The following is a 72089-nucleotide window of genomic DNA, read 5'->3' as shown; positions in this document are numbered from 1 at the left end:
GCCAAGCCCAATCAGTTGCCATCCAAAGATATAGGGACCAAAAACATGGTAATTGCTTGCCCTTGATGTTTTTGAATCTGTAACATGTCAAATGAAAAAAATATTTTTTTTTTAGTTTTTAAATAAGAGGAGGAGTTGGATCAAAAGATAATTTAAAATTTTTATTCCAAAATACATTTTTGAATCACTACAAAAAAAAATCAGTATTATTTACGGATTTTTACCCACGGATCTGAGTCCGTAAGTAAATTCAGCATTACTTACAGATATTACCTACGAACAACATTACTTACGGACATTACCTACAAATTCTGAATCCGTAGGTAAATTCAGCATTACCTACCAACTATTGCCTACGGATCTTATTACCTACCAACTTTTACCTACGGATTTCTATTACTTACCAACTATTACTCACGAATCTCTATTACCTAGGAACTATCATCATAATAATTATATACATAATATTAAAAATATTAATATAATATAAAAAATTATAAAAACATAATTCATATTCATATTCATAAATAATAATAATCATAACTAATTTATACATATTATTAATATTAATATAATAATTTAAATAATATAAATAATATTAATAATAATAATAATAATATTAATGATATTAGTAATATAAAAAAATTAATAATATCAGTAATAATAACATTAATAATATAAATACTATTAATAAAAATATATATAAAATTAACATTATTTATAATATTAATAATATTAACACTATTTATAATATTTAATAATATTAATAAATATTTAATAATATTAGTAATATTTAATAATATTTAATAATATTAATAATATTTAATAATATTAATAATATTTAATAATATTAATAATATTTAATAATATTAATAATATTTACAATATTTAATAATATTAACAATATTTAATAATATTAACAATATTTAATAATATTAATAATATTAACAATATTTAATAATATTAACAATATTTAATAATATTAACAATATTTAATAATATTAACAATATTTAATAATATTAACAATATTTAATAATATTAACAATATTTAATAATATTAACAATATTTAATAATATTAACAATATTTAATAATATTAACAATATTTAATAATATTAACAATATTTAATAATATTAACAATATTTAATAATATTAACAATATTTAATAATATTAACAATATTTAATAATATTAACAATATTTAATAATATTAACAATATTTAATAAAATTAACAATATTTAATAATCATTATATGACAACAAAACTTAAATGGTGTAATGGTTAAAGCTTTTATAGATATCTTAAGGGGACTTGGTTTTCAGAGTTTACAGTTTTTCTTTTTTCAAAAAGAAAATTCAAATATATTTTTTTTATTTTTAAGTTGTTTTCCTGAAATTAGATTTTTGTTTAAATTGTATTCCAGATTTTTTTTTTCAAAATAAAAAAATCTATTCCAGACTTTTTGTAGGATATTTTTTTTAATTTTAACAACTTTTATTTACGTATTGTATTAAATACAGCATTGGCATTAAATTATATATTCACAGTTTATCTCAAATATCATTTCACCATATAGATAGATTTAATCAATATGATACACAGATTAGCTTTAAATTTTTAATTGGATTAGCTTTTTACTGATGGTATTTTAAGATGTCTTTATTACTAATTTTGGAATTATATTTAAATTTTTATTTTACATTGTATATAAAATTAAACCCAAACAGAACTCATTTTCGTCTTTTAAAGGAAGGGTGCATGTTTTTGTTAAAAAAAAAATATGTGTTGTAAAACAAAAATATAGTTTAGATTTTGTTTAACAATAAACATATGCTAAACTCCAAGTTGTTGAAAATAACTGGGTAATGCATAAAAGAGTGGCAAAACGGGCAGCCAAAATCGATTTATTTTGATCCGATCCATCAGTGATCCGAAAAAAAAAGTTGGATTGACCCGTTAACAAAAAGTGGAGTGATGGGTTGGCCCGCCCACCTCGTCTATAGCCCGCCAAATTTACATATTAAGTTAGGTAAATCAGACCGCCTAACTAATGGCGGTGCAGCCCGACTCGGCCGAGTTCATCATCCGTACAAGTATCATTTTGTTGGGATTTTCAAGAGACGGTTGTTCATCATAATTGCAATAGAATGCCAAATTCATTTTCCCTGAAACTTACGTCTAAAATTCGAAATAGCGTTGTTTCTTGAGGCTGTTCTCATTCCACAAATTTCCTCTGTTCATATTGATTTCACAAAGGCGAGTTATATGATCGAAAGTCAAAAGATTGAGACTGACACGCCCACAACACAACAAAGTTCCCCATCCTCAACGCTACAACCGTCTCAAACTTTTCTATATTTTCTTAATTCGTGAAGACCAGACATTAAACTTCCGTGTTTGAACAGCATATAATACAGAGGTGCCACCAAATACCGAACAGACCACCTAATTTGATTTCGGAGTTAGTAGTTCGTTCACCCACATAACCAGCCCTTCATTTTTTTGTCTCTTTCTCTCCCTTTCATCCCTATAAAAAAACCCTCCTTCCCAAACCGTCATACCAAACACAAACAATTTATTCTGAATTCAAAGGATTCCACCACAACCACATCAAACTAAGCATTCCAATGGCACAAGGGAAGATGAAAATGGGTATGGTTTTGGTGATCATGAGCATGGTGTGTTCAGGTGCTGTGGCACAATCATCAAGTTGCACAAATGCGTTGGTGAACCTGTCACCCTGCCTCAGCTACATCTCCGGTAACTCCTCCACCCCCTCTTCAGGATGCTGCTCTCAGCTTACCAGTGTTGTGAGCTCACAACCACAGTGCCTGTGTGAGGTTCTTAACGGAGGAGCATCTTCATTCGGAATCACAATCAACCAAACCCAAGCTCTCGCCTTGCCTACAGCTTGCAATGTCCAGACCCCATCCATCACTCAGTGTAAAGGTAAGATAACAAACTTTACAGAGATCACTCACAATGATACTCCTTAACACTGAAAATAAATTACCAATCACATGTCATTAGATTAAGTGAAGTATTTTGTAGCAATAACGAACCTGTAATTAACATCACTAAGGTTATAATTTGCAATTCTAATTCTAATTTATAATTCACATACATTTGTGATGATTAATTTGCGACACGTGATTTTCAGCAGCTGCTTCGCCAACAGCGGAATCTCCGAATTCGAATTCACCAGGTACACAGTGTTTATTGAAGTAGTTTATGAAGGATACCTAGGGTCTAAGTTTTGCACCTTAATTAACCATTCAATTTGACAATAATTGCAGGAACTGGATCCACAAACGTGCCCACCACAGATAATGGCTCCTCCGGTGCAAATTCCGTCAAGTTTTCTATTCCTGTGCTATTTCTGGTTCTTGCATCAACATGTGCTCCAACATTCGGAACGCTGATTCGTTAATCCATTGGCCTCTCCTTCAGAATTATGCTCTATATTTTTTATTCGTTGTTCACTATTGTCGTTTTGGTGTTCCCTTCAGTGGGTTTAGTACTGCAACTTATTCATTTTCTTTTTACTTAGTTTACTTATAAATTTTTTTATCCGTAAAAATACAACACGTTTTTGGTTTACCTAATTTTGTATTGAGGAGAGGTATTCACTCTCACCTTCACCAATAAATGTAGACTGTAATTTGTTTCCTATCATGACTCTGTAATCTTATTTCCTAAACCATAAACTATGTTTTCAGCCAAAAATTATATTTTAACAAATTAATACCCAAGAAAATCGAATAATGTTAGGTTAATATTATAAATTGGTAGCAGTGATGTTGATTTTATGATAAGATTTGGAACTGACATAAAGTGTTATGATGGCTGATAAAAAGAACAGTATTAATTTATGATGCATTGGTCCGTATATTTTGCTAACGTTCTAAGCGGAAACATGAGATCCGTGCTGAAAGGCAAGTTTCGAGAGAGACATGAAATAAAAGAAAAAAGAAACTTTTTAAACTTTATGCATGAAAATAAAAGAAAAATATAAAAAAAATTATAATCATACTCGACTATGTCTGTGATTATGTTATAAATACTTTATTAATATTTAGGCTGATTTTAAATTAAAATTGATTATATTTTTATTATCATTACATAATTATAAAAATCAATAAAATATTTTTTTCTTATTTTTCACCTAAATAGATAATTGCGATTTTTTCATTCCTTTATTTTTTTATAATTTTATCTAATCATGCGTTTAAAAATACGGTTATGAAGGAAATAATCACATTGAACACTTAAATGACTCAAAGGACTTTGCAAGAAAACAAAATCACCTCTAATAAGTAAAGGATGCAACAAATATAATTTCTTAAAATAATATATTTGTGTCAATCAAATTATACATAGTCTGTTATTCCATTTTTTATATTCTATGAGGGAGTTTAGGTTTTTTAATCGACTAATTGTAATTTTAGAACAAAAAATTATCTTGATTTTGAAATTTTTATATTGTTATTTTCTATTACGAAGAGGACTTTAAGTCTAACTCAACCTCATAAAACCGGATCTCCAACACACCTCCTCACGCCGAGACTGCCAACTCGTGCGTGGGACTATACATTTAGGGTGGTCCGATAGGAGGTGGCACGATAGGTCCAACACAAACACTCGCTAGGATAGGCTCGAAATGACTCTGATACCATATTACAAAGTGGACTTTAAGCCTAACTCAACCCCATAAAACCGGCTCATAGGGTTGAGGTTTGCACCCACTTATATACAATGAAAGGCTCTAATCTCTAGTCGATGTGGGATCTCCAACACACCCCCCTCACGCCGAGACTGCCAACTCGTGCATGGGACTATATATTTTGGGTGGTCCGATAGCGGCCCGATAGCGGGTGGCACGATAGGCCCAACACAAACACTCGCTAGGATAGGCTCGAAATGGCTCTGACACCATATTACAGTAAATGAAGATGAATATTCCTTGTTTGATGTGATGCTTTAATGTAGCGTACGTAATCGTAATAAAGAAATAGAGGTTTTGATAAACCCTAATTGTAGAGAAAAAATAAATATAAAAGAAATTTTTATTCACTTGTATATTAGAGAGTAAAATACATGATGTATATATAAGAAAAAGATTAAGACCTAGCTGAAACAGAAAAAAGAAAGTTGGGTCAAACAAACAAAGCCCAATAGTTTAAAATAGAAAATTAAATATATTAACATTTTCATTGTTATTTTATCATTTAGAACTAACTATTTTTATTGTTATAGTCTTTATAATATTTTTAAGCTTATGAGAACCAATTTCATCCAATTTAAAAACATAATTATTAATATGTTTATATGGAATTGAATTTTATTATATTCATAATAAATTTGATAGTATTTTAAAAATACTTTTTTTTTAATATTTTGAATTATGTCATTTAAAAGTTTTTTTATCAAATTTATAATTAGATTTTGTATTATGTAATTTGAAAGTCTTTTTTCATATGCATAGTTAGTTTTCAAATTATATAATCCGGAATGTTAGGTTAGTTTCTGGATTATGTAATCTGAAAGATTTTTTTCAAATGCGTTTCTGGATTATATAATCCGGAAGCTACTCTCAAATCCAGACTTTCAAATTATATAATCTGAAATACCATTTTTTAAAAATATATAATGGATTAATTCGTAAGCTATTTACGAATTCGAGATTAACTTTCGCATTATGTAATCCGGAATATGAGGGTAGCACACGAAAGATAAAAAAAAAATATTTGTATATTTTGTATGGAGTGGCAGAAGAAAATATGGAGGTGGAGGAATAAACAATCTATTGACTTTCTTGTGCTGATTCAGAATAGAATTGGGCTTAAGTTTTGGTTTTCGTGTTTCGGACACATTGGTCAACAGCTACAGTAATATAGGCCCAATTGGTTGTGACAATACGTAATGGATACGTAACTTGTGCTTCCACTCAAGGTTATAAAAAAAAAACCACATAAAAATAATTACTATTAATATAAGACAATTGTTTTATGCACCCAACAAATTTATACCTACACCTAATCACTGAAACAAAATGACTGAAATGTCTTTTGTAGTTTTCATGTACATGTGCGGGTATAACTTAAACTATTTCTCATTTGATATTCTGGAATACATTTTTCTTTTTCATAACACTTTTCCATATTCCATAATCTATTTTTCGGTGCCTGAATTTTTTTCCTATAATTTTTTTAAATGTATTTTTATATGCTGGAATTGATTTTTCAGAATGAAATTTTAGTTTTTTAATTCTATTCCAGAATTTTATTTTGAGAATATAAAATTTGATTTTAAATTTTCTTTTTTAGAATATGTTTTCTAATTCTAAATTTTCAATTATGGAATGAAAAATATTTAAAATTTCAAAAATTGATGAAATATATGTCTAAAATCATTGAGTGCAATTAACAATTGCTTTAATATAATCACATAAAGTTAGCCATGAAAAAGACAAATAGTAAACGAAGAGTTATTATTAATACAAATAATTTACAACAAAAGAAATATATATATATATATATATATATATATATATATATAGGGGTTGGTTACAGAGATTATCAATTGAATTGAACTATGTCTCAGAAAATGATATCTCCGAAATGACATTTTTTTCTTTCTTTATTTCTTCCTTCTCCAAAACGTTGGTCTTACTTCATTTCTTTTGTCTTTCAACTTTTTTTAGCATATTGTTTTCGCAATTCAATATGTGAATGGACCAAAGATGTATAATATAGTGCAAATTCCATTTTCAATGATCCACAGAGCTACATGATGATTTGAACTTTCTTTGACATTTTCAAAGAATTATGTTTGTTTATATAGGTGTATGTATTGTGGAATTTAAGATTTCAAAGCATTACTCACACTTAAATCAGACGTAAGAGAACTAATAGAATTAAAAATGTCGTTAATTGAGCTACCATAACCTAAAAGCTGATAAGATACCAATAAGTCAATGACTTAATGTTTGGTTTAACTATAATGTAGACTCTTTGATGTAAATAAGTTTTGGTTTTTCTTAGAACTTATGGAGACAATAAAAGAGAGAATAATCAAATCTCTAGTACTTAGATTCAATTATTAAAAAATAAGGAAATTTTACTAGAGGATAAAATATATTTATAGTTATGAATCAAAAGTATTTGAGATTGAAATGAAACATTATAAATGTGTAATAAATTATAAAATACTAAAATATAAGCTAATAATTTTTTTAAAAAAATATTATACAATTCAAGTTTTTTTTATAAAAGATTTCATGTTAGACATTATTATGTAACTTGACATCTCAGTTAGACTAACATCTTAAGTAACAACAATCATCTTTCATCACATTCACATGAAAGAGGTATTATTAAAAAAAGAAGAAAAGAAGAAAATAAAAAAATTAGGAGACTAAACCAAAACACATATATTAACAAAAACAATACATAGGTAGACTATACTTATTCATAAATAATTTTACCTATTCATAGACTAGATGGAAGCATATTGTACCAATGAAATGATTCTTTATAAGTAAATCATAAATTAGTCAACTTATCAACACATGCATTCCCTTTATATAAAATATGAGTAACCCTAATTTTCCACAGTAATTAAGACAAGTATTTCATCGATTATGAAACATCCACGGAACATTAGTCTTACTAGTAAACGCAACACAAATCAAGACAGAATCACATTCAAGTCATACATTAGTAAGCCACATCTTTGAGCTTCCTCCATAGCATTTATAACTCCATAAAACTCAACAACCATAGCAGTCTGAACTTCAAGAAACACAGAGAAAACACCAATAAACTCTCTCATACTCCCACGAAAAATACCTCCACAAGCAGCAAGACCAATATATCCCCTAGCAGTCCCATGTTAATTTTAACTCAGCCTAGTGAAGGAAACTCTCATATCTAATAGGAAGAGGACAAAAAACTTTACCAATACGAGTATTAATACCAAAAAACTTAATCACGTTGAAATCCAACATATCATTCTTCATTGAAGTTTTAGACAAATTTCCCATTCCATAAGTTATATCTTTAATTACCGAAATATTTCTATAAACATCAATCTTATCAAGAAATCTAGCATAATTCTTCATACATCATATCAAATACCATTAAAGTTTAGTAAAACATATATTTTGATTTTATTTATGCAGAGTTTAATCCAATATATTTGACATTGTAATGATTTTCTTTGTCTTTATAATAAATATGTATTTTTAGAACATGTAGTTATGGTAATTGCACCTTAAAGGAGGAGTTATTTTTAATATTTAACTATATACAATAAAAATAGAGTCTGTTACAAAATTGTTTTCTATTAGTATTCTTTATCAAGCTTCATAAGCACTTGTATAAAAAGTTTTAAAAAGTGAACAAAACTTTTTAAAAAAATAAAATTAATTTAAGTTAGAAATATATGCATAGCATCAATTAAAAGATTAAAAAGATTAAACCTTCCTATATAACTAACCAAAAGTTGACGTTCTTAGGTGATATGGTTTGCATTTAAATGCAAATGTTTTATAATTAAATAAAGTAAAAGAAGTGAAATTTTTTAGATTAAGAAAAAGTAAATAGAGAAATTTTAAATGCAAATTTTCTCAATGTTATCTGAAAGATTAATATATATTTTACATTTTCATCATATTAAGATAATGAATAATAGATATATATGAAAATCTCTTAACTATAAAGATTTTGCATGAAAGAAACACTTGTAAGTATATGTGATATATATTAGATAAGACTTACTATTTTGATTTTTATAATTTCTATTTTTTTTTTTGAAATTTTTTGTATTGGTTTTAGTTTTATAAGATGAAAGACAATTGATTTTAATGCCTCTAAAAAAGTATTTAGATTTTATCTCTCCAAAAAATTAAGATTGTTATTTTTTTCTAATATTCATTTCATATAGATAAATAATATTTATTTTATAAGTCTTAATCTCTATAGAAGCATCAAACATTATATTGCAAATATTAATAAGCAGAAATAGAATTATTACTTAATATGTGTCACATAACATAAATACAAAATATTTAGTTTTTAATTTTTGAAGAATCAAAGGTTGATTTTATTGGAACTAGACAAATATTTATGCTTATGAGATAAACTTAGTGTTGAATAACTAAGTAATTCCTTTCTCATTAAGAGCTATTTTTCTCTTACATAAGTTAATTTGTAAAAATTCACTTATATTAAATTTTTTAAAGAACTTTTAGTTGGTGAACAAATTCACTTATATGATAAATGCATTACTATTATTTGCACTAAAGTCGCATGTAGAATGAGGTGGTTATGAAAATAATATCAAAGACTTTCTAGTGTAAACCAAGCAAGGACAGTGCAACAAGGTGTTGTCTACTCCTAGTCTCATCAATTTTCATGTTCTTAGCAATCCAATGTATTCATACAAATATTATTTTCTTTAACATTCTAACAAAAAAGACACAAGTGTTTGAGTTTAATTCTGACGTGGATTCAAACACCCAAGTCAACGTGGGTCCTCCTACTACCCTTTAGTAAATTTATTGATTTAATTATTAATTTAAAACTAATTTATATGACAAAACAATAAATTTATGCATCTTTTAATTAATTTAAAAATATAGTTAGATAAACAATTAATTTACTTAAAAAGGCAATGTCCAAATATTATGTAAAACATATGATAAGTATTAGTTTTAGTAAAAATAGTTAGAGGGAATATATGTCTTGAATACTCGTGTTTGTTGTTATTCCATTGAGTGCATTGAAAGGGAATGGTAAAAATACATAAAATTAATTATTTAAAAAGGGATTATTTGGTGAAAAAGACGTAAACAAACGAATCCATACACTCATGAAGCATATGATCCACAATCCTTTTTCTCAACACTCTACGGTTAAAATTATTAAGAAAGTCATTAAATAAAAATTGAAACTTGCTTAAATTTATAATTTTTAATAAATAATAATAATAATAATAATAATTAGAAAAATGAGCATCGAAGAAAATATATCTGGCATTCATCTATATCTTATACAATTTGTGTGAATTCGTGGAGGAGAAAAGTGATGTAGCACAGATACAGATACTGACACGATACGGACACATAGATACATATAATTTTTAAAATGTAAGACACAGGAACATGGATCTATATATTATATAATTTTGAATTATATAAATTGAAAATAAATATTTATGTGCAAAAGTATGTTTCAGATTATTTTGGGAGTAGGAAGATATTTTTCATGACTGGTTCAAAAGAATTTGTTTCTTATTTTTATAATCATAATAAAAATTTATACAATAAATTTGAGTTTTTAGAAAATTATTGTATTTAGAACCGTGTTAGAATTTTCAAAAATCTAACAAATATTTTTTGAATTGAACAATTCACCGATAAGTGTCCTACGAGTGTCGACACCGATACGTGTGTCTGACACGGATACACCCATTTAAAAGAAGTGTCAAAGCCTCAGAAACACGTTTGCTCTTCATAAATCCATTCCAAAAAGTTTCGATTAAAAATTATTTTGTAATGTAACGTGTTTTGCTGCTAAAATCAAATGTGGTGTATTGAGGTTCAAAATTATCAGATTTCTTTATAAATGTAAAATTGTTAAATAAGTACGGTATTTATATATCACACTTCTCATAAAATGCTTTGAAAATTTTCTAGAAGACTTTTTACGTTTTCTTTTCTTAAGAATTGTGATAAATAGAATTATTATTTTTATTGAAATGATTAAATTTTTTAATTAAAGTGAAAATTTTGTGAAAAAAATAGTAATGTTACATTAATATCAAATGAGATATCATCATTAATTAATATATATAATGTATTAATTAATATATATATATATATAATGTATTATCCGCTTTAAAGTTTGAAATTTTCTTAAAACAGTTTAGTAAGAAATGTATATTTTATATTTAAATTATTTAGAAATTGAAATAAAAAATAATTTAAATATTTTTTTTAACCTATTAAAGAGTCTTAAAAATAAAATTATGACAAAATTTTAAATTTTAAAATAAATAATACATCAAATATGATAATTATTTTAATAATATTATCAAAACAAATTTGAGTATAAGACTGTTGTAAAACAGAACCTAATATAGCAAAACAAAAACGAAAAACAGAGTGTGTGAAACGGAAATGGTTTGTGCGTGGAAAATCCTAGCTTTTTGATTCCGTTGGAGGAGATCTCGGAAGTGCAGTAGAGACTGGAACTTACCGAGATCTTCGCACTCGTTGCCCTCTCCACCCTGGATCGTGGCCACATGACCGGGAAAACACTACCTTGCCCTTCGAAAGTTGAAGAACGTTGCTCCGCTTCCGCGCACGCTGTGCCTGGTCCTTCGGGATTTTAGAACGTTGCCGCCGCAGTTGCAAGGTTGGACGGAAACACGTGGGTTTGGAAGTTGGAACGGATTCTTGGATCCTCTCCCTATATAAGAGAGCTCCACCCTCTTCAGAAATGCAACTCTCACTCTCACTACTTCATCTTCTTCCTTTCCCCAATTTTTCACTTTTTAATTTCTCTTTCCTCTTTATTTTAATATTATAATTTTCTGGATTCTATTTGATATTACTCTTTTAGAAGAGAAACTTGCTAGTTATGATCCTCGAAAATTACCGGAAAGTTCCTGTTGTATCCTGGGGGACTTGCGAAATACACCGCAAATAAGTCATTACGGACAGTGATTACTCAGCCTCGGAAAACCTTTTTGTTCGTTTTAAAGCCCTTTAATTCTACAAAGACTACATCTTACATCACCTTTTAACAAAGTAATCATCTCACTAAAAAAAAACTTAACAACAAAATATAAACAAAGTTCTAACAACAAAATATAAGTTTTAGCTATGAAAGGCAACTTGGGAAGATGTGATCTTGTGAACGATTTTGTATAATTTTATTCCGCTATTAGGAGACATAGTTTGGACGCTAGGATTACCTAACACACATTGTGCAGCCAAGAGGATTCCACTTCAAAGCATCATTAGTTAATAACTGAATTTTAAGTATAACATTTCGAAACTAATTTTAGCATGATTTTCAATTAAAATTAATTTAAATTTTCATAACAGCTTATTTTTTATGTATTAGTTATTGCAATTTAAAGCTGTCATTTAACTAAAAATAGAAAAAACATTCTTTAGTTTTATCACCATCCTTATTAAATTGTACAAACAGAAAAACAAGTTGAAACCATTATTACGACCTAAAACCATGATAGGCTAGTATTTCGACCTATTTGTCAGATGACAATAAGAGATTTCCACGTGGTTTAAATCAATAAACCTTGATTAGTCACTATAGCTAACTGTTCAATAAATATAATCAAAAGCAGACAGCAAATGGAAAAAAAAAAGTGTACCAAAATATAAGAATCTTAACTTGGAAATAATCGACTATATTATATACTATTAATTATTATAACAAATCATGTTTAAAAACATTATAATTGATCTGTATTCATATGCAATCATGAATGCAATCACTATAATTACCAAATTGACACACACACATATACCTACCTCTATATATATGATTAACCTTATCCTAATTAATTTTACAATTCTTTAAATTCTATTTAGTTATTAAAACCCAAAATTTAAGATTGGGTTTATTTAAGATGGGACTAAGTTAACTCAGCATATAGAGAAACCAAAATTAGGAATGAAAACTGAAACTAGAAAGCAAAACATTTTTAATATTTCACTGTCTTACTTTAAATATACATGGGTCACGAATAAAATAGTAATATGCTATAATTGATAATTTATACACGCAGGCTCCAATATGAATATTTTGTACATAACAACTTATTTTCAAACAAATTCAATAACAATATTGAAAAACACGCCTGACGAATAAATGTGAGAAATAAAATATCTAATTGAATAAAAATAAAAAGAATAAATAGGTGAATAAAAAATAGTAAAAATAAGACTTTTGATAATTCAATAACTAAATAAGTACGATTTGTCTCGAAGAATTTCATAGCCGAAAAATTGAAAACTACGCTTTATAATTGTTACATTTTTTTCTTATTAGAAATGGAAAATATAAGAAACGTGCCTTTTTTAATTCTAATCATAAACACACACTACATTTATTTATTAGCAAATGCACAAAATCAAAACATTTCTAAAGTGTTTTTATAACTGTCCCAGTCGGACCATCGATGACAAGAATTAATATAATACAACATAATAAATACGTGGCAAGGAAGCAGTTATAACTAATATTGAATGGGTCAAAAACACACGTCATGATATCAGGAAGCTACTACACACGATCTGAGGATAACTACACACGTCTTGGTGAACTGATTATCGAGCCCACATGAGTAGAGACCCAGGTCAACCTATAAGTAAGACTTCTGAAGGAGGAAAAAGTAAGTTTCTCCATATCTAAAAGGAGAAAACCAAACACGAACACTGACTTAAACGTCAGAGTGTAATCGCAGGTACTCCCACCGATCGACGGAGCACACACGTAAAAGAGGAAGGGTTTCAAAAAATTTGAAGACTACCAGCACGACAGCAAACTGAGTATCAAATGGACAAACATTACTCTGAACTCGACATCCATATAATTATAATAACCAAGTTACATTACATTTTTATATATTTTTTAATAATTAGATTTTATAAAAAAGTTACAGTTTAAATTTTCGTTTGAATTTCAATATTTTACAACTTATTGTAAAATATTCAAAGTCTTAAATAAAATTCTAAATTTTACAATCTCGTCATACAACTACTCACGTGGAGATGTCATGCACGAAGGTAGGCAAAACTAGACAAACGATTTATATATAATATATATATATATATATATATGTATATATATTAGGGTAGATTGCCTAACCTAGGTAGCCATGAGTAGGGTAGCATTATATGGAAGAATCAATCAAGCAACCCACCAATGAGACAGCAACTTACCTTTTGAATTTCATATGTATAAAATTTTGGAAGCCATCATTTCGTCTTTTATTCCTTCATAATTCATTATTAACAAATTTTTTTAACCTGGTTTAAATCTGCAAGCTATTGTAAGTGGTGACTATCGCACGTCACACCATTGGTTCAATCCTACTAGCTTGTGATTATTGTCAATATATAGAGGATTTTTCATTTTATATGGAAGCACCAAAAAGTGAAATCAAAATTCCTTGTAACACTGTTTTCGATTCTACTCGGTGTTGTTTTCACCGGGACAAAATATGCAAATGATGTAGTTAATAACGATATTTGAGACGACATTGTCGTAAAAGAAAATTGTCATCGCATTTTAGTTATAAAATCATTTTTTTTAACAATGATTACAAAGATCAATCATCATTAAAAATTAAATGTTGAGAAGAAATGATGGTTATTGGAAAATTATTATTAAAAGTCATTAAAAATAAGATAATTATAAGTTTCAATAGTTATGAGTGTGGGTGCTGGTACTATTCCATAAGCTGGTCTTATAGATGTTGAAATCAGGTAATATATTATTACTTTCACTAATATATTAATTAATCATATTATTAGTTATAAATTTAATTCTAAATATTGTAATATTTATAACTATTAAACTTAGAAATAATAAAATATATAAAGACAACGTGAGCTAAATATTTTGTGAGCTAAATATTTTGTTGACATGTATAGAGTATACGAAATACTAGTATAATTTGTTTTTTTTTGTATATTTGGATTTTTGTTATGTTTTGAAACTTTATTTAAATATATACATTTATATTTGTGAATTGATTTTTGTTATAACAGCTTAGATTTGTAATTCATTATGTCAAAATAAAAAAATAAAAATAAAAAAATAAAAAAATAAAAAAAATAAAAAAATATATATATATATATATATATATATGTGTGTGTGTGTTTGAGATGGAATATATTGTTTTTAGGTTTGATTATTTTTTTTGAAAAATAATATTTTTAAAAAACTACTTTTAATGACATGAACACAAAATTGTTGTTTTGAGGATTTTAACAACTATACATAATCATCATCGTTTTGAATACTTTTAACGACAATTTATCAAGAATCATTTTAATTTTTAATTTTTTTAATTTATATATTAATGACAATTTTCAATGTGTTGTGATTATTAAATTAATTTATGATAATGATTTTTTTTGTAAAATTATTGTTAAATCATTAATTTATAATGATAATAATAGTTGTTGATCGGTTAAATTTATGAACACATTATTAATAATGAATCATGTTTTTAAAAGTCACTTTTAATTATTTTTAAAAGTAATTTTTAATTATTATTAAAAGTTATCGGTATATTATTATTTCAGATAAAAGACTTGACAAGTTTCGGTCTTAGAATATCTAGTGTAGTAAAGAATAAGTACATTTCTAACCAAAATGTGAACATGTCTTTGTTTCTCATGTCTCCTCTGATATATACAAAAATCCTCTCATATATTCTCAGCACGCCCCCTGTTGTCAGCCTTGTTCAATAATAAATGTCATTATCCATTTACAACCGACGACCCAAAATCTCCCAATCTGCGCTAATAGGTATTGAATGGCCTTAAAAGAGGAGATTGGCATGTGATCTGTTTATACATTACATTGGGCTCAACCCATGATGCTGCAACCCCCTAACCTCGGGCATGAGCCAACGATGCTAATTGTCTTTACATCAAACTCTGCCACTAATCGATTTGATATATCTCATTAACATAAACACTCCTAATTTATCCCTTCATATGATTCATTGTTTGCTCGCCCAAAATTCTTCTTCTCCCGCTTCCTTTTTATCACCATTCGCCAATTTATAGTCCTCATCCAACGACTTTTCTCACTTTATGGATATGCACACCCATTAAAATGATTTTGCTATATGTCACGTCGCTTGTCATTCAAAATCACCTGCCACCCACGTGTCACCACTCCATTGGCTATGCTCCAACTTTGGCAGTTCCTCTTTTTTTCCCCAACGTTCTCGCTTTCCACCTTTACTATCCATTCACCCCCTCTACCCTATTCAACTTCTTTTACCACCACACTCCTACACTACCTCTCTTGAACTGCTCATTGTACCTTTGTGAACACGATAAACACGCTCCCAGGTACACTTTCGTGCTTTTCTTTTGTCGTTTTTCCTTGCCTCTACCTTGTGTTATTACTTGTTTTGTGTTCCCATGGATTACTGTTCCATGTATCCATGGGCGAAACTTGACATCCTTCAAGAAGTTTCCATTTCCTCTTCCACACAAAAAATCCGAACACTTCGTCACGCTCAAGCACTTAGTCCCACTGGTTTTGATAAGGATGTTGTTGTTGTACCTTGCAAACCCGAGGAACCAATATGTAAAAATTGTATAGACAAACCTCCATTTTGCTTTTTTTACGAAACTTTATTTACCAGGCTTGGTGTCCGACTTCCCTTATCCCCTTTTGAAAAATAGATCTTGAATACTATGAATGTTGCCTCCGCCTAATTTCACCCTAATAGTTGGGCTTTTGTGCGAGCTTTCTATATTTTATGCGACTAGTTCGATTTTGTTTCGACCTCCAATATGTTTTTCTATTTTTTTTTAATTTAAAATGTCGAAACGAACTTCTTGGGCTTCTGCGAGTGGGATCAAAGGCTGAGGCATATTGACTCTTTTCCAATCTTCCAACAAGACTTTTAAAGGAAAATTTATAAAAATTAAAAAATCCGACCAAAACCCTGATTTATTAGAAGGATTCCTCCTGTACTGGTTGTCCCATCCTCAATTCTAACCCTCACAATCTACTGACGAACTAGAAAGTAGTGAGTTAAATAACTGCAAAAAACTCAACGACTTGGGGATTCTATTTGAAACTCCAATTCTTTTAAAGCTCAAATACTGACCTATTGAACTTAAAGTCTATAGTGGTACATTTCTTCTACTACACTTATTGCTTTGCTTATGTTACCTTTGTACTTATCTATCTTCCACTATCAGAAAACACCATGTTGCTAACCAAAGCTGAGATGACCCAACGAACCAGAAGCACTCAAACAAAACCCCCAGTGAATGCAGACTCAGAAAAAAAAAGCTACCATGCCACTGAAGCCACTAAACAGATAATGCCTTCAAACCAGCACAATTGACTTGGAGGAAAACCCATCCTAACACCACAACTCGTCCGCCACCCGATCAAGCAAAAAGAGGGACTTTATCCCAAATGTTGAAACTGAAAAATCATCATGGCCCGAAATCCTATTGGCATTCAATCGTATGATACAAAAGAAAATTAAAGAAGATGCTAAAGAAATGCAGAAAATCCGTAAGGAGCTCAAAGATGCCTACTTCAAAAATGCCCAACTGGAGAATAAACTGACTGAGATGACTCAAAGCCATATCATCCACATATGCCTCCACATTCCTACCTATCATCTTTTTCACGATCCAATCCATTAAATGTTGGTATGTAACTCCAACATTTTTTAATCCAAAAGGCATCACAATATAGTAAAAATTCGTCAAACTTCCTCTAAACGTCGTTTTTTCTTCATCTTTTGGATGCATTATTATTTGGTTATATCCTGAATATCCGTCCATAAAACTTAACAACTCACATCCTGACACTCCATCAACCAACAAATCAATATTCGATAAAGGATAAGAGTGATGCTTTTCAGTTTGAGGCGCATGATGATTTTACCTGTGCCCCACGGTGGCGCCAAAATGTTTCAGACAAAAGATTTGCCGAGTTTCGATCTTAGAACATCCAATGTAGTCAAGAATAAATGTATTATTAACCAAAATGTTAACCTGTCTTTGTTTCTCGTGTCTCCTCTAATATATACAAAAATCCCCTCTCTTACATTCTCTGCACCTGCCCCTCTTGTCAGCCTTGTTCAATGATACATATCATTACCATTTACAAGTGACGACCCAGAATCCCCTAATGTGCACTAATATGATATTGAATGACCGTAAAAGAGAAAATCGACGTACAATCTGTTTATACATTACATCATTACATTGTACTTGGATCCATGACATACAACTATATTATATTTAAGATGTTGTTGGAAGCTTCCTTTAAATAAAAAAAATTAAAAGATTTAGATTTTTTCTAACAACAGAATTTAAAATTTAAAGCATTTTATGTGATTATATAGTATTGTTTTAGAGAATTTGGAGTTTTTTTTTTAATAATGTTTGAAGAATGAAGAATGAATAATGCAGAGTCGTCGTGGCCTCCACTTATTGAGTATTTCATTGGACGTTCCGTGCTCGAAATCCACAAAAAGAGTAAAGAAAAGCTTGAAGCATGAAAAGAGTGACGCAAATTTGAACCAACCAATGGGCTAGAAGGGGTGAGAGTGATGGGTTGGGTATGGTTTTTGGCTTGGTGCTATCATGAACCATGATTCACCCTCTGCTCCTCACTGCCTAATCACAAAACGGGTCCCCCCCTCTTTCTTTCTCTACCATGCCACTTAGTAATATTACTTACTACTACTCATTTTTCACTACTTTCAACTCAACAACGTTTTCAAAAACCTTGAAATCGGAAATCATATCTGTGAACTAAGATAACTTTAACTTTTATTTTGGCGATTAATTTTCATTTGAAAAGAGAGAAAAATATTTAAGAAACAAAGAGAGTGGAGGGTGGGTCTTATTGTCATTAAAAACGTTAGTAATTGTAAAAGATATATGGGTGGGAGTTAAGTGACGTAGATGGAGTCAGAGAATTGAATATATGAACAGTGTTGAAAAAATAAAGTTGGAAATGAAGTGAAGTGGGACCCGTTATTATTAGGTTGACGTAGGAGAATGGTAAAGTATATTTATATATGATTTGACGGTCGTCTACAAATTAACTCTACACACCCTCCGTGAACTCCCCACTACCGTTTCTGTACTCATTTTTAAACGCACCAATCGCTGCACTTTAATTTCTACTCACTGGGAATGCACAAAAATTAATTCTTCTAAAATCTAATTCAAAATTAAAGGAACCATAATTTGTCTTTTAAAATCTATTTTCGTTCCCACATATACCATGAATTTCAAGTTCATTAAGATAAATTATATGCTTAACTTATTTAATTATTGACTAAAAATTTAAATTAAAAAATAAGATTTGATTAAGGATAGTAAGAAACTCTTGTTATATAATAATAATATAGACCGTGAATGGCATGGTATGAATTGTTAAGTATTATTGACTTTTAGTCTTAAATAAGTGTTATAAAACTTAAATTTAACTACCAGAATTAAATTTAGCAATCAACTTCACTAGTTTCTCACTTTTTGTTTTAGAGATAACAACAACTGACCTTAAACGTCGGTTAAAAATTGGGATTAAAATAATTTGTAATTCGTATGCATCTCAACAACAATAACATGTAATAATGTTTGTGTACCATAATTGGTTAGGAATTAGGCCGGACAAACCGGATTTACATACCAACTCAGAGGTTTATTAGAATCCGTTCAGAATGCGCTATTGATATAATATTTTTATTACATTATAAATATTTTTTAATTATATTCCATGAATGTTATATTTTATTTATTTAATGTTTTTTATTATATTATATAAATATTCTGATTATATTATTTATATTCAGATTTTATGAAAAATTACTATAATATGATACATTAATGTCTAGAGGAATCAAAGTAAAAAATCAAAGTAAACGGAAGCTTATTAATAAACAATTATCCATGAGGAATACCTCAATGCATCTTAGCAATATATTTCACTATATACATCATATTTTGTGTTCTTACTGACTTGAGCGTCAGACTGTAATCGCAGGTAGAACCCTCTTGTCCCCAGAAGATCGATTACCAAAGCATAAAGACAATTACTAACACCTCATCCAATTGATCGACCAAGCACAAGGGAAATCGAGAACAATTTATATGTATTTCGACCGATTTCGAACTGGGGAGAACAGTTTGTAAAAAAAAGAAGAAAAAGTTAAATCACGAATGAATTTGAAAGTGGTAAAAAAAAGTTAAATATTTTTTTCATAAAAAACATACACAATCACTTGTATAATTCTAAGGGATAATTTAAACGTCATTATTACGAGCAAAATAACACAATCAAATGTACCGTAGCTCAATTACTTAATCAGATGGCTTTAGAAACACATGAATAAATAAACTCAAGTGCGTTTAATTTCCACAATTTAGGACAATTCTGTTTTCTTTTTACTTATTTGAAGTTCTTAAGAGCTAATAACTACTACAATTTTTTATATCATTAGAAGTAATAATCAAACTTTTTAAACTTTTAATGTATAATACATACAATTTGTAATCTAGTAATAATTTATTACGTGCATTAAAATTTATTTCAATACCTAATAATCGTTCAAAATATTGTTTCTTATTGAATAAATTCTCATGAGAATATCAAAATACTCAGTACATTTATAAATTAATTGTTAAAACTGCAGACAAGTCTTTTAGTTTAAAAGTTATTTATTAATTCTTAATTAAATTACAACAAAAAATATTTACAAACTAATGGTGAAAACGAATATACTAAACTAAATGAATTTCACAAAAATAATAAATTAATTAAGGATTCATATAAATGAATAAAATTCAAGGAATAATTTCTGTATTTCTTCAAAATATAATTATTTATTTACTTAATAAGACTTATTTATAAAGGCAGTTAACGGTAAAATATATTAAAGAGTTATAAAAACTTACTATTTTTTATAAATAAATTATCAGAATTTATTTTAGAAGTTCTGTTGGATATTCCATCAACTAGATATTAAGACATTCCATTGTATATAAATAGGTGCAAACCTCACTTCATGAGCCGGTTTTATGGAGTTGAATTAAACTTAAAGTTCACTTTTATAATATGGCATATAGCCATTTCAAGTCTATCTTAGTGAATATTTTTTGAATTTATCAGACCACCTACTTAGGACCATTATCGAACCACCATAATATGTTATCCTAATTTCTTAATTCTATCATCAACTGAAATTTAAAAATATTTGTTATAAAATTAGTAGCTAACAGTCCTCTAAATAATAATACAATGAAATTTGATTTATAAACTTTTAGTTTTTCAACTTGGTATAACTCATTAGATATATGTAATAAAATTCAACATATTGGTGGAGGAATCTTCCATTATGTTTTGCCCTCTTTCCTCGTGCGAGGTCATGATAAATTTACATCATAACCAACCTCATTAGTAATTATTTCTGTAAACTTAAAACGAAGTACACTTTTTAACAACGAATACGCATCAATTTTGATTTTTATGTATTTAATTTGGATTAAGACGTGATATAGGCATGGAGGCATTTTGTAATTGAAGTCTCGTGAGTGGTTCCATGTATGATGTGAGCATGGTATTATACTTTATATTTTGCCTTTGATCCAGTGATGCTGAGTGAGTTGAGAGTGAAAGATTGAGATAGCCGATAGCAAATTCCACACACAAAACACCACCTTAGCTTTGTTTTGTCACAAACACATCAAACTCAAACCATGTTACTGCCACTGCTGAGAGAGAAGAGAGTGCAGTGTGGTGGTTTTGTTAAAACCATGGATCCTTTTCTCCTGAAACCAACACATCCTAAAAAGTAAAATAAAAGAAAAGAAATAACATCGATTCTCAAACACACGCGTCTTTATAAGAAGACACCAACGAGTTATACATCCTACTACCACTACCACCACACAACGCTTATGATTTCTGAATTCTGAATTTTCCCTTCTCTTGTGTCTTATGCTTCTCTCTTTCGCAGTACTGCACTGTCTGCAACTCCATGCCAATTTTTCAGGGCTCATGATGGACGCCTGAACTAGTGGGAAAATAAAGAGGGAGAAAGGGCACAGTGAAAAAAGATAACCCCACTAGGCATAAAAGGGAGAGGAGAGGAAAAGAGAGGGGCTTTATGGATTACGTATGAATTATCATCATCACAACCGTAGCTTTTAAGTTTTTATCTTTTACATCTTGGTGGTGAAATGGGATTTTAGGGACCAGTTGTGTGGGTTTTACCTTAGGGGTGATTGCTCTTTTACTCGTAAGGCACTAATAATTTGAGGTGAAACAGAAGTGAGAGACACAAATGTAGAGAAATTGAAAGGGAGAAATAAAGGTAGCCAAAAGAAGGAACAAAAATACAAACCCTTCTTTGTTCTGCTGTCTGATGCATGCACGTCTGGTCCTTTGATCATGACCACTGAGGGTCTCTTCGCATGTCGTTTTAGAGCCCCATCGTGATTCTATTCTCAGAAACAGGAGAACCGAGGGCGAGAAAGCCGGGGAAAAAGTCATCTTTCTTTCATTCTTTTTCCTTTTTCTTAAACAAAATAAAACAACTCCTATTTTCTACCTGTTTCTCCACTTTTCTCACTGGTTTTTGATTGGGGGGTCACAGAGGGAGATGTTTCTACTCATGGAAACTTGTTTGCAATTTGCAGTTTTTCCCTTTTCTTCGTCTAAGCCTTCACAGAATTTATAGCCTCACAGAACTTGCTTGTGTTGGTGTTGCCACTTCAAACTGATGGCCGCGTTTGGTTGGCCAACCTTGTCCTTTCAGGTGATTCCTGTACACACACAAACACAAGCACTGTTATGATATGAACACTACTCAAACAACTTAACAAGGTTCTAAACTTGTGGCATATTCTGTGTCTTGGTTTCAGGAAACATAAAAGCAAGCTAAGGTGATTGGTGACTGAGTGAATTAGTAAGTGAGAGAAACAAAACAGGGGTCGAATGGCAGATTCTGGTTCTTCAGAAAAGTACAAGAAATCCGTTTCATCATCTTTCTTCGGTTCTCCGAGGTTGTTCACCAATTTCACTCCCAAAGGTTTTCATGAAACCGAAACCATGATGAGCCCTACCTCCATACTCGACAGCAAGCCTTTCTCCGGTTTCAAGAACCCTTTTTGGTCCGAAACAAACAGCCCCAGAACCCCAGGGAGTGAACACAAGCGTCACTGGGACAGATTGGATTCCAAAGGTGTTGGTCTTGGCCTTGTTGACGCTCTTGTCGACGAAGACAAACACAGTGAAGTGAGTTCGAAACATGAGAGCCGAATGGTTGTGTTCGGATCTCAGCTTAAGATTCAGATTCCTCCGCTGTCTCCAACTGAATCATCCAAATTCGTAGCTGAGAAGGGAAATTATTCACCTGGGAGTTTGTGTATGGGAAAATCTGCATCCGGGGGTGCTAATTCTCCGCGAGTTTTCATGGGGTGTCTCTCTGCAAGCGAAATGGAACTCTCTGAGGACTACACTCGTGTGATTTCCCACGGGCCAAACCCGAGAACCACTCACATATTCGATAATTGCATCATTGAGAGTAGCTGCTTCGAACTTGGGTGCTCTGCTAAGGAAGATGGGTGTTTCCCTCATCGCACCAGTTATCACTCTCGAAGCTTTTTGAGTGTCTGCTTTCACTGCAAAAGAAACCTTGGAGAGGGCAAAGACATCTACATGTACAGGTAATGCTTATTCTTTATCCCCATAAAAATACTTATCCAGTTCTTGGTTCTTGAAATAGGAATTTAATTGGCATGTTCGATTTGAGATGTGAATTGACAGCAAATTTTACTCATTTTTATAGACTAGATGAACCCTCGACTGAAATAATTTTGTCTGCCTCGGATAAGTTATAGTGAACAGATTATTGTGAGCTATGAAAAATCTGGGAAAAATTACTATGAAAAACAAAGTATTTTTTGTAGTGTTATTCTTGTTTATTTAGTTTTATATGGGTTGATCAAGATTGAAATAAAAAACGAAGGGAGTTCTACTGCGAGCATATTTGTCAGAACTTATGTGGCTCTAGGCTCTAACAGGAATAGCTGACACCGGATTCAAGTGGTCTTTATTTAAAGAAAGGAAAAAAGCTGATTTTGCTCATTTGTGTACTGCAAAGTTGCTTTAATATCTGATCATCAAACGGTACTACATCTTGAATATATTTCTGCAGGAAATTAAATTGATGTCATAATGAATGGGGCTGGCCTATATCTGCCTAATTTCATTTTGTCCTCTTCGTATCTTTGAGCTATTATCTTAATTCTCAATGGTAAATAACCATTTCCACCCGGCTTCTTAAAACAACAAAGGCTAGGAAAATTATGAGTTCAAATAATGTAACTTTATTTTCTATTTTGGTCAAGCACAGTTAGTTGTTGCCTACTGTTTTTACTTTAGGATATCAGAAAAAACTGGTTTTGGACAAGAGTGAAAGTATGATCTGCTAATTTGTATTGAATGAACACAAAAGATCTTGAATGAAGTTGGTAATGTTGTAATGCAGGGGTGAGAGAGCATTTTGCAGCAATGAATGCCGGTACCAAGGGATGGTCTTGGAGGAAGAGATGAGCAAATTAGAAGGCAGTGACATTTACGGGCCATAGTTTCAATCCTTTAGCCTCCAACGCCCAGAGCCATTCGATCTTGAGTTGAAAGGGCTTAGAATAATAATACCTTGATTTTTATTTTTCTAGGACAAAAGATAGTCCTTGAAAATCTGGATCACTGTACCTGGTTTTTGTATTTCTGCTTATCCGTTATCATGACCCTCTCTGAGATAGCAATGTAGAAGTAGAGAGGGGAATTGTAGGCAGAGATAATACTGTTGTAGAGGTGATTATATTGAAATGATGAATGAATTAGGGGATTGCTGTTGGGTTGGCCACAGTTTTGTAATGATACAAGGGTGTGACTTAATCTTGCATATTATCTTTGTTTATTGTTATATAATATAAAGTATTGGAAAGTGATAATGATAATACTATAATGACGCGAATAGGAGCAATGACATCATTTGTTGTAGATTCTCTTCTCTTTTCATATGGTTTGATTGTTTGTGCTTTTAGCATATTTACAGTACATGATGATCGGAGACGTTGTACTGAGCATTTAGATAATCCGTTGGTGGATTTGTAAAGTTTGAGGGAGTGGAGCACATGGTGTAAGGTTTAGGAGGGAACAGTTTTCTGACTTGGTCAGAGGAATGATTCTGTGGCGTTATATTTAAGAACAACATTTGTGGCAAAACAAAGATGATAGTAAAACTAATGAGTAAACTCATAACGTAGTTACCCTTCTTTCTTTATTCATTTACTTTGGGATAAACCCAACCACGTCTCTGTCAATATTTCTTTTTCTTATTTTTGGAAACTTTCAATTTCCTTTTTCGTGCATGCTTGAAGCTGGATTTGGTAAGACACACACATATTTCTGCTCCCAGTAAACTTTTATTATTTCCTTATCCTTAACTTAAATACTATTTTTTATCTTGCAAAATTTAAGTTCCTCTAAGATAATTCTGTAAGAAGATTGATACGTTTTTTGTTTTTACAAAACCAAAATTGTTAAACTCTATTACCTAAATATGAGTTATGTGGCAAACATATTCAATAAATTTTTGTCAAAATACAGAATGAAAATGCTTTAATTGTGAATCTCTATTTTTTTCAAGGCAGATTAGTAAAACATATTCCTATTGTATTTTTAGATGTGTTTTCACTCTTCACAATATACGCTTTAACACAGTTTTGTTACGAATAAAACGATACAAAAAAAATGTTCTAAAGGCCCAACACAACCTTTATAGGACTTTGAACTTCAGTGTAAATGTAAAACGGACAATTTCTTCCTGTACCTCCATCATGCACCTCCATATTCTACTTGAAATGACAATTTTGTCTTTTCTCATTTTTTTATGACACCTTCCCTTTTTTAATTAGATATATTTCGAACTTTAAAATTTGTAGTACAAAATAATATTTCAAATTCTATAATTTGAAAGATATTTTTTTGGGTTTGAAAATACACTTTCAACTTTAAAATACGAAATATAATTTTGTATTCTAAATTTTGAAAATACCTTCAAAATTATAAAATTTATAATATAAAATTGTATTCCAAATTTTAAAATTCAAAATATATTTATTGGGTTCATTCTAAATTTCATAATGCAAAATTGTGTTTTAAATTTTAGAGTTTAAAACTCTAAATTTTGGAAAACAATTTTCTATTATGAATCTTAGAATTTAGAAATATGTAATTCGAAAATGAAGAAAAAAAAAATTCTTACTAAAGGGTAATTTTGAAATTTCCACAGGAAGAAACTATGCAGTGGAGGAAGAAATTGACCTTAAAAAGTAAGTCCATCTTGATTCACCACCACATCATCATTCATTCACACCTCACGCACCAGACTCCATCTTTATACACCACCACATCGATAACATGCTTCAAATTTGAACTCCCTAATTAATTTAATTACACCAGTAAATATTCCCATAAAATAAAATGACTTGCGTTTATATTTTGTCTCTATTACCATTTCTACCCTCCAAATTTTCCAACTTTTATCCCTCACTTACACGCCGCACGCCAATCGTCTCTCGTACTCCGCAATTGCGCCGGAGAAAGCGACGGAATCAGCCGGAAATGGAAATGTCCGGCACTGTTTCGAGGTCCGGCTCCTCTCTTCGACTCAGTACCGACGATAGCGACCCTTTTTTGGTTTCTCGTATAAGTAAGCTTCAAAATTGAAATTCCTCATCCGCGACAAATGCAACTTTTTAATATTCTTATGTGCTTTTGTAAATGTTATCTTTAATGCAATTGATCATGCTTATGCTGAGTGATGTAGTATTTTATACTGAGCTTGAATTATTATTATTTTTTTAAATTTTGAAATTCATAAATTTATTTTCAAATATGGTAAAATGGCAGCAATGTTGGATTTTGATTTTTTGTGGCAGGTGCTGGAAAAGATGACGCTTTAGAAACTGAGATCGATCCAGAGGCTTCTTCCTCTAGTAAGGTTGCTCCTAAAAAGCACAAATATGGTATAAGCAACATCAAATTGTTTGGGGTAGATTTATCCCCTGACAATGTTGCTGTTGCGATGGTGTATTTTGTTCAAGGTGTATTAGGACTTGCAAGACTGGCTGTCAACTTTTACTTAAAAGATGATTTGCATTTGGATCCTGCTGAGGTGTGTCTTCTAAACTTGTTTAATATGCTGTTCATGCACATCTTTTTTATTAATTTCATTTCAATTTTATAACATCTGTTCATTTACCTAACTCAAGGTGTGAATGGTATGTCAACCTTTGCTTGAATCAAATGTAGAAACCAAAAGAGTGTTTCCTTGAACTTCCCATCCCTTTTCTTTTTTGATTGAATCAATTATGAACTGATATTTGTAGGACTGACATCTTACATTCATAAAATGTTGACTAGGCAGCTGTTATTGCTGGTTTTTCTTCTTTGCCGTGGCTTGTCAAGCCTCTGTATGGGTTTATTAGGTGAGTCTAAAACGTACTCACTTTTTCCTCTTCCCCGAAGTGGGTGCTTCATTATTTTCTCAATTTTATCTATACCGGGGACTGCATTTTCATTATTGAAGTAATTAATGTGGTGTGCAGTGATTCTGTCCCCCTCTTTGGTTATCGAAGAAGGTCATACCTGGTTTTATCAGGGTTGTTTGGTGCACTCTCATGGAGTTTGATGGCTACTTTTGTTGATAACAAATATAGTGCTGCTTTTTGCATACTTCTTGGATCTTTCTCTGTTGCCTTCTCGGATGTTGTGAGTATCTCCCACTTAGTTATTCACATATATTTTTTCTCTGGAATAATTTAATTACAAAAATGATGCTTGTTGCACATCAACACCAAGCGGACCACCTAACAGTGTTTTATTGAACCGAAAAATGGGTAGGATAGTTTGTAATTAAATGGTAAAAATATATAGATGTAAGGTGATGTATGTATTATCATTATTCTTTAATTATGCTGGTGTACGTGTACTTCCTATCTGCTTTTTTTTTTATACTTGTTATCTTCATGTACCAGTGCATATATCTTGTTGCAAATGAATGGGAGATTTTTTTATAAATATTCTTTCCTTTTAATTAGATGTTATCTATTTTATGAGTGTAAATGATTGGTGGAATATCCCTTTTACTTGATGGTTTACTTATTATAACAATGTTTATGCTATCAATTTATGCCAAAATTCTGTAATACATAAAAATCCTGTTATCAAAATTCAGTTATCTGATCTCTATCCAGTAGTGAATCTTACACGAGTACAAAGAACCAGAAATTAAAAAATTTCATCCAAAATTCTCTTTCCAGAATTCTTGCCAACTTTGATATTTACTATCAAAGGAATATTAATTTTTTTCTTAGCCTTGGATTGGACGTTCCACGTCACTTAACTACCAAGGCACTGGTGATATGAGCATTGTAGTGTTTGCTCAGGACCAGGCGAAGGGCTAGTGCATAGTGATATGGTGATATGATAACATGGGAGAATCACAAAACAAAAGCTAATCGTTATGGTTGGAGATTCCTGGGCCTTATAAACCTCAGTGAATTCCATCCTTCCAATGTGAAACCTAAGTACCATACCTGCAGTAGGTTCTAACATCCCACCACACTTCGCAGCCCTGCTCCCATATGTGCTGGCTCTGCACTAGCCCTTTGACTAGTCCTGGACGAACACTGCAATGCCAACATCACCATCCATGCCCCTTGTTTGTAGTTTGAGAGATTTGGTGGAAGGTTCCGATACCAATTGATACACTAAAGTAGTTTAAAATAAAACAAACATGAAGAATTGAACAAACAACTCGGGAAATGTACCCTGGGAATATTATGGAGTATGCGGGTCAGTATGACCAGGAAGAATTCAACAAGGTGATTCGAGGGCACCTCCTCTCTTCTACAACTTCTAGCTTCCCCTATTTATAGATTTCAATACATTTAAATTAGTTCCCTATTCCAAATTTATTTCCCTTACACACACCCTCTAAACTATTGGGCGTCCATCATCCATGAAAGAATCTTTCATGGTGGAGTAAAATAAGGAAAGTAGAGAGTGAAAACAAAATAAATATTTTCAGAAATATATATATATATATATATATTTTTTTTTTTTCTGTTTAACCTTTACAAATGAAATTTTATTGGTTTATTATTTCCTTTTTATGAACAAGGAACATTTTGGATAAATAGGGACAACTGTCTACTTGTTCTCTTCATTAATAACGATTTTTTTATAAATTTATGCATGCATGCAATCACCTCATTTTGTGATTTGATTAGTTTATAATTGATTATATTTTTATTTTAATTAGTCACACTCCTTCTATCATCTGGTATTTAGGTATTCATATTGCACTAAGGTATTAAATTGATACCTTACTGCTATATATATTTTAGTCCTTTTGCAGCTTTGCCTTTCCATCACCAGTTCTCAGTGTACTGATGCAAACTCACCTTGTTTTATGTTTTGAATTTTATAAGCCTCTGACATTATGCCTGTAGTTTTCTGTCATCTATAGATAGAAATGGTTCAGAGAACTATGTTAGACACTGATCTGTGCTTTAGGTTGTAGATTCAATGGTTGTGGAGAGGGCACGTGGTGAGTCACAAAGCACCTCGGGATCTCTTCAGTCTTTATGTTGGGGTTCTTCGGCCTTTGGTGGAATTGTGAGCTCGTATTTCAGTGGATCTTTGCTGGATAGATATGGAGTAAGGTACCGAAACTAGTGTGTGAACCAAGATACTTCTGATTTCTGATAGCAGTATTTCTTTTTTATCTTTTTAATGTTCGTATAAACTCCAATAATTATATGCTATTGCAGGTTTGTTTTTGGTGTGACATCATTTCTTCCGTTGATAACATCTGTAGTTGCCATTCTTGTAAAAGAACAACCAATGCCCGGTGCAACTACAGGGTGGACTCTTCTTTTTTCCGGGACAGAGTTTTGGGAAAGTTCAAAACAGAGCATTATTCAGCTGTGGGGTTCTGTGCGACAGCGTAGTGTTTTTCTTCCCACTTTGTTTATTTTCTTGTGGCAAGCAACTCCGCAGTCTGACTCTGCCATGTTCTACTTTACGTATGTTCACTGTAAATATGATCATTATTTTTTTTTTATCTGTGAAGAGTTTCCTGTGCTCTTGGTTTTCTCTTATCACCTCGTCGTATTTCTTATCCATTTCAGCACAAATTCTCTTGGTTTCACCCCGGAGTTTTTGGGACGTGTCAAGCTTGTTACCTCAGTTGCGTCTTTGGTTGGTGTTGGTCTTTATAATGGATTTCTGAAGAATGTCCCTTTACGGAAAATATTTCTTGCAACTACCCTTTTAGGTTCAGCTCTTGGGATGACTCAGGTTAATTCTATAGTTCAGTTAAGTTTATATATTTTGAGATGACTGTTCTAAACATCTTTATGTTTTTATTGTCAGGTTTTCCTTGTTACTGGACTAAACCGGAAATTTGGCATTAGTGATGAGTGGTTTGCAATTGGTGATTCATTAATTCTCACTGTTTTGAGTCAGGTTATCATTTTATTCCTCTACTCACTAGTTATATACTACTGGCTCCCGACAAAATATCATCTTTGCTGTAGTTATTAATTAGGTTACTGTGTTTACTCAAAATTAGTTTTCTTGTTTTTCATTTATCTTTCTCTATTCAAGCATAAAGACTAAAAGCAGTTATTGACTTTTTTTACAATGAAAATGCACAAGTAACTTCTAAAAGCAGTTAAAAGGGCCTAAAGCACCAGCTGTTAGAAGTCTTCTAGAAGTAGCTTTGAGGGATTTATTGTACAATAAGACTAAAAGCAGTTATTGATTTTTTTTACAATGAAAATGCATAAGTAACTTCTAAAAGCAGTTAAAAGGGCCTAAACACCAGCTGTTAGAAGTCTTCTAGAAGTAGCTTTGAGGGATTTATTGTACAATTATATTATATGTCTGCATTTGGAAACGTTAATATCATTATGGTTTCTTGGGAATTAATGTCTAAGAAAGTTGATTAGTTAGTGACTTATCATTATTCTTAGATGTTGAATTTATTTTTATTGTTCTTAAATATAATCTCTCTTTGAATCTATTATATGTAGTGAGGTTGTTGGGTACTTCCTAAGTAAAGCATTTTTTTCTAAAATCTTTAGTCTTCAATATGGTATCAGAGTGAATTTGATTCTGCTGTGCCGTCTTCTCTTCAGATCAAATTTCTGACACTGTCTGCTCCTACACTTATCATACACGCTTTGTTGTTTATTGTTCAAACTGTTCATTGCGGTACTGTTCATCCTCTGTTTGTCTGCCCACTGTTCGCTACTCGCTACTGTTGTCTCCTCTGTACATCAAGAGAGTCTCGTGTTTATCTTGGTTCTGTGGAATTTTAGTCTAATGATTTGCATGATGCATTGGCTCCGTCCTTGTCCTAGATGCACTAGTCTAATTTTTGTCCTAACTGTTGATTGGAATTTTTTATTGATTGAGTTCATCTCTACAAAGAATTTCCTGGATATTTGAGAGATCTAGGCTTCTTCTGAAACAGTTACAAGACTATTTCCCACCTTTAATGGGTCTAAACAGTTACAAGACTATTTCCCATGATTTAATACAACCCCTCGCATTTCTTTGAATGTCTATCCTAACTAATTACTATTTACTCACATAACTGACTAATGGATATCTGATAGAACTGGTATGACAGCCTTGAGAAATAACTGATATCACAGCAGTTAGAAAGAACTGGTCTTTTATTGGAAGAAAATAGGGAGAAATGCCTAGGAAGCATTACATGATTCCAGATTTATAAGAGGTCTGGATCCACTCCTTACTTGCTTTGCCAATATCAAGTCACCTAAACTGTTTTTAGTTATTCCCATCTATGATAAATTATTGGTCTACTTACATAAACCAACCCTTAATGGGTCTAATAAATTGTTGGTCCATTCCCCTTGCTTGTACTTTGACCAACTAACTAACTAATGCATATCTATCACTACTCACACCCTGAAGTTTCATATTGTCCTCAAGGTAAACAGCTTGTGACTGCTGAAATAAAGTCCTATTGGTGTTTCAACTGATTTAAGAAGCATGGTCTCCAAGCCAACCACACCATTCCATCCCAAAACTAACTTTTAATTAACCTGGGACACACAAATATGTGAGTGCGTTAATTCTTTTACAAAATTGTTTTCTAAGGCCCTTTTGACCGTGACACAGTGTTTCCAGTTGCTGCTGAAGAGGTTATCAAGGTCTTCCACCTTATTTTACTTGTTCTTTCTTGTGAACAAGGACCAATTCCGTTCCTGCGGCTTCCTGATTTCTTTCTATTTTAGCATTTCATTGCATTAATTTTGAAAAGAAACCATTTCTTTCTTTAGAATTCCTCCAACCTCTTTTTGTCCCTCCAATCTTCTTTTCTTGCTGTTCTAGATTCTTTTCTTGGTCCATTCACCAGTTTTGATTCTTCTTTGCCACCTTGATTCTTTTTTCCTTTGCTCTTGATCCATGGAAATTCATCATCGCTTATTTTATCTTCTTCCTCTGAATCTTGAATACAAACTCAAGGTTTGGTTGAAAAGCACATAACACAACCTTATCAGAGGTAGGAAATGTGACATTTTGGTTGCCCTTCCAACAAATCATACAATTGAGAGTGTCTCCTCTCAATGTCATCTAATCCCAAGATAGGTTCTCTCAATTATCAACTACCAAAGGTGCCACCCTTCCCATCACATCTTGGAATCATTTTCATAACCTCCACAACTCCAAGATTGAAAGCTCTAATACCTGTTGAAAGAATTGAAATCATAACAGTGAGAAAGAATGGGTTTTCTATTGGTTCAAATTAGCAAGGGAACCCTATGATACCTGATTCCGGATATCTGAGAGTGCTGTCTCCACTCCTCGCACTTCTTTCTCAATCACAAGTCCCCTAAACTGTTTACAGTTATCCCCATTTAGGAAGCTACTGGTTGATAACATAAACCCACATTTAATGGGCCTCTAATCAGTGGTAGTCCCATTCCCCTTTTTCCAACACAAACCCTTGTATTTCTTTGACTAACTAACTATTTACTAGCATAACTAATTAATGGCTATCGTAAGTGTGTATCAATGCTCCCCCCCTAAACATTGACCTTGGGCCCATGGTGAATATAGTGATGACAGCTGAAGTAGCTTAGGATTCCAAGTGGTAGGCAGCTACTGGTAACATATACCTACCCTTAGTGGGGGGACCCGAATCTGACCATTTACTAACTTAACTAACTTATGGGTATCTATCAATTTAGTTGCTGATCAATTTCCCTTCTTTCTAACATAACCCTATGTATTTCTTTGACTACCTAACCTATAGGTAATTTCTATCATGACTAACTAAGGGGTATTTATGATGAGAATCTCAGTTGTAAAGTTTACTAGCCAGTCGTAAAAAGTGGACCTTTCTTTGTAGATTGCTTATTTATAGGAAGAAAAATGCTAGTCTAACACGCTCTTTTGAACACCCTTCTATTGATTAAATTTAATGGCAATTCATAAATTTTGGTGGGTCTCACTACTTATTTAACCCTTTTTTCCTCCTGACTTTGTAGCTTTCAAATCAATATTAGCCAATTATAAAGTGTGTTGGAGAGCGTGTTATTAGCTCTCCTCTTGTAGAAATACATGGTTCCCATGGATTTGAAGTTCCAAATGCAAAAATTTAGTTGTTTCTTCTTCCATTTTGTGATCAGAAAGGAATTCTTCAACATGTTTTTGAAGATTCACCCTTCCTTATGGAGAAGTAAATTTAGAGGAGTAGTATTCTTTTTGTTGCAGTTTTGATAATGATAAATTAAATTTGATCTTTTTTATGACTTACGACATAATTAAATGTCATGCATACCATGAAATATGCAGTACTAACGCGCACCACGTGGATAACTTTCGTGCGCTTTAGTTATACCACTCTACTATTAGTCTATTATTTGTTTTAGCAAAATTTGTCCTGCATCTGATTAATAATTTATTTCAGGCTTCTTTCATGCCCGTTCTTGTGCTAGCAGCAAGATTATGTCCTGAAGGAATGGAGGCAACTCTTTTCGCAACTCTCATGTCTGTATGTAATGGAGGGAGTGTTGTTGGGGGATTGTTAGGGGCGGGCTTGACTCAACTATTTGGAATTACTAAGGACAGATTTGATAACTTGGCACCTCTGATAATCCTTTGCAATCTTAGCTCATTATTGCCTCTACCTCTTCTCGGCCTTCTCCCTGGGGACCATCCTGATGGGAATCCGGATGACGATTCCGATATTGAGATGAAGTGTCACTGATTCTGGTTGTTTGTCCTTGGCTTTTCACGGACTTGTCTGTCTTTTTCAAGCTATACCCAAGTTTTGCTCTCATTTTTTTCAAGTTCAACAGATGTCACTTACACGTGCAGAAAAAATTTGTATATGCATAGTACGGTGCTCAAGTTTCTACCAAGGGTTTTACCATGACACCAAAGTTCACTTAAAATCAAAACTGTCTATGACTTTGTGGAGAAAAAAGCTTCTACACAATACGATCCGTAGTGACTCAAGATAGTGCCAACCATCAACGACAGAGTATCAGTCTCGTCAGAACTCAGAACTATCATTCACGGGGTTCTTTGTAGTGTACTTTCTCCTTTTTATTTAATCATGTACCCTTTTACTTCTTGTAAGAACTTAGGGGCTTTGTATTTATTAGCCAATAATCGTCATTTGATAATGGGAACCGATATTAGGCTGCTTACGTGTTTCTATACGCTGTTATAGTTGGCAATTACCCAAATCAGACATCAGGCAAGTTGTATTTCTTGTTTCTTTCTTCATAACTTCTAGCAAAGAGAAGATTCACTGGGTCCATGTACTGCTTAAGGTTAAGTAATTACGCCTGGTGCTTAGCATTCCCATCTGTAGTAAAATGGAGGACTTTCGATTTCATATAATTCTAGATATAAAATATTCGCCTGTAATTGTCTAAACTATGGTCTCAGAACTTATATTCAAGGATTTCAATTTTGAATTTTTAGTGAAGATTTCAAAGTAAGGAAGAGTGAGTCAATGTTTTATGTTTGCTTCCTGTCTAAATGGATCATAATGTGTTTAATAAAAGTGGAAAAAGGAGAGAGAATGAAGGTGTACTAAAGTGAAGGTATGTACGTGTATTTTATTTTTGAGTGCTGCTACTTACATCACTGTTTTGAAACAGGGGTGTTGGATGGATGTTGGAATCACATAATGTGTCCATTTATCGTCCTTTTCATTGGACAACCTTTACATTATCTTATGTTAATAATTGCATGTGTAGTCAGTGTTGACGTTTTATGACTTTTAAGTTAGCTATTATAAAAAAAATAATAAATTTATTATGTACAACAGTTTGTAACTGTGACTAGATGATCATGTTAAGAATTTATATAGTTAGCTAAATTATATATTTCATATTTTTATTATCAAGCTTTTAGTTGTAGTTTTTTTTTTTCACTTTCGTAAGACATTTAATTAAAGTTTATTTATCAAATTAAAAGGTTTATCCAACTGAAGATTTCACATTGACCTGATGGGGTTTTCGGGAGGTTGAGTTATTAAGCTTAAGTTTTACAATATTGGAATGAGAATTATTATTAAAATTAGTTTGTTCTATTTTATCATTTGTTATTCATCTTTGTTCCTATACGTCTAATCTCTCTTATCTTAGTGTAAATGAATGTATTAAAGATTTTATATCATATAAAAATATGATCAGATGATAATAATATTAATAAATAAGTGTAAACTTTAACTTAATGAAAAAACTATTGATTTAAATCTTGTTCGTATTAAAAATAAGGTACATATATCACACATTTGTATTTTGGTGAAAGATGTGAATATACAATGTTGTTTTGGTGAAAGACGTGAATATACAATATTATTGAAGGATGAAAAAACCTTATCACTTTTTCTTGGCAATGATATAGCGGATTAGAAAGAAAAGAAATTCCAAATTCTTGAACAGTTCCACAGTCACATTCTCGTCACATCCACAAATATGTAAACTCTCAAATACGCGGAATTGTTTCCTTACCATTTTTCCATCTCGTGTTCTTCCGTCATCCCCTTATCCAAAGCAGACTATAATTGTGCGTTTCAAAGTTGTGGAATGAAAGGATGAGATAAGATAGCAGCAAAGAAATGGATGAAAGAGTTTACATAAAATATTGAATGACACTGTTAAAATAGATAATGTTTGTAAGTTCTGGAACTGTGATGATATTTTGACACTATCATTATATTATTATAATGCGTATTTTACTTTTTGATCTCAGCCAAACTTTTTCTTAAGATAAAGTACAGAACAAAGGAGTAACAGAGATGAGTTCAGAATAGTAAAATACATATTGGAAAAATAACTAATGTATTTTGCCTTCTAATTATACTATACAAGTGAGAAGTGAGATGCAGGTTTTGTGAAATTGATGAGGTTAGAGTTTAGTTTGTAATAAAACAGAAAATGTATAATGATTGAACTGATATACCTGATCCAGGTATGGTATAAATGTCGTTTAGCAAAGAAAAGAATATGGCACCGAATTTTGGTCCTGAAACAATGACATAGTAAAAGATTAAAGAAGCTTAGGAGAAATATCTAAAACATTAATAAGACAATCTGAATCGAGTGGAAAGAAAGGGAGATTAAGGCAATGCTGGTTGGGATATGGCGGCTTCACATGTGGCAGGTTGTGGATGTTACAGTAATTGTGCACATGGTGGGTCACACCATGCTTTGTGACCATCTACTGTTTCTTAGTCATACACCTAATATGATGAAGCTAACAAGTGGGGTCAAACATAAACCCTTTGGAGCCTTATGGTCTGGTCCATGCCACACATCGAGACACCTATACGTGAGAGACCAATGAATTGAGTTATCAAAAACATGAATGAGTAACATGAGGACAGGGTTCCCCGGGGATGGGACTACTTTTCATTCTTGCTTCCAACCATTCACATTAATCATTATTGCTCATCATCCATAAATCAAACACAAGACATTGTTTTATTTACCATGCATGCTCTGCTCTGCTAAATAAGGAACTCTCACTGTGAGATTCACACACTCGCCTGTCTTAATTAACCAATTCGTTCAAACTTCAAAATCAGCCATCCACTATTCTACTTATTTCTAATTTTTCTCACTACATCTTATAAATACGTGTTACATGTTGTCTTCCTGTCACGTCAAAATGATCGTAGTACAGTTCATGATAGAGTAAATCAATTTAATTCATTTCTCTGCAGCTGAAGAAAACCCATATAAATCCCAACCTGAGCTTGCCAAGTTGCGATATGGCATTTTCTGCATACAAATGGTTAAAATTATTATCGAACCAGAACAACTGGTACTACTTGTTATTGCAGCAGAGGTTGAGATAATAATTATAATTGGCTGAATAATTCATTTTTTTATTGTATTTTTTATTTATTTCTTTTTTGAACTGGTATGGAACGAGGCTGAGCTGTCCGAGATTCGGTCTCTCTGATCGAGATGATCGAGATTCTACAGGCAGTTTAGCCGACTGACACATATAATCATTAATGTTCAAACCAAGGTCAGTGAAACTAAATTACCATTAAGAATTATGTAATGCAACCATAAGTGTGTGATCCATTTCACTAATCAGGTCCAATAAAATAAGTTTATTAAAATAATATAAATAGAACACATTTCAAAGAATAAGGTACGTCATTATTCCTGTATACACCTGAGTGTCGAACACCCTCTTTACTGACTTGAGTCGAAGGAGTAGCGTGAAGACCAGATGGATCACATCAAAATTCTAACAACCTACCCAAAGAAAAGAAGAAGATGAAACCTTCAACAGTTTTAGGTCTCATCTTCTTAACATGAACATTTTTCTTAATGTTAGTATTCCAATCTCCGAATGAAGTAGTTATTGTACTTGTTTATAATATTTGATAGATATTTTATTATTAAACTTAAAGTAATACATATAATATATAATATATTAAGAATATATTATTCCTAATTTAGTATAGTTTAATTTATATTAATATCTTATTATTTTTAATTTTGTACTTTTTAATCTGTGTTAATATTCGCTTAATGCATTTTATCCATAGAGGTCGATCGGTTAAGAAAAAACAAGGTATTCTTACACTACTACTTACACATAATAATATCTTATTTGATGTATCAATTGTTTTATCTTTCGACCATGGGTTAAATAAATAAAGAAATGCATTGAATAAGAACCTTACTTGCATTTTCTATACTCATTGACGTCTTTTTCTCAACATATAATAAAATTACTGAAGCAGTTTGTTTGAGGCAGCTTCATTTTTCTTTTTGTGTTGGTTACATCTTATTTTCTCTGTCTACTTCTTGTTTCACTCATAAAAGATTTTTGGATGGAAAGTGATTATATAGTGTTTCTTTAGGACACAGTGGCTAACAATACCCAAAAAGCTTTTCAGATAAGAGGATTCAACTTTTGAAATATAGCTGTTTTGAGACAAAATTATCAATCGTCCTCGCAGGTATGAAGATGGATGCCCCATTAGCAATTAATAAAAGAAAAATGTTCAGAACACGGTTTCATCATGAATACAAGATCCTGGTCATGTTTATTGTGATTTATTTTTTGGGTATACATAAGATGTCCCACATAATAAAGTATTCCTGAGATACACACTTACACAACCCAATAATGTCTGAAAGATCTTTGGATTATGTTCTGAATTCCACGAAGCTATTGGTTCAATAAATGTATTTGTCAGTGAAAAGATTATGACACCCAGTTTTTTTAAAGGCTTTTTGGTTAGTGTCAGGGATCATGTTTTCGATTCATATTTCAATATTCGGATTCAAATAGTTTTAATTTGGACATAAATTTATATATATTTAACTTTAATCTCTAATGTCAAATTAAACATGTATTTTATTATGTAACAAACTTGAACACTGGAAAGAGAACTTCGAACCCTTTAGTCCATTCTTCTTTACAAGATAATTTTACACCCAAAATTCACATGTTATATAACGACATATAAAAGAAAAACACATCACGTAAGTGAGTCTAATATTTTTTGGTAAATGAAAATAATGTTATTGGAAGTACTTTTTTTTTGTAAGAAACAAGTGGCATTGTTGCAGGAGGTATTAAATATCTTGACCTGATTTTTAATTTAAGAAAAAAGAACATGGAGTAGAATTTTCAAAGTGTTGTTTGATACCTAAAAGACATTAATGAATTTAAACATGTTGTGATTTTTTATTTTAGTGTCTGAAAATTTTTTCTTTATTTTTTTTTAACTAAAAATTATTATTTTAAAATTATTTTACACAAATACTGACACAGACATTGATATGGAGATAAATAACATCTAAAATGTAAAACACGAGTACACATATCTATATATTATATAATTATGAATTATTTAAATTGACAATAAAGATTTATGTGTACAAGTATGTTTTAGTTTTTTTTTAACTGAAAAATATTTGTTATGACTGGTTCAAAGGAATTTGTTTCTTAAAATCTAACAAATATTTTTTTGAATTGGACATTTTACTTTATACGACATACCATTACACCATTTAATAGAAGTATTTGAGCTTTATAACTTTCAAATGTAAAATATTATATAAAACTACATAATTACTTGTGTTAAATATATAAAATTAACTAAATATTTCAAATTATACATACAAATGTTGTAATTTAATGTTGTATCATATAAAACTTTTAACATATCTTTAAAATATGTTTTTTATTTTTTACTTTCATGATTTTTGTCAAATTTTAGAATTTTTTATACGTATAAAAGAAAATTATTGAAAAGTTTTTATTAATTTTTTTTACATGATAAATAAATTTTTGTTGTAGATTATAATATTAAAATATTTCTTACTTTGAAAATTTTATTACGTAAAAAAAAATTAGTAATTTATTTTAATAGTTTCCTTACTATATGTGATAATTGATAATTGATGTTTAAAGTTTTGACTAAAAATAAAAATTAATTTCGTGTAATAGTATATCAACTAAAAATTTATTTAACACTTGAAAAGTTAAATTAAAATCAAATTTAGACATTTAAAATAACTAAAAATAATAGTTTAAAATTTTACCAAAATAAAAAAATGGTAAAGAGATGAGAATCAAAACTAACATTTTATATTAAAAAGAAAGGAGAAGTATTACATATTTTTCCTAGACGCATGCAGCATTTGCATTTGATAATGGTGGTGGTTGCTGGCATTGTAATTTTAGAGAGACAATAACACTGGTAATGATGATGGAGAGAGATTAAATTAAGGCATAATGATGATTGATTTGGACTTTTGTGGTTATGATCTATCTGTAATAGTGTCTAAAGATAACTTTGAGTTGTGAAGACTAAAAAGTAGGTTACGAAGAGGTAGATGATTGATAGTCCAAATTCAAATGAGGAGTGGTTGGATGGAAAACAAAACAAAGAATCCACATTAGGAAGGTAAGTGCCATGTGGGTTGCCATGTGAACACCATTCAACTTTTCAACACTTCCAACCAATACTTAAACATAACTCCAACCATGTGACAAATCATTCACTCATCATCATCATCAACTCTGCACCATATACATATTCTGAACAAATTTTCTATAAGAATTTAAGAAAAGTAGATATTTTTTCCATAAACTAAAATTTGTTTATATGTAAGATAAATTATTAAGAACTTTTTTCATAAATATATATATATATATATATATGTTTTATAAGTACAAGGCAAACATAAATAATGAGGCTTAAGAGTTGACGGGTGAGATTCTTTTTGTTTTCACCTTTTGCATTTTGCATGAAGGATTAGATTCACATTATTGTTGTAATATTATATGGGACAACAAAGTTGACAGCAGTGCATAGAAACAAAAAGTATTATAAGAAAAATGTGGTTGGATTTTGAAAAGGAATATAATGGTATTAGGTGGATGAATGCGGCAGAAGCATAGCCGCAGAAAGTTAAAATGAAACGACAAATGAAGGAGTTGAATGGATAATATAACAAGTGTTTAAATTCTCCTCCAATGTTTCTTAAGTTTACCATCCAATGTTTCTTAAGTTTACCATCCTTACGAAACTTAGACACTTTTCTTAAATGGCGTGTCGGTGTCGGATACTCGTATTGGACATCGACACTTGTATGACATTTGTAGGACAATATCCGTGAAGTGTCCAATTCAAAAAGTATTTGTTAGATTTCTGACAATTTTAGTACGGTTCTAACACAATTTTATAAAGAAAAAATACATTAATTTTCTAAAAACTCAAACTTATTATATAAATTTTTATTATGATTATAAAAATAAGAAACAAATACTTTTGAACCAGTCATGAAAAACATCTTTTTGCTTTAAAAAATAATCTAGAACATACTTGTGTACATAAATCTTTATTGTTAATTTATATAATTTATAATTATATAATATATATATATATCTGTGTCCCTGTGTCCTACATTTTAAAGATTATACTTATCTCTGTGTCCATGTTCGTGTCATATCAGTGTCTGTGTCAGTGTCTGTACTACATAGACCATACCTCATACCACTTTTAATACATGAACACCACAATAACATGTCCAACTAGGTATGAACTCTAAATATGTTCACTCCCTCCATAAGCTTTGAATATGTTCTTCAATGGGAGAAATTGAAAGTTACACCTCTCATATCTAAAAAGAAGAAGAAACTTTACACATGTTCATATGAGAATATACCGAAAAGATTCAATTCCTATAAGTTAGATTAAACTTATATAAAAGATCATGAATCACCTTCAAGGATTTTATTATGAGTTTACTACTAGATCATAACATGTTTATTTCACCAACCATCTTTTGTATAAGGATTTGAATATTCCTAAAATATTTATTTAGTTTTATCACTACAAGAAAATTATGAAATAGAAACCAATTTTTAGAGACCAAAATAATTAGTTGCAATAGTAACTACATTAGATACCATTTTGGAAACTAAAACAAAAATTGGTTTCTAAATTAGTTTCTATTATTTTCTATTATTGTTAAATAGTTTCTAAATTGGTCTCTAATTAGCAACCAAGGTTTTAGAGACTAAATTTAGAAACTAAATAATTGGTAGATAAAACATTGGTGGCTAATTAGATACCAATTTAGAAACTAATTAACAATAATAGAAAATAATAGAAACTAATTTAGAAACCAATTTTTATTTCAGTTTATAAAATGGTCTCTAATTTAGTTACTATTGCAACTAATTATTTTGGTTTCTAAAAATTGGTTTCTATTTCATGATTTTCTTGTAGTGTATTCATTCTTTGTTCATAAAAAAATATTTATCTCTACCAACCATCTCAATACTTTTACTAATCCTAATTGTTAAATTTTATTATGATGGAACATGTTTGACTCCATTTGAATCGGTTATCAAGATAAATTATTGGTTTTCATATTATTAAAATTTTCTTATGAGATATACTGAAAGATTTAACACCAATAATTTATAAATACTACTTTTGTTTCCAAATTTTACGGTTTAGTATTTGTGGTCATCAACCCTATGTTTTGGATAAATGAAAATGACACACTAGCCTTTAAGTTTGTGTGTGGACCTAAGAGTAATAAGGAACTTATAGTTTCTATCCCTTTGGAAGGACAATGATAACTTTTTTCACTTTATGATAATATTAGTGCAGAAAAGCAAAACGAATGCGGCTATTTTACATTTATAAGGGTGACTATATAACCGCATTTGATGAGCACGCAGTTATAAATGAAAGAGATAAGAAGACAACTATATATATAGCCGCATTTACGAGAAACGTTTAGGGTTTCTTTTTTTTTTCTCGCTCTTGATTGGGTTTCTAATCAAAGTTCTTAACTTTGATCATTATTTTAGCATTTCTTTTGATCTCTTGGTGCATATTATACATCTTCCTATTTCATCCCAATGGAAGTCCAAAAAACGCAAATAAAAATTCTCCAATGAAACGTAAATATATGACGAAACAAGACGGCAACAACGACGAGGAAGACACAATAGAAAGCGCAAACAAAAACCTTCCCAAGCATGACCTTAGCAATGAAAACACAAGAGAACCACAAAACATACAAAAATCAATGGTGAAGAAGAAGAGAGGAAGATAATGCTTACCGATGACACGAAGGCAATGCAAAAAAAAAGAGTAAGAGAAGAGAAAGCACATAAGAGAAACGAAGCGCGAGAGAAACGAGAATATCAAAACGTAAGTGACGCGTTTCTGAATTAGGGTTAAAAAGACGGTTAAGCCACATTCGTAAATCAAGAGTTTGGATTTACAAGAACAGATATTTACAATAACAAATATATATATATATATATAAGATTTGAATTTTTTTAATCTATAACCTTAAAATAATAAATATATGGTTGATCTTACACATCTTTACCTAACATGAAACTTTCACTTCACCTTCAATTCTTAAAATGAAATAAAAGTGAAAAAATAAATAAAAACGTGAACAACCTACGTTAATTAGATTCTATAAAAACAAAAACTTATGAATTAAGAAAACTTAAAGTTGAATATTTTACTTTTAAAATTAATCAAATAATTATATATTGACATTAATTATTGTGATGAAGTCAAAATAACATAAATAGATTTTTATTATTTAACAATTTCCATTATATTTATTAGATATGGCTAAATAAAAATAATAGTTATATACAACAAATGTGTAAAAATATTATTTTTATTTCAAAATAAATATATTAAATAAGATAAAAGTATGGGGTGAATTGGAAAGTAAAGTAGTTACACTCACGGATCGAACACATGAATCAATTAACTCTATTATTTAAACACAGATTAGTTGTCTCTAAAATAGAATTACTTTTATATATATTATACTATAAAGAGAATGATAGTTGGGCTTGTGTGACTAGAGTTTTCGAAATTAATTATATTGAAACACTGTGATCTAACTCTTTGTTGAAGTCTAAGTATTTGTTGTAAAATAATTAATAAGGAGAAATTATGCATGCAATAGTATAAAATATTGAAGAACACTAAAAAAATAGAAAGAAGGACTAAGAAGTTAGTAAAAATGCAATAGAAGATGATTATATATATATATAGATGGTATTAAGTGTTAAGGGTAGCCACCTCTTTGTCCCACTTATTTTACATTTTGGGTTTGAATAGAATTAAAATATTAAATGCTAGAAAAGGGCAGAGCAAAGGTCCCTCCGACCAGCCTTGTCACATTTTCCACTGCCCATGCCCCTTAGAACATGGAGCAAATTATGGCATTTCTCCATCTTAAACACCCTCTCTCACACATAAACTCAAACACCATAAAGCCCCTCATTCCAACACAACACCCACTTCCTACTTCCTATTCCTATTCCTACTCCTTCAACAACAAAACCATCCTACACACTAGTAAATAAACAACACCTCCTCAATCATTGTGCTCCATTCCCTTCTTGCATGTCTTAAGGAGAAAGAAAGATTCTCATCCTTACAAAAAACAACAAGTTTGAAAACAGTTATTATAAAGAGATGGAGATTGAGTCTGTGAAGTGCGAGTGTTGTGGGTTGAAGGAGGATTGCACCCAAGACTACATCAGCGAAGTAAAGTCCAAGTTTGATGGAAAATGGTTATGTGGGTTGTGCTCAGAAGCAGTGAGAGATGAGGTGAGCTATGGAGGGAAAAAGACATCATCTGCTATGGATGAAGCTGTGAAGGCTCACATGTCATTCTGCCGTAAGTTCAAATCAAACCCTGCAGTTAGAGTGGCAGATGGGATGAGACAGATGCTGAGGAGAAGGTCTGGTGACTTGTCACAATCTCCATCTTCATCAAAGAAGTATACAAGGTCAACAACCAGCACTTCTCAAGTGGGAGATTCTTCCAGTTTCCGTTTGTACTGATGCAAGGTGGGAACAGGGCAGAGGCAGAGGAGACTCTGCTTTTGTGGGAATAAAAGTTTTTAGGTTTAGCTATGGGATAACTTCTTTCTTCTTGTCATGTACAGGAAGTGTTGTTTCAGATTAAGGGTCTTTTCTTCTGCTTTCTTTTTTTTTCTCCAATTGATCTCTAGTTTGTAGTTTAATATTCCTAATCCTCTTTGCCATCTCTTTGTTTACATCATTGGCAAAATAGTAACCTAGTTTCAAGAAAAATAAAAAAAGATGACCTCAAACTTTAATCTCCTCCAAAACTTCGACTCGTTTATGCGTATAAATGTACAAACCAAAAACCTGTTTTGATGATTCTGAGTAGACTGAGAGGTAAAATAGTGTTTTGGGTACTACCAAACTTCTTTGATTAATTATCAGCACGAGTATTTTTAGGACTTGATTGTTATGAAAAAGTGGAAGGTTGGATTTTTCTTAAGCCTCATATCTTCCACTCATATGGGTCTAATGGATATATTTTGTGTGAATTCGGGTATTCAAAATTATTTGAAATGTTAACTAAATTTTAAAGTTGAGATGAATGGAACAATTAAGGATTAGATTGGATAAGTTTCGTAAGAGAACAAGAATTCAAGACATTTCATGAAAGTTAATTAAATCTTTATAGGATTCAGCAATCATTAAGAGAAAAGGTAGAATGAAGTATATTTCTTTAAACTTCACAAGGACATGTTTTTTTTCACAGATTTATGTCATCATATTTCTCGTAGTATCAATATTTCTTTCTTTTCTATCTATATCTTCATCTCCATCTTCCTCTAGATGCCTAATAAGATATTAACATCACAGCATCATTTTCCTTAAACTTAACATCTCCATATTTTTTCTGTGCTCATTTTTCTTGTCAGAAGATACTACATAACCTACTTTGCAAGTCAAGCAATATGATGATACATTGACATTGCCCTGAAGGAAATAAATTGTTAGGTTTAAGATACAATTTTAGAGCACTCTATTCACCCTAGTGCCTAGATATTTGTCATGTTTTACGCAGTCTCAAACAATCAATAATACCCTAAGAAAAAATGAGAACGCAGGATATAAGACAGTAGCAGAAGATGTTATTCAATGGTGGTAGCTAATATGACGTAGCTATAATCTTTTCCTCTTTTGTTTTTCTTCTCTGAACTTGGGTATGTGGTTATGATAGTTTTCTTGAGGTTGAGGTAATCGCAGTATTAAAGTTTCAGCAGATGAAGGACCATCAAGTAGCTATGACACTCAATTGGTTGTGGTTAAATATGGCGTATCAATAAATAATGTTCATTATGGCACTTGATTATAATTAGCTTAGGTGTGTTGAATTATGAAATCTTCGTTAGTGTGTTGCCAGCCATTAGAGATGATTTTCAAAATCTCTCGTGTGTGCATTCAATAATATTCCTTTGATGACTATTTTGTTATGATTTGTTAGTTAATTCCATGAAAATCTCTTTTTAGTGTTCATCTGGAGCCTTCTTCCTATGTAAATGCTCAATCAATTACCTACATCTACAAAATAATTAATTATTGCATATAGGCTAGTTACCTAGATGCAAATTCGGAAACGCATCATAACTCATAATTGTCATTATTTATAAGTGGAAATTGAGAATGTATTCTTATTTTTTGTTTATATATTTATATTTATATTTTATTAAAATAAAAATTAAATAATAAGAAGGGATAATAATTAAACCAAATAATAATAACAAGGTATAACAACAAAATCAAATAATAAGAAAAAATAAAAGTTATGAAGATATGGAAAAAAAAATTGTTTCACATTTCTCATAAAAACTGTTTTATCTTTAATAAAATGTTTTGTTTCTCGTTTGACAAACTACTCCACATTTAAAATTTAAAATTAATAACTATTTTTTACGAAATTACAGAATATTAGTTTAAAAAATTAAAAATAAAGAAAACAGTTTTTAATTAATTATAATAATAATTAATTATTTAATAAATACTTAAAAATAAGAAATAACTGAAATATTCAAAATAAACAATAAAATAAACTATTAATAAGAACAAAATAGGAAGAAATTTGGATACACGTGGAATCTCTTTTATATATAGGTATATTTAATTTATATACAATTATTTGAAATATCTTATATTTCTAAGTTTTAATTAACTCCTTTTCATATAGTTTTGAATAAATTATCTGTAAGTTTGAATTTTATTTTTATTTTCTTTTGTAATTGAACTTTGTTATATGTACATATATAGTTTTGAAGGTATCGGTTGAAAGATTAAATTTGGAAAAGAGCTTAAAACTTTGAAGGGCATTAAAATATAGAGAATGAAGTAAGTTGAGTTTAAGCAGACAAATATTACACTGCAGAAGCCAATGCCTTAGTAACGATAAAGAACTTTCTGTGAGGACTTAATCAAACAACTCATTTATGTGTAATTTAAGTTAAATTTGAAAAGAAATAAATATTTTTTTTATGAGCACTTAAAAATGATTTATTTTTAGATAATTATAGCAAACCTATCAAAAATTCGTAATGGGAAATATTTAATGTCTAGAAAAAGTAAATTTATAACTCTCTTTTTTTGCATACTTTCACACAAAGAGCTCCTTTTTTTTCAAATTAATTCTTCCTCGTGGCTATAAGTAGCCAAAATTTTCCTTTTTATATACTTTTTTCTATTGAATTAATGATTTTAAGATACTGTATTTCTTTTTTGTTAATGCTTATGAGTTTTAACTGGAAATTTAGATAATTATATAATTTTATAATTCTAGTTTTAATTAAAAAAAATTGAAATGAAGTAGACAACCAATTGTTTTTTACTAGTATAAAATAAAAGAAGATTAATAATGGATCATCTTTTTCTTAAAATAAGAACTTTAGGTACAATAATTCAATGAATTGACTACGAAACTAAAATATTTAAATCCACTTGCTTAAAGGATTACAACTTTTAATAATTTTATGGGTGATAATAATAAAATTTTGATTGAATAGAAAAAATGTTAATTACACATTAGAAAGTTTAACAAATATAAATTGAAATGATGTCTTCATTCAATTTGTGTTCCCTCTCCTGCATATAATAACGATCTTGAAGTTTTTTTACCTCAAATTCTCGTATTCTAAAAAAATATTTTATATATACTTAGTTACTGCATAAATTTCTCTAAATACAATCTTAGTGACTACTTTATTACTAGTTACAAATTTGAATCTTGGTAAAAATTCGTAGTTCTTCGATCTTTCATGCGACAAAAATGAAATGATTGATTTTCCATTTTTTCTCAAAGAATAAGTTATAATGTGAACAATTCTTAATGACCTCATATTTTGTTGCTTAGTGGTTCATTTAGATTTTTCGTGTAAAAACAGTTACAATCATTCAATAGAAAATTAATAATTAAAATTTAATAATATATAAACATATTTATATAATATGAAAATCAAAGTATGATATATTGAATTTGATTTAGCAATCATTTCTATAGTTTATTCCTTAAAAGTACATCCCTCACTTTAAAGGGTAAATGATTTTTATTTATTTATCGTATCAATTGATATATTAAGTGGTTGTCACTTTTTTTAGTTTTCCACCTCTATATGTTAAAATTTAAAAAACACTATAATTTTAGTTAGCTAACTAGATGGTTAAGAAAGAAAACAATTTAATCCTCTTAAAATATTATGGAGGGGCTTAAGCAATAAGTAAAAATTTTACCATAAACTTTTAAATTAACTAGAAAGGGCGATTCATAAAGCTAAGGTCAATAATAAGATTACCGAAAATCATGTTACTAAGATAGTGTGGTCAATTCAATCTATTAATAAAATTTTGATTAGGTTTTGTTTGCATGCACTCCTCAAATCAATGATTTGGATGTACAAATTGAGTTTCATCCCACTTCAACACATATTTGCCTAATACAGTTCAAATATGTTTAATTAACTCTCTTTTTTAAATTTACTTTTTGATAAAAACAAAGATAAGTCACTTTAAATCACTTCACTTTTGACTAAAGTGTAAAAACTAAGTTGAACGAAAACCATTTTGTAAAATATAATCTAAAGTCTTTATAATGATTTTCAAACTGATCATTGGTCAACTATTTGTAAGAACTGTCATGAGCAATGTCTTCATAAGTCTTTTTTTTTTGTTCTGTTGTTACTGAACCCGTAGCACACCCATCATTTATTTTGGATTATCTATTTTAAAATTATATATATATTAATTAGATTGCTTTATCTAAAATAAGAAAAATATGTTCGTAATCAATTATTTCAGAATTTATGAGTTATCACTAGAAAGTATGGAGACAAGTAAAGAAAAAGTTTGTCTTTTTAGTTTCTTTTAATAGCCACGTTTCTTGAATTTATAGATATTCTTGTCTTCTAATGTAATATTATTTTATCTTTTTTCATCTTTCTATTAGTGGAGAGATATAAAAGTGTTTTATATTTCTTTTCTCATTTGCTTTTATTTGTCGAAGTTTTATATTTTCTCTTTTTTTCTCACCAAAGCAGGGAGAGAGATATAGTGTATATCTGGAGGAACATCAACAAAATTAGTTTTAAATGAAATTAATTTTGAAGTAATATGATTTATATGTGAATGTTGTTATTATAAAACAATTTAATTACAAAATAGAGTGCAAATCCTTTTATTGAATAGAAAAAATATTTAAATTTAATTCAATTTACAATTAATTCTACAACATGGAGCTAAAAATCATGTTAATGCATATGTTAATATAATTTTAGAGAATCCAATGTGAAACAAAAATGGTATAAGAATCATAGATTTCCCAATAGTGGAGGATATAGCATTATGTAATTTATGTCTGAGAAGGCAGAAGAAGCATTGCATTGAAAAAACTTTGGAACTCATTCATTGCTCAATCTATTGGAAAAGTGAGATTTCACAACGCAGGTTTCGTATTTTCGTTCTTTTATACTCAACTTTCCCTTCAATTGAAGCATGTTGAAATTTTCAAAAGAGCCCTCCTTCAATTTCCGTACATGAAGAAAATCACAAGTTTTATCATATGTATAAATTTTGTGTTTTTTTCAGAAAAAGTATATTATATAATAATAATTTTTAATTTTTAAGAAACAATTAATTTTTTTATTAAGTATATAATAGTAATTAGTGTTTTTATTTATTTTTAAAAAAATATATATACTTTTTTACTTGAAGAAATAATTTTATTGTAACTATAGTTAATCTGATAAGTATTAATCAAATTTATTTTATTTATTTGTTTTTATTTAAAATATTGTTATATTGAGTTTATTTTTTATAATTTTTATTGTATGAAAATTTTATATGAAATTATATAATAAAATGTTAATTAGTTCAATTTATAATGTTAATTTTTTTAAGTTAAATTATATAATAAATTAAAAAGTAATCAAACAAATACTAAAAATATATGTATAACATTTAAATAAATATTTAATGTTGAAAAAAATGAATTTTATACATCAATAATATTGATTGAGAAAAAATAAAATATATATTTTCATTTAAATTAAAAAAAAAACTATCTTAAAAATTGATTTAAAACTCGTTATTGGAATGATATTAACTAACATTCTTCATATTAAGTTTTACCGTCTATAGAATTAGAATGTGTATAAATATACTTTAACTAATATTAGTTATTAACAAAAATCTTCACATGATCTAATTAATAACAAACTTCAAACTACTTTATTTACTTTATAAAGTATGAGTTTTATATTTAGAAATCAGGTTAACTTCTTTTTTTAGGATTTGTAATGAGTGTTTCTTTCCTGACTTCATAAATGAATTTTAAACCTAATTTAATTTCATAAAATTAAGTTTATAAGGTGAGGTTTGCTTTTATTTCACATCTTCATCATACTAAAACTACCAACTCGTGCATGAGACTATATATGAGACTATATATTATGGTAATTCTATAACGATTTATAAATTCTAAATTATTTATTTTATCGACAATAAAAAATGAATAATTATGAATAACTTTATACATGAACTTAACCATAATTTTTATCACTAGACTTACTCTCATACCTGTTTATACAAATTATAAATGACTATGATATCATATTAAAAAGATAAACTTTAAATTTAACTCAACATTATAAAACTGATTTATAAAGCAAAATTAGTTTCTCATACCATTATTTTGAATCTAATTGTACCTCTACTCTACTCTTACATAAGCCACAAAATGTTTCCAAACAATCCCTCCCTCCAAGGTAATTCTTGGGAATATTTATGTGGTTGGAAAACTGGCCACCTTAAGTTTTTATGATGTTTGCTTCTTTTTTTAAGCCCTGCTTAAGGGGGAAAGTATCAATTTATTTCATTAATGACCATTAGATCCTATCTTCATCTCATTAATTGTTTTAACTTTAATCTAGTATAATTACTAGAATCTTCGAGTATACTTTTGGTCTAGCAAGCTATTTTGCAAACTTTTGACTTGGAAATCATATGGCGGAATATAAATATTTTAGGTACCTCTTACCTACTAATTTGTTGCACACCAAGTTGAGTAATGTGTTTAGTTCTGTTGTTGGTGTGCTTTTCAAAGTAGTTAAATGTGAAAAAAATAATTTGGTGGAATAGCATTGAATATGGCTTTTAATGGGATGCTTCGATTTTGGTGAGAGACAACAAAAATGAGTTAATTCATTCTGGAAGCCAGCTGCTTCTAAATGATGCGGAATTGCAACTTCACAGGCTGCTTCAACATGTGTGTTACTACTCCCACAGCAATGAATTTTTACTAATAAAAATTCTAAATCCACTCTTATTCTAATTTTTTCAATGAAGTATTGATTTTGTTTACTTTCTAATTTATCTTTAAATTAATTACAATATTAATCACCAAAACATTATATTTGAGTAAAAGATTATATATTTTTTAGAAAAAATAATAATTAATTATTGTATTGACTAAATAAGATATATTTTATACATTATCATATTATTGATATATAAATAATTTTTAATATTAATAAAAATTTATAAATTAGTTTAAAATACTTTAGAAAAAATAATAATTAATTATTGTATTGACTAAATTAGATATATTTTATAGATTAACATATTTTTGATATATAAAATAGTTTTTAATATTAAAAAAAATTATAAATTAATTTTTAATATTAATAAAAAGTTATAAATTAAATTTTAATATTAATTACTATATTAACTAAATTAGATAATATTTTATACATTAAAAAATTATTAATATATAATTAATTTTTATTATTAATAAAAATTTATAAATTAGTTAATATTGATAGCTAATTAACTAATAATGTTAAACTTTAGAATCTAAAATATTTGGTAACTAAACTTTTGGTAATTAATTAGATATCAATTTATAAACTAATTTATAATTTTTTATTAATAATAAAAATTAATTTATATATTAATAATTTTTTAGTGTATAAAATAGTATGTAACTTAGTTAATATTGTTGGAAATCCCACATCGACTAGAGATTATAGCCTTTCATTGTATATAAGTGGGTGCAAATCTCACTCCATAAGTCGGTTTTATGGGTTAAGTTAGGCCTAAAGTCCACTTTGTAATAAATATAGTAGTTAATTATTTTTTATTTAATGGTTATTTTTAGTGATTCTTAACATGTGTAAAAAATCTATAAAAAAATAAGTAGTGTTGTAGTTTTGAGAAGGAGTATTTAAGGGAATTCAATGTCAATGAGTTTTTTCTTATATACTTTGTTCGCTTATTTTGAAATTCATCTCAAGAAGATTTTTTATCATATTTGAATTGTACCAGTTTGTTAGTTATTGTGAGAGGAATTTAAAAAAATCCATTCTAATAAATCATGAACAAACCATATAAAATACTAAAACATCAATTATAATTCAAAATTTTAAAATAATAAGGACGTAAAAAAATGTAACTCTTTCTCTTTTACTTCTATTGATAATAAATTTTATTTTAAAAGATAGACTCTAATTTGATTATAATTCTCAGTGTAATGGTTTAACTGTTTCAATATAAATTAACATGATACTTGGAATAAAATCCTCATATCATTCTATGTAGTTATTTTTAGTTGATGACATTATTAATTAAATCCGTTAAAGTATTTTGATTTGTAAATAATAACTAAATCTGAACTAATCGAATACAACTAATAATATAACTGCAAAATAAAAAAAGTATGTATTGAAGATCTTGCAAGTAAAACGTCTGATTTAATCTTGAGTAAATAAAATTTGTTGCAAAGTTAAAATAAATACGATGAAGTAATCGTAAAATAATGACCTGATAATAAAAAAATTGTAAACGAACCTTAGTCGTTGTTCCAGCTATATTTTTTTTATGCCAAATGAAAATAAATAAATATTAACATGATATGAACAAAATACTATAACAATAAAAAGTATTAATTAGTGAAGTATACATTAAAACAAATATTATTTTAACATTTATCAGAATGAATGGTTCAGATATGATATATATGAAGTTGAATTAAATTTAAAGTTTATTTTTAATAATTATATATATATATATAATATTTTATAATTTTATTTTAAAATAAATGTATTTAAAAAATAAACAAACACTTCGAATATATATATATATATATATATATAATCAAAGAGTAATTTAATTATGCATATTTTAAATAAGTATGCGTTTTTAATATATCGTAATTATTTTTAAGTACACATTAAAAAAATTCAATCTATCATGTCTTTTTCTTTTTATGATTACTAATATATCAATTCAAAAATAAAACAATAAGATTCTAAAAAGAAAAAAAAAATCAAAACTTATCAAAAATAATATATTTACCAATAACTATTATAATTAAATACAAAATCATAATACCAAAATATAATATTTTATATTCAAACTTATATTTAAAATTGAGGTTTGTCAACTAAAATAAGTAAATAAATTTTGTTTATAATTTCATTCTTTAATACCTGTGGAATTGAAATGGGAGGATTCTAAATGTTAAATTTATTAAAGAGAAAGTTAATTTATCATATGCTTGAAGTCTTCATTAAATTTGTTGTAGATTGCATAGAAATATAAAGATACTTAGTTGAGATATTTTGTATTGAGGAGTGTAAGTCGATTTAAATGTACTTTGTTCGTTTATGAAAAACAAAATTAACAATTATGTGTAATATTGTTTAACTATCATAATACACGCATAATGCATCACACCAAATGTAGACCACATGCTTTCAAGTATTTCAATTTATAAGAGATTTTATAAACGGTTTATATTATTCATTGTTTCTTAGTCTTCTAAGAGATAAAAAAAAATGAAATAACTAATAAAATATCATTGTGTCAAAAGACAATATTTCCAAACAATATTAGAATTACAATTTGATATCACAATCAACATGCAACAAAATATCCTTCAAATGTCAAACGACTTTGAATGTTCTTTTCCAATGTTGATCATTTGATTGTTCCATGAATTACACAAGTATATGACTACAATTAAACAATTGAGAATAAATAATATTAATATTTGATTTTGTTTAAGAGGAGTCTGGTCACCTTAGCTTCCAATAGTCCAACTTAAAAAAGTACACATTTGACATAAAAAAAATATCATGAGTTTTGTGCAACTTCAATTCCTAAAAAGAATCTAAGTTTTTCCAAATCTTTCATGTGAAAACATTGATTAAAAATGATCTTTTAAGTTTTTTACATAACTACTACTCATTAATAGAGATAATAAGATCATTAACATTAATATATCCGTATCAGATTTGTTTGTTTCAAGAAATCAGTAATCATCCCTTAACACTTCCATTGAAATTATATTTAATAACCCATTTTCTTCCAATTTATTAGTGAATTAGGAAAAAAAAAATCAAAATTATCTTGTCCACTTCAATTTAGAAACATTTAAGTGGATTTTTTTTCTTATATTCTCATCAACTTCTTTATTCCTATTCAATAAAGAGCTTTTTACTCGTACTTGAATTCCTAATGCAAATGCATACTTCACAAATAAATGCAGTAATTTTTTTTAAAAAAAGTTATAAATTTATCAAATCTATACCCACAATATTTAAGAAGAAAATATTTACTGATAATTGTTATAATTTTGTGTAGAATAATAATAATAATAATAATAAAAAAAAATATATCAATAGTTTTTTTTATCAAAAATATGAAGCTTGCTAATTAAAATAAGAAAAAAAAATCATATTTACAATTTCAATCTCCAAAATCATATTTACATCATATACTTATTTAGAAATTAAAGAAATAATGATATACGATTTTTTTTTATTCAATAAAAGATATTATTATACATGTTACTATATAATGAAAGTGTAAAAGAGAGAGAAAATTTAACAAGAAAATAATATTGTTTTACTAACTTTTTAGAAAGACGGACTCAGAATATTTAATTTTTGAAATTTGAAAACACCTTAACAACTAAAATAAAATAAAATCCTAAAAAACGAACATGACCGTTGGGATTCAAATTCAAAGTGGGGCCTGAAACCCACGTTCGAAGGTGTTATAGGAAAAATAAAAACTGAAAAATAAAAACAAACAATCTGTGTTGGGAGAAGGAAGAAACCATGGGAACCGTTTTTGTGCAATCAAAATCAAAATCATGGGAAGAAGATAACCGTGACAGCAGCTGCTACTTTCCCGGTTGCAAGAAAGATGCCAATTGCAATTGCGAAATGTGTTTGGCCAGCATCAATGCCACCCTCGATCTCATGCCCACAAGCGTCCACAAAAGCACCCTCACCAAGCTCTCTAAACCTAACAACAACAACAACAACAACGTTCTCTGCACCCCTATCTCCTTCGATGCCTCCGTTCTGTCCACTCCCCGATCCAGTTCGTTTCAGCTCTCATCGTCCACTCCTCTCTCCAAATCAAGTGCCAGATCAGACTCCAGCCACGAAATCGAGAAGCAGAGCATGAGACAACAAACCTCTGCTTTCAGTTTCTTCAGGTTGCTTCTCTTTTTTGTATTCCTTTTATCTGCGGACCTTGTTTTCTCCTCGGTGGTATCTGGGGTTTTCAAGCCTGCTTTGTCGCCGCACGTGATCAAAAGGGTCGGTGAGAAATGTAGCCGAGTGCGTGATTTGAATGAAAAGCTGAGGCTTTTGCACAAAGAGTTAGCAGGTGTTGTTGTTGGGCAAGTTTCAAATTGCAGTTTTACCGATACCTCGTGGGAAATCAGCCAGGTATTTATTATTACTCTTTAAAAGAAAGCTTTTTTATTCTGTTTTTGTTGATTATTGGGTAAAATTTGGTCCTCGTATTATGAACTAGCGTTTTTAAAATGTAGAAACTACAGCTAATTTTTACTAAATAACCTAAAGCACATTTTACACTACATTTTTTCGCTGTTAATAAGGCAGTGTTGCTTACAAAAAACAACTAATATTTTGTATAGGATGGTCTGCTGTTGAATTCTAGGTGTACATTGTACAAATCTGCAATAGAAAAGGTGACAATCTGGGGATGGCCTTTGCAAACAGCAGGATTGCTCACAAATGGGTTCTCTTCTCGAACATTCACTCTCTTATCAGGAAGAATCACTGAGGTGAATTCTCTGCAATGTCTTGTTTTTTTAATCAGCATCCGCAGTTCGGATGACTAGGATTGATTGATTGTTGTTGACTAACTCTGAGTCGTTATCAATCTGTTTATAAAGTGGAATGGTGGACAAGGAGGCTACTTGATTCGGAAGCGCAATACTTCATGGGTGCAACCAAAATGGGGTGCTTCAGCAGTGCAATTAGACCCCAACAGTTGGGTTCTTGAATATCAAAGGAGCTCTATTATTGATGGTACAAGGCTGTATTCTGCAGCATGGGAGTTCCTCAAGTTTTGGTTTTCAAGAATTGTTGGCAGACTGAAGAAAGATTTCTGGCTATCTGTCGCATTGGAAGATAACAACTACAATGGATTCAGTGCAAACAAAGGGGCTCAAATCCCAACTTGACTGAAGAGTAGATTTTGGAATTATGGCTCTTTAATCATCAGCATAGTCCTGCCCTCATCTCTTGTGAGGAGCTCTATTTTCTTTAGTTCAAGTCTGGTGTGTATTTTTACCTTTTAATTTTGAATATTCATTTGTATATGTTTTGACTATCCCAATTTACCCTGCAATGCTATACATTTGAATACAAGAGTATTTTAGGACAAATGCAAATGGAAAAGGTTGGACTTGGACATTTGAGAACAAGTAAGAACATCAAAGTTGTTATGAGGTGCACCTTCGCTCCGACTGGTCCCTGCTCCCTGTGATTTTAGCTTATAACTTCACCTTTCCAGAACTGAAATCTAACATCCATTTCTTTGGTGTCTTTACATCAACCTCCTCGGTCGAAATTGGATTCTTTCATTTGGTTTCCCTCTTTATGCACACACTACTGCAATGCCTGGCATTGCTCTTTCGCTTAACTCTTAATATATTTTCTGCAACAAAACTTGGTGGAGCCAGAAAATTTGTAAATACTATCTTAGAGCAAAAGCATTTGATTTGATTGATCATATCAGAGGAATAATATATTCTCAAATAACTCTTTTCCTCTTACCATGTATGATTTCATATATGATTTAACACTCCCAAAAAATTTCATCTAACTATTACAATACAAATTTTACATGTTTCTATATAAGTTTAGTGTTTTTAAAAACATTTCTAATACATGATTAGAACTTATAGGAATACAAATATTTAAAATATAAGGTTCAAAACAACATACTAAAGTTTTCAAGACCCTTCGACACATGTATGATCATATCATCTGCTTGTGTCGAGCTCACAACACAACAAGAAAAATAATGGTAAGCTAATGTAAAGAAATTCTATAACATGCAAAAAGAACCAATCAACTAACCATTTATAAACATTTCTTTAAATGTTGTTATATAAAATTTCAATACCAATTTCATCATTCATATATATCACACATGGATCTATTTTCAATTACAATCATTGAATTTCATTTCAATTTATAGTACTTTGATTTCATTTCAATCACAATGACTACACATGAAGGATAAATTCAAATATCCAATAACGATAACAGTGTCTACTCCCTCGTCAGCTTCTCGTCACCTTATATTTTAGTCTATATAACTTAGATCATTAGTGAAGCTAAAATATCTCTCTTAAACATAGATTTTTCATACTTAATGTACTATCAAACAACAACTCGTCAATTTCATACAATTTTCATCATTCATATATAATACATATCATTCAATCACTTAACATTTAAAAATTCATAAAATTCAATAACTTTTCCAACATAAAAACAATATTTAACTTCCAAACTATCAAAATCTAATATTTATACATGTTCACACAACATAAAATCAAACAATTTTATCAAATAGCATCCCTGCAAGAGAAATTGAAACTTGGGACTACGTCCCCTCTACATCCAGATCTTCTAACCTATGATACTATTGAAACTTAAAGTTAATTTATCTTAACTTAATTGCTTGCTTTCCAAGCAACTTCTAGAATGTTATCTCATCAGTTTAAGCTTCACGATATAAGGGTCTAATGCAAGTTATCCAAATAGAACAAAAAATATTCAGTAGACACGGTCTTCTTCTCCGCAACAGCTCGAAACCGCCTTGACCGTGGGAAGTAGTTTTGCTCATGTAGTGGGATGCAGTTATTTTCTCCATATATAAATACTGCAACCCTTTGCTTCAGAAAATGCATCTCTCACGTGTGTTGGAGATCTCACATCGACTAGAGATTAGAGCCTTTCATTGTATATAAGTGGGTGCAAACCTCACCGTATCGAGCCGGTTTTATGGGGTTGAGTTAGGCTTAAAGTCCACTTCGTAACATGGTATCAGAGCCATTTTGAGCCTATCCTAGCGAGTGTTTGTGTTGAGCCTATCGTGCCACCCGCTATCGGACCACCCATAATATATAGTCCCACGCACGAGCTTCTATCTATCACTCTCGGCGTGAGGGGGGGGTGTTGGAGATCCCACATCGACTAGAGATTAGAGCATTTCATTGTATATAAGTGGGTGCAAACCTTACCTTATTGAGCCGGTTTTATGGGGTGGGGACTTGCGCAATACACCGCGGATAGGTCCTTACGGACAGTGATCACTCACGCCTCGGGAAATCAATTTTGTTTGTGTTTTGAAACCTCATTTATTACAGTAATTCTACCAAGATTGATGACTAAATCCTAAAGAAAAATAAAGAATAAAGATTCTTTAGAGTAAAAATGAACTTACTCTGTTTGAAAATCTTATCGGATAGAAATGTTCCTTACCTCCTCATATACCACGCGAGCAATCAAATTCTAAAATAGATGATGTATGGAGTGAGAAATGAAGAGAGAATGGAGAGGGTTGGAGAGATGTAGCGACAGAAGAAAAGAGAAAGGTTTGTGGGGGTTTTGTGTTTCTTTCTTCTTCTTTTTTTTACGTTGTTACTTCTGATGTGTGGTGTACATGTCTGTTTGATCTGCATATCTGTTTTACTTCATTTAGCTTGAACAAGGGCGTCAACAAGAGCCAAGCACAAATGACACTCAGTATTCAGGTCTTATCAGTCAGCGTTGGTGCAGTTACATTTCATCGAACATCTTAAACTATTTGGGCACATATCAAGCGAGAGCTTCTTATAAATCACTCCATGTTTTGCTGTAAGAATTGCAGTTGAAGAACTGCTGAGCCAAATCCATTGCACTACAAACCAACGTGGGCTGAATATAATATAACTATTAGTGATTATCGTTCATACTTAGTGTTTGACCATGCCTCACGATTATCTTCAAAGAAAAATAACATGCGTGTTTAACAAAACCTTTTAAAAAGGTAATATAAAAAAATAAACATGTTATATTTTTTCACAAAATAAAATGTTAGCATATAAAGAAAATATATTTCATAACTGCTTAAGAAACTTGAAAATATTTAATCTCGCCTTCATATTTTTTTAGAATAAAAAAAGATGAGGTGAATATCACTCTCGAGGAGTAAATATGGCACAGATTTTGAAAGAAGTAACTATTCATTGACTTGTCATTTAGAATAAGCTTACCATAACACATTTAAACCTCAATTGCAAATAAAAGAGAATTCAGAAGCACGGTCAGCACTTGTTGCAAGTTGATGAATGAAGTGTTTGCTTATACACCAAAAAATCATGGGTAATAGAAGAGGCTTTTTTTGCTTTTAATCTCAAAATGTTCTCCGGCCCAAATGTTTTTTTTAACTACTGCGTGTTTTTGAAATCAGTGTCAATGGGTGCTCTGATAATGCTATATCAGAATTTTTATCCCTCGTATGATTTCTGAATAATTGTTTGTATTTTGATGGGCATTTATTGATTATGACTTCCAATAGCACAAATTAGTCGTTTATAGACTCAGTTTCCGTTGCAGTTTATACCTTTGAAAATGCGTTGAAAGGGTACCAGAAAGCAAAATCTTAGGATTGCTTTAAAATGGTGCTGTGTAGAAACATAAGAAAGTTCGTGGAAACTATTTTTGGGCGTCGACATGCATTGTCACCAAATATCTGCATTTTTTTTCTTGGAAAAAGCTTGACTACTCAAGAAGAAAATATTCTTCTATCTTTCATATCTAAAGTTGTCAGTGATTTCACTCTTAATTCACATGGTGCAGGTGCTGCGTTATTAAGAAACACTGACCCTCGTATTGTACGCGTGTTTATTGCATGATGTTAGTACCCGTCACTTGTCGGATATGAATCTATGTTAGATATTATATGAACACTTCAATTTCTTTTTAATTGTATTTTTATAAATTTTATACTTTTATTTCCTAAACTTTTAGACCAATACCGCAATAATTATATCATTTTTTGTGCATTATGGTTGCTTTATGTCTTGTAATCTTTAGAATTGGTCATATTCATGTATATATTGGTATATATCTCATATGTATCCTGAACCGACCTGGAGATAGCACCTATATTCATTAATATGTGCAAATAATAAATCGAGTCACCAACCTGTTTTTTTTTCTTGTTTGTCTGGGTGCAATCTTTAGAAAAAATTTATGATTTTGTTTTACTAGCAATATTCAGAAATAAAGAAATAAATTGGTCATCTAAATAATTAATATTGCTTCAAGAATTATAAATAAAGATAACAGTCTCTTTGTCATAACAATACATCTTGAGTCTACGTTGATAGTCTAATGATGATTGAGTTTAATTCGATGAAGTTCATATGAACTCAAACATGTTCAATCTGACGTAGATCTAATCTACTTAACTTGATTTAGATCTTGTTCGAGTTAATTCGATTTGGGTTAGATTTGTTTTCGTATATTTTAGGTCTTATTGACTTGACTCAATTTTGTCCAACTTGATCTCGAATTAATTTAACTTGATGTGAACCTACCCTAACTTGACTTGATGTGTACCCTAGTTGATTTGACAATAAGTGGATAAAAAATGACTTACCTAGGTTTAGACTTTCTTAACTCAAAGTGAATTCAACTTAACTTGGCTTGACTTGTCTCAACTCATCTTAAATTGACTTGGTCCAACTTGGTCTCAGCCTAACTTAGGTCAATCTGGATTCAACCTAATATAGGCTCAACCCACTCTACTTGACCTGAACTTGACTTGACTAATCTAACTTGGGTTAAGTCTGACCAACTTAACATGGTTATGACCTGACCTAACTTGACTAACACTAACTTGGGTCCGACCTACCCTAATTTGACTCAAGCTTGACTTAACTTAAAATTAGGTTCTACTCAATCCAAATTGACTTGGGACTAACTTGATCCAACCTAGTTTGGATTTGACCTAACTTAACCTAAGTATGGTTTAGCTTGTTTGAATTTGGCATGACCTGCTCTAACATGAACTAGACTTATATGATATGTTCTTACTTTTTTAAATTTCACTTAACGTTTCATGACTTGGACTCATTCACACCCATTTTTATTTGAATTTTCAAAATGTAAAAAAATACCCAATTTATATCCCATCAAAATACATTTAATTGAATTACACATATCCTAAAAATATGACTTTTGATTTGAGATAAATTCATTAAAAAAATAAATAAATTAGATTTAAAGATTTGAAATTAATACAAAAATTGGAGATGTAGCACATCTCGTTCACACCATTCCACTCTCACATTCATCAAGCACGGTAATTAATTACCAACATGATTTATCATAATTAGTATATGATCACCAGATTACAATGTGTTAACAAAATTTCATTGAAAGGGATCAAATTTACTTTACATCTCAACCTCAGGAGATATTTCACACAAAAAATAATTAAGTGTATTAGGGATAGAGAAAAAAATGATTATTTGATACTCACTAACTTTTTAAATTCACACTTTATTTTAATATTAAATTATTATATTCGGAGGATAAAAGTGAATATAATTAAAATTTTGAAATAAAATTGTAGCATAGAGAACTTATAGAAAATATGGAAATTGCTAAAATACTATGATCGGAAAAAGAAGACATTTTTATAACTTTTCTCTCATTTGAAAAATTATAATATTATTACAATTTTATTACTCATAAATTTGGAACGAGATGGATTATTTTTTAATACAATTACAAATTAATAAATAATTTAAAAAAAATATTTTTATTGTTATATTAAACTCTAGGAATATTTCTAGGAGTATAACATATTTAAAATTATAATTTTAAGATATGAATTTAATAAGATTCTTTTATCACAAAATACTCATACATGATATAAAATTTAAGATATTAAACTTTAAATAGAATAACGAATCATAAAAAAATAGTTATTTTTTTTATCTCAAAAGCAGTCGATAATTAAATAAGTGATTACTAAAGTATAAGTCTTAAAATATTCTTAAAAACAAAAGTTAAAAAACATCTTAAAAAATATATATCGCAATGAGACTTATAAAAAAATTAAAACAAAATGATATCTACATTCCAGGTAACGTAATGGGATAACAAAAAAAAAATCAAGAAACCGTCCATTAAGATAACATTTGAATCAATATTGGTCAACACCTTGATGTCATTATGTATAGTTAAATTGTTGAATAAAAATATACAATTAGCATAACCATATTCTATAATGTATATTTAAAGATAAATGATATTAATATAAATATCATATAATATTATATTGGATAACATGTCATTTATTAATTTTAAAAATTTATTTTATGGAGACACAACTAGCTAAAATTATTTTTTAAATGGATTTGTTATAGTAGATTATATATATATATATATATAAACTTTAATGTTATTATCTTGACATATCAGTTAGACACCTTAAATAATAATTATTATATGTTATTACATAAAAAAAATATTATTAAAATAAAAAATATAATAAAATATAAAAAAACTAATCAAAATTTATATATTAACCAAATCCATACCTAAATAATTTATATCTATTTTAATAAAAAATTCTAAAAAAAATAAAAAATAAAAATATTGGCTTCTCCCAATAAATATAACGAAATTTGAATATATTAACGTCTTAGAATTTTTTTTCTGCTTGATTTAAATTTATAATCTTTCGAGTAAATGATTTCAGTCCTGTCGTGTCGATAAATGATTTATATTTACACTAAGTGTGAAGTTGGACAGCGACAATCTAACTTAACACACTCACACAACTATCATTGTCATTTTTATATTATTTTCTTATATTATTGCCCACTATATTTCTAATCTTTCTACACATATATAAAATTTTATTTCAGTCTCTTCAAATACTTTTTACTTCGCTAAAGTTTGAATTATTCTAAAAATATATATTTTTAATCTTTATTCTATTTAATAAAATCAAATATTATATTAATAAGTAAAAATTATTTAAAAATAAGATTTATCTTTATATATTGTAATCTGATTTGATTTTTAATTGACAATATAAATATAAAATGAGAATTACCCCTCTTTAAATAAATAATGTAGATTAGATTTATCTCATCCTCAACCCTTTTCTTTAATAAGTACATGTATGAATTGGCTTATTAATTGCAATCCAACCTATCATGATAGCCCCACCCATAATTCTCACATCACACTTCTTGGACCCTAATTCAACCTTCTCGATTCTTCATGACTCCTCCAATTAATACCTCACAAAGAAAATAATAGTAAAAAGATGGTTTCATCATATAAAAAAAAGTTGGTCATCTATAACTTATCATTTCTTTATAGTTTTTATCATTTTTTAATTTTATTATGATAAAAATAAATTACTCATATATATTGCTGATAAAAATAGTCAAAAAGTGAATTTGGATATTAGATAAATGAAGGGTTGGAGAGGAAGAGGGAACTGAAGACGTAAAAAGAAAAAGGAAAGGGAGAAAAAAAAGTGAAAGAGAAAGAAAAATGGGAAAACGAATCAATTAGCTAGCCAAATCAGAATTAAACAAATTATTTAAATTTATTTTTACTCAAACTAATAATAAAATATTTCCAAATACTATAACTAAATTTCAATGAATTTAGTTAAAAAATTATTGAAATCAAATGTTACTTTTTTTAAGTAATTGAATTAAAGAACACGTACTTACGCAGAATTTAAAGTAATTCATACGATAGAATAAAATAGTTTATTATAATAAAAAATAATAATAGCGGTAATGAACAGCAATATTTCACGTTACAGTCAAATTACATATTTCAAAAAATAATTAAAAGTATACTTGTAAGGTTTAGTAATCTTATTTTATATTTTATGTTGCATAGTAGAACTATTATACACTCGAGTTTTAATATATATATATATATATATATATATATATATATATATATGTGTGTGTGTGTGTGTTATACTTAAATAATCATTCAATTTTAAATTAGTATCATGTAGATATTAAAACCACAAATATCATTGTTAATAACAAAAATTCAACCGGTAATTATTTAAATTAACTTAAAAAACTATATTTCCAAAAGGTTTATATCTTTCGTACGTTAATATTAATTTTTAAAATGGTTAAATAATCTTATTTTCTGTAATATTTTTATATTTTTAAAATAATAACATAACTATTTGAAAAAGAAAAAAAACTATATTCCATTTGAGATGTGTATTAAAAGAATAGTGCAGAAAGATAACTGTGTTAAAAAGAAAAGTATAAAAATAGATTACATAATAAATGATAAAAAGTTTCAAAATTTAACATGTCTTAATAGTATATAAGAAAAAACAAGATTAAAACTCACTTTGAGGAAGAAAAGATGAAAAAGTATAAGAGTAATTTGGTATATTTGGTGGGAGAAAAATATTTTTAAAATATAATAAGATTTATAATATTATTTTTTATTATTATTATTTTTTTTTATATTTTTCCTTTATTACTTTCAATCAAATCTTTATTTTTTTTTCTATATTTATGTTGACTTACTTATTTCAATTTTACCTATCACATATTTTCTACCAAAACAAAATTTTATAAGAACTTTTAATTTGATTATTTCAAATATATATATAAATATATAAAAAGAAAGTGAAGTATGGTTTAATTTTGTTCTTATCCAATCTAGACTCAATCTCTTATTTGATTGTATACATCGATTTCACTGTGATATTAGTTGAGCATTGATAGCAATGAATTGAGCATATGCAGGAATACTGAGGATGACGACAATGTCAATGTGAGATTGTTAAAAGTTCACTTAATTGAGACGTTTGATGTTACATTACATCCTCAACTTTTATAATCCCAATAGAGACTAATATCGTATATCATGTGTTGGACAATTCAGATTTTTCCTATTACTTTATGAAAAATAGTTAGAAAGTAATAATATATTATACTGAATAATTAAAAAATAACACAATTGATTACAATAATATAATTTCGTAATTTGGATTTGATACTACCACGTACTTAATTTAGAAAGCAAAATAGCATTGTACAAAGGTAAAAAACACTAAAAAAATGGTAAGATGTTAGAGATGAAGGTGATATGAGACTCTAATTTGTTGACTGATCGGTTTTCTAATTATATTTTGACTCTTTTCAATGTGTTTATTCGAATAATATAAGATTATTTGTAATAAATATCTTTAATTGAATTTAACTATTGTAAAACCAGATTTTGGTTGTGTTTTTTTAAAGAAGTGTAAGCCTTGATGTAGTTGACGCACTTATGAAAAAGTTAACTCTTTTATTTATTATAGGAAGACCATATAAAACAAGGAAAAAAATAGAAAAACATGTGAAAATTAAGAATGAATAATGTCTTGAATGTAATGTTTATTGGTATTTTTTTTTTACATTTTCTCTATTTTTCTTCTTAACCTATTTATTTCAAAATTTGATCACACATTATACTATTTGAGGAGTTAGGATCATTTTTACTCGATAAAATTTTCAAACATATTTACTAATAAGTGTCCAATTTCAGTAATATTTCATATTAAAATATTGACACTTATGAGTATTAATTGTTAAAAGATATATAAAATAATTCATAATTTATGAATTTTTACCTTTTTATATTTTTGTGATCTTTATTTGAATAAAAGCATTTTATTCTCAAATTTTGTGTTAATTTTAGGTTTTTAGGGAAGAATGGAGACAGTTTGGCCAAAGAGGACAAATATAAGCTAAAAGGAGAAAGTTAGAAGGCCCAAAAACACACAAAAAATCCAACTCAGCAGCAGGGGTTCTCGCTCAAGTGAGAATACTCAAGTGGCGTTATAAAAAATCGACACATTTCTCACTTGAGCGAGAATGTGTCGGGAACATTGGGACAATTTTATGTTTTTAGCATTAAGTCCATCAGTGCGACACAGTAAGTCACCTCACCCTAGTAAATTAGGTTAAATAGGGAGCTAGAAGCTCAACCCTAGTGTGCTAGATTGAGAGAAAAACATCATTGAGTGAATTGTAACCCAATTGGGAGAATGAAATGTGCTAGAAGATGTGTGACTCATGTAGTGTAATATTCACCAAAAACTAATGGGTATAGTAACTTTTTGTCCATAGCTTGCACTCAGAAAGCCATATATGTAATAATAATTTAATGCCTTAATTTTTTTATTTACATTTTGTTTACTTTTTAAAGGTGAAGGTTTTAAGCACTTTATACGTTTAATTAAGTTGTTATAACAAAACTCATTCCAATAATTTTAAGTTTGAGAATTTCCAAAGGATTATAAGTTCACTTCTTTGTTTGTTTTTTTTTTGGAAAGGCAAGTATCTTCAATCATTTTGAAATTTAATCAGGAATTATAAACTAAAAGATTAGGGTTTGTTTTAAAAAAAATGGAAAGAAGAGAAAATAAATAATTGAAGGGGTATCCTTGTTTTGCTACTTGTGGAGGTATTCTTTGTGGGAGTATGGGAAAATTTATTGTTGCTTTCTCTGCATTTCCTGAAGTTCAAACTGTTATGGTTGCTGAGTTTTATGGAGTTATACATGCTATGAAGGAAGCTCAAAAGATGGGGCTTACTAATGTCTAACTTGAATGTGATTCTGCCTTGGTTTGTGTTGCGTTTACTGCTAGGACTAATGTTTCGTGGATGCTTCGTAATCGATGAAATACTTGTCTTAATTACTGTGGGAAAATCATGTTTATGGTTAGTCATATTTTTGTGAAAGGAATGTGTGTGCTGATAAGTTGACTAATTTGAGATTTATTCATAGAGAATCATTTTATTGGTATAATAGGTTTGCATCTAGTATGTTCTTAAAATTCTTTATGCACATGTATAGTCTACCTATGTATCGTTTGTGTTAACATATATATATGGGTTTTGGCATAATCCCCCAATATTTTTGTATTTCTTTCTTTTTTTTCTTTTTTTTCATAATATTTTTTTCATGTGATGGCAGATGATGGTTGTTACTTGAGATGTCAGCCTAGCTGAGATGTCAAGTTGCATAGTGATGCCTAACATGAAAGCATTTTTATAAAAATAAATAAATAAAATAATAATAATTGAAGATAAATATTAATTTGAATGAATAAATGTGTAAAAAAAATGACGAGAAGATAACCTTCCGCACTTCAATTATTTTTTCACTTGTCAAAATTAATATCATTATTAGTTTACAAATTGTTATTATATATTATCATAAGTTACATAATATATAAATTTAAATTGTTAATATTTTTTTTAAATAACTAATTGGGTAAATAGTTTTTACATTGTTAGGTTATGTACCAATTGGGCCCGTACAACACTTGGAGGTCTGATATCCAGTCAAGATCGACCGACACAACCAAAATTATTATGTCCAAACAAAAAATTAATGAAACTAATCCGTGATCAAACACTAGGCAAAATATTATTAATCACGATCCAAATATCTAATTGAGCCCAATAACAAATAACTCATGATAATCATATAAATATGCACAAATTCCAATAATCAGGTACGTCATCATTCAGTACTAATAGTACCGAGTGCCAAAATCTTACTGGAAAAACAGAGTGCCTTTTGCAAGTATCATTCGAACCCAGAGTTCATAAAAACAAAAAAATAGGAAAGGAAAAGAAATATGAAAAAATCGTTCCAAATAAAAGGAAAAAAAGATAGAACTACTGAAAAAAAGACAAACATTCTCTTGATTTTAACTCATTGGAGAACAGGTTAAGAAGAAACTTAATCAATCAATTGTATAACTAAATTAAATAAAACATATAAATAATAAAAAAATAACCTTATTTTTACGTCGTGAAATAAAATAAAATGTATTCTTTTCGAGGAAGGTTCGCGGCAACCTTTAGGACACGACAAACAAAACGTAAGCACTTTTTTATCTTCTAATTTTCTAAAAATGAAGAAACAGAATTTAACAACAATATATTTTGTTTACCGAAAATGATTGGAAAATCATTTTTCATCCCTTAAGAAAGGAGAATGATATAAAAGAGGGGCAAAAAGCGAGATCTAAAATGAATAAGTAATCAATTATATTATTATAAAAAAAACTTTTATCATAAGTCTGTATGTGTATTTATATATACATGATAGATTTATATAGGTTTTTTTGTTAACTTTTTGTGGAATTTTCCATTTTATCTTTTTAATTCATGAAGTAAGCATTATAGTAGAGAAAGTTGTTGTATTGAGTAGACATTTAAAGTGATTAAGGTAATTATGATTACTATATATGTTTTTATTAAGGTAATTAAAATGATTTTTATTAAGATAATTATATTATTTTAAAATTAATTAAGATAACTATGGTTAGTATAATTTTGGTGTTTTTCTTTCTTTGATTACCACTTCTAATTGATTAAGTAGTGGTGGAAAGTCTTAACAAATAAGAGGGAATTTTACTCCAAGGAAACATTCAAATGGTGGAGTGAAGAGACAATTGAATAAAAGTAGAATAGTGGGTTTTGTATGTATCTAAATATAATAAGCTCCTTTATTTATAGGTATTAGAATGTGGTAAAGAGAATTCATTCTAGCAACAAAACACCCTTGTAGCTTCATGATCCTATTTTAGAGGATATATAGAAGGAAGAGGGAATGGTTAGATCCCTTATATATTATTATGTTGCCTCAATTTCTTATGTTGTCTTCATGATTTGGTTTTCATTTTGAAATAGTCCAAGAACATTAGGTTTGATATTTGATGTAGTTCATGTTTTCAAGAAAACAATTCACAAATTTTATACAAGTCACATTTTACCTTTTGGATTTGGAGTAATGGTGGTGACTTCAAAGCTCTTTATCTCTACTAAATGAACTAGTTGGACTGAATATATTTTAAGCACAACTTGTTAAAATTAATAGTTTTTATCACTTGTTCATTTAAATCATAATAAATATTGAAACACATTATAAGATATCATTCAAAATATGCAATTTTCACCTATAACATAGCAATAAACACTGTATCTTTATATAAAAACAACTAACACTTATTCCTAATTAAAGCAAAACATTTATATAAAAATAAATAGTTTGTTTTTAGAAGTAGTTTTGTTTCTTAGTTCCTTTAAAATGTTAATAATTGTTAATAATTGAGGGGAGACAAAAATAGTAAATAAAAAGAAGGTGAAGGGCAACACAGTAACATCAAATAAAAGTAATCCTCTTCTTTATCTCCGCACGCACATATTCCGCATCTATTCTTCTCTTCTGCTCACACATTTCATCAATTCGTCGCAGCATCTCAATCTCCCAACATTTTCTCCACAAAGGGAAAATAAATCTTAATAACAATAAAAATAAAAAGGGAATCACGTCTTTCCAATCCGCCAAACGCGATCGTCCCGGCCGCAAATTGAAATTAGGGTTAGGGTTTTCATCGTCTTCGCCCGAAAAAGAAAGGGGGAAGTGGGAAGGAGGACGCGAACAACCGTTCCTTTATGATACAAAAGGTGTCTCTGATCATCATCGTCATCATCGCGGTATTAATCTTGGTGTTGCAATCCTCTGCGGCGTTCCACAGTAGCAAAAACAGCATCATGAAGGTCCACCCTGTTCCGCGAAAACGCAACATCTCAATCCAATTCGGCGTCGACGGGGGGAATCCCATGTCGGAGGCGCAGGCGCTGTTGGGGATCGCTGGCAGCAAGAAGCTCCGGCGACTCCCGCACGTGTTCAGCTGCGTCCTGGAGCTCCCGTTCCGCTCCGACGCCGACGTGGTGGTGGAGGAGGACCCCGACTGCTTCCGCTTCGTGGCGGAGACGGAGGGTATCGGCGACGTGAGGGCGCACACGATCGAAATCCACCCCGGCGTGACGAAGATCGTGGTGAGGGACGGCGGTTCGGTGGAGCTCTCGCTCGACCAGCTCGAACTGGATATGTGGAGGTTCCGTTTACCAGAATCGACGCGGCCGGAGCTCGCGAGCGCGGTGTTCGTAGACGGCGAGCTCATCGTGACGGTGCCGAAGGGGCACGGAGAGGAAGACGGGGATGGTGATAGGGTTATGGGTGGTGGTAGACTTGTGCTTGTACAGTGATGATGAAGGAATGAGTGGGTGAGGTAATGAATGATTCTTTTGTTAACTTCATGTTGCCCTCCAAACGTGGCCATATTAGTATGTTGGTTAGATTTCAGGTTGTTGTTGGAACTAGTTTCTCTGTTGAATTTTATTGTTGCTATTGTTGAATCAGGAACAAAAATGTTCTATCTGGACAATGGTTTATTCATGGCAATGGCAATTTTCGTAAATAGGTGTAACTCTGTTCGTGTGTTCTTTTATTTGCTCAGATAACTCTGTTCATGAGATTGTTTAATCTTGTATGTGGCTGTTGTATTATATTTTTTTTTTTGCTTGTGGTGGGGAACATTTTAGGTAGGAATATTTTGTTTTAGTTTTGAACGATTGTCTTAATGAGTTTGGATCGTGAATGATGAGTGAAAGATGGAGAGTGACATTAGTTCTCACAATAAGAGAAAAACTGACATCAATTTAGTCTCTTAATCACGAGGCTTATGTACAAAGGATATTTTTGGTGTTGCTTTATTTGATTAAGGGATTGGATTAATTTCAACCCAATCATTTTAGGAAACTAAGTTAACTTTTACACAATTTTAGCATAATTTTGAAAATTAATATTTTAAGGTTACCTTACACTGTCACCTTGAAAGGGAGGGGGAAACACAGAAAGAAGACGAGGGAGGAGATTATTTTGTTTTTCTTAATGGCAAATTTGGTTGTTCAACTAATTGCATATTAAACAGTTTATTGACATAAAAAGGATTTGAACCTTAGTAAAGGGATCTGGATTCTGGAACTTTCAGTTTTTTTATGTGGGGGTGTGTAAAAGAAAAGCGTGGTTGATGTGACAAGTGGTTGAGAGAAATAGAGGGTGATTTTTAAGTAGGAGGAAGAGAGAGTTCATGGATATTTTACTTAAGAAGAAAATGAGAAAAGACAGAATCCGGAAGGGAAGAGACTAGCAGAAATTGACAGAATGCTAAAGAGGAGATGGACTGGTCGAAGGTTTTGTTAGGTACTTTTGTATTAAGAGAACTGAACAGTTGGAAAGAATGTAATAAGTTTTCAACTTTTTCTAGCTACTTGTATGATATTCCACTATTAGTTTATTTTTATTTTGGTCCTTTGGACTGGAAGTGTTTAATGAGGTTGTTTGATGGGGGTGATATGCTTCTTTATATTCTTTTCATTGCACTCAAGTCATATGATAAAATGCTAACAACTCTTAAAATTTCATACTTTGCCAGTCACATGAGTATAGGATGTTTGGCAGGACTTTTCTTTTCTTATTTTTTTTTTCTCATGGAAGGGATCTCATTATAATGTACAGTGGATTTATGAATTGTAATAATTTGATGA

At 29.8% G+C, this 72089-nt stretch overlaps 6 protein-coding genes across 8 annotated transcripts in view; all 6 read left to right on the top strand.

Moving 5' to 3' along the window:
• Nucleotides 1-2120: 2120 nt before the first annotated feature.
• Nucleotides 2121-3673, top strand: LOC137828869 (non-specific lipid transfer protein GPI-anchored 5-like). Of its 2 annotated transcripts, none has more exons than XM_068635610.1 (3): nt 2121-2950; nt 3165-3206; nt 3298-3673. In XM_068635610.1, the coding sequence occupies exons 1-3, from the start codon at nt 2629-2631 to the stop codon at nt 3429-3431; spliced, it is 498 nt and encodes a 165-aa protein (XP_068491711.1). In that variant the 5' UTR covers nt 2121-2628; the 3' UTR covers nt 3432-3673. The 2 variants fall into 2 exon arrangements, with proteins under 2 accessions (XP_068491711.1, XP_068491710.1); XM_068635609.1 differs by having other exon boundaries at nt 3162-3206.
• A 17705-nt stretch (nt 3674-21378) lies between these two features.
• On the top strand, nt 21379-24719 carry LOC137827648 (FCS-Like Zinc finger 8-like). Of its 2 annotated transcripts, XM_068633866.1 has the most exons (4): nt 21379-22315; nt 22467-22585; nt 22692-23495; nt 24320-24719. In XM_068633866.1, the coding sequence occupies exons 3-4, from the start codon at nt 22765-22767 to the stop codon at nt 24417-24419; spliced, it is 831 nt and encodes a 276-aa protein (XP_068489967.1). In that variant the 5' UTR covers nt 21379-22315; nt 22467-22585; nt 22692-22764; the 3' UTR covers nt 24420-24719. The 2 variants fall into 2 exon arrangements, with proteins under 2 accessions (XP_068489967.1, XP_068489966.1); XM_068633865.1 differs by having other exon boundaries at nt 21421-22585.
• Nucleotides 24720-26184: 1465 nt separating this feature from the next.
• On the top strand, nt 26185-34714 carry LOC137827647 (folate-biopterin transporter 1, chloroplastic). Its single transcript, XM_068633863.1, has 9 exons — nt 26185-26551; nt 26781-27016; nt 27265-27329; nt 27450-27612; nt 29422-29570; nt 29679-29933; nt 30039-30207; nt 30283-30375; nt 33857-34714. Exons 1-9 carry the CDS (start codon nt 26323-26325, stop codon nt 34154-34156), a joined length of 1659 nt encoding a protein of 552 aa, XP_068489964.1. The 5' UTR covers nt 26185-26322; the 3' UTR covers nt 34157-34714.
• Nucleotides 34715-44039: 9325 nt separating this feature from the next.
• LOC137828640 (uncharacterized) lies at nt 44040-44938 on the top strand. Its single transcript, XM_068635295.1, has one exon. It carries the CDS (start codon nt 44423-44425, stop codon nt 44792-44794), a length of 372 nt encoding a protein of 123 aa, XP_068491396.1. The 5' UTR covers nt 44040-44422; the 3' UTR covers nt 44795-44938.
• A 10404-nt stretch (nt 44939-55342) lies between these two features.
• Nucleotides 55343-57078, top strand: LOC137828973 (uncharacterized). The gene is made up of 3 exons (XM_068635760.1): nt 55343-56031; nt 56244-56393; nt 56505-57078. The coding sequence occupies exons 1-3, from the start codon at nt 55411-55413 to the stop codon at nt 56793-56795; spliced, it is 1062 nt and encodes a 353-aa protein (XP_068491861.1). The 5' UTR covers nt 55343-55410; the 3' UTR covers nt 56796-57078.
• A 12889-nt stretch (nt 57079-69967) lies between these two features.
• LOC137827839 (uncharacterized) overlaps nt 69968-72089 on the top strand; it is a 4219-nt gene continuing 2097 nt past the window's right edge. Inside the window, exon 1 of the mRNA XM_068634193.1 lies at nt 69968-70771. Within this exon, the coding sequence (XP_068490294.1) occupies nt 70152-70748 (597 nt within the window). The 5' untranslated portion in view covers nt 69968-70151 and the 3' untranslated portion in view covers nt 70749-70771. The remainder of the gene's footprint in view (nt 70772-72089) is intronic.

This window comes from Phaseolus vulgaris, chromosome 7 (assembly GCF_000499845.2).
Source record: "Phaseolus vulgaris cultivar G19833 chromosome 7, P. vulgaris v2.0, whole genome shotgun sequence".
NCBI classification, from domain to species: domain Eukaryota; kingdom Viridiplantae; phylum Streptophyta; class Magnoliopsida; order Fabales; family Fabaceae; genus Phaseolus; species Phaseolus vulgaris.
The sequence above is the reverse complement of the archived record's forward strand: the minus strand, read 5'-3'. Positions and strand labels throughout refer to the sequence as shown.

Excerpts from the sequence above, each read along its gene's own strand:
- LOC137828869 (XM_068635609.1), top strand. The coding sequence starts at position 2,629 with ATGGCACAAGGGAAGATGAAAATGGGTATGGTTTTGGTGATCATGAGC. Across the intron at positions 2,951-3,161 it reads ATCCATCACTCAGTGTAAAG|CAGCTGCTTCGCCAACAGCG; the intron begins GTAAGATAACAA and ends CGTGATTTTCAG. Across the intron at positions 3,207-3,297 it reads TCCGAATTCGAATTCACCAG|GAACTGGATCCACAAACGTG; the intron begins GTACACAGTGTT and ends CAATAATTGCAG.
- LOC137827648 (XM_068633866.1), top strand. The coding sequence starts at position 22,765 with ATGGCAGATTCTGGTTCTTCAGAAAAGTACAAGAAATCCGTTTCATCA. Across the intron at positions 23,496-24,319 it reads AAAGACATCTACATGTACAG|GGGTGAGAGAGCATTTTGCA; the intron begins GTAATGCTTATT and ends GTTGTAATGCAG.
- LOC137827647 (XM_068633863.1), top strand. The coding sequence starts at position 26,323 with ATGACTTGCGTTTATATTTTGTCTCTATTACCATTTCTACCCTCCAAA. Across the intron at positions 29,934-30,038 it reads TCTGCCATGTTCTACTTTAC|CACAAATTCTCTTGGTTTCA; the intron begins GTATGTTCACTG and ends TATCCATTTCAG. Across the intron at positions 30,376-33,856 it reads TTCTCACTGTTTTGAGTCAG|GCTTCTTTCATGCCCGTTCT; the intron begins GTTATCATTTTA and ends AATTTATTTCAG.
- LOC137828640 (XM_068635295.1), top strand. The coding sequence starts at position 44,423 with ATGGAGATTGAGTCTGTGAAGTGCGAGTGTTGTGGGTTGAAGGAGGAT.
- LOC137828973 (XM_068635760.1), top strand. The coding sequence starts at position 55,411 with ATGGGAACCGTTTTTGTGCAATCAAAATCAAAATCATGGGAAGAAGAT. Across the intron at positions 56,032-56,243 it reads CCTCGTGGGAAATCAGCCAG|GATGGTCTGCTGTTGAATTC; the intron begins GTATTTATTATT and ends TATTTTGTATAG. Across the intron at positions 56,394-56,504 it reads TATCAGGAAGAATCACTGAG|TGGAATGGTGGACAAGGAGG; the intron begins GTGAATTCTCTG and ends CTGTTTATAAAG.